Source organism: Clupea harengus, chromosome 12, assembly GCF_900700415.2.
Source record: "Clupea harengus chromosome 12, Ch_v2.0.2, whole genome shotgun sequence".
Classification (NCBI taxonomy): Eukaryota; Metazoa; Chordata; class Actinopteri; order Clupeiformes; family Clupeidae; genus Clupea; species Clupea harengus.
The window spans coordinates 27619511-27672010 of record NC_045163.1 but is presented as its reverse complement, the minus strand read 5'-3'; the positions used below and the strand labels follow the sequence as shown (position 1 = coordinate 27672010).

Below are 52500 nucleotides of genomic sequence, written 5' to 3'. Positions count from 1 at the left end.
TAACTCTGTGGGATGCCTGGCAGCAGACTTTGGTTGAGCTTCATACACACACACACATACACATACACACACACACTAGTGTTTATCACATATAACGATTATGTAGACATATATCACTTATGTAGACATAAGACACACATTTTATTAAAGATTAATCAAGATTAAGATTGATAAACACTGGATATTCTCCTTCTGACACACACACACACACATGTGTGTGTGAGTGTATGTGTGCGTGTGTGTGTGTGTGTGTGTGTGAGTGTATGTGTGTGTGTAAGTGTGTATATGTGTGAGTGTATGTGTGTGTGTGTGTGTGTGTGTGTGTGTGTGTGTGTGTCCCTCTTGCAAGAAAGTCTCAAGATGTTGAGGAAGTGGTCTCATGAAATAATAATGTTCTTTCTCATTTAAAGATTAAGTCACCTTAATTATTTATTCTCTATAAAATAAATATTAACATGCACTTGAAGCCACCCTCTTTTTGCCCGAAGTCAGTCAGTCAGCACTGTTTATTTGAACTCCTAAGGTTTGGTGCGATTGCTATGAGAATACTGTTTACTTGAACTCCTAAGGTTTGGGGTGATTTTTATGAGAATACTGTTTACTTGAACTCCTAAGGTTTGGGGTGATTGTTGTGAGAATACTGTTTACATGAACTCCTAAGGTTTGGGGTGATTGTTACGCATAAGCTACTTACTAGCTGCTAAAACCGTCCTGAGCTTGCGGCTCACACTGGACTGGGTTCAGCTGACCCCGGACTGGGTCCGGCCGTGATCAGAACACATCGGCAGCAGCTCCAGTCCTGAGCTGGCCCATAATCAGCTGCTGAATGGATACATGAAAACGATTTACAAGTGGGCATTACATTGCTTGTAAAATGTGCGTCAGATGTCCACAAAATTGTTCTGGAAGAAAACTTGCTTCCTTTTGCTCTGACAATGTTCCCCAACTCGGAGGAGTGTTTTTTTCCAGCAGGACAATGCTCCATGCCACACAGCCACACACACACACACACACACACTCTCTCACTCACACAAGCAGGACAATGCTCCATGCCACACAGCCAGGTCAGTGAAGGTGTGGATGAAGGACCACCAGATCAGGGCCCTGTCATGGCCAGCCCAATCTACAGACCTGAATCCCATTAAAAACCTCTGGAATGTGATCAAGAGGAAGTTGGATGGTCACAAGCCATCAAACAAAGCCGAGCTGCTTGAATGTTTGCGCCAGGAGTGGCATAAAGTCACCCAACGGCAATGTGAAAGACTGGTGGAGAGCATGGCAAAACACATGAAAGCTGTGATTGTAAATCAAGGTTATTCCACCAAATATTGATTTCTCAACTCTTCCTAAGTTAAAACATTAGTATTGTGTTGTTTAAAAATGAATATGAACTTGTTTTCTTTGCATTATTCGAGATCTGAAAACACTGCATCTTTTTTGTTATTTTGATCAGTTGTCATTATTCTGCAAACAAATACTCTAAATGACAATATTTTTATTTGAAATTTGGTACAAATGTTGTCAGTAGTTTATAGAATAAAACAAAAAGGTTCATTTTACTCAAACACATACCAATAAATAGTAAAACCAGAGAAACTGATCATTTTGAAGTGGTCTCTTAATTTTTTCCAGAGCTGTATACATATATATGTGTGTGTGTGTGTGTGTGTGTGTGTGTGTGTGTGTGTATACTGTATATATATACTGTATATAATTATACTTTATTAAGTATTAATGCAGAAGAGAAGAGATTTAAGATGCACTGAAGCTCTGAAAATGTGCTATCAGTTACGAGATACTCTGCAGACAGCTACCTCTAGCAGCTAAACTGACATCTTTATAAGTTTGGTTCAATAGTTACAACTGCTCATTTAGTATATTGAAATATGCACAGACAGAATACAAATCTTTTCATCATTTTGGCTCATAATTGAATTCACTGCAGACAGTTAAACTCCTCTTCACAGCTAAGGCAAGAACTGGCCCGTAACACCTTTTGCACACAAACAACCTGTGCTGTACAACTGGAAGCATGACGCATTCAAAATGCATATCAATGAATTGCCAACAGGCAGTATAAAAATGCGTACTTGAATTAAATGAGCATATTAGCTAATAAACAGACATGAGAAAGCATTTGGTTTTAATACCCTCATGTAATGGATCTTTATTCCTCAGGAGCCCTAGTTTTGGGGAAGAGTGTCTGCAAGAGCATGCTGTGCCAATCGCATTTTTCCCCCCCCATTTCAAGCCCTCTTGTGGCCCGACTGTGTATTGCAACATGCTATTTATAGTCACTGTGATTCTTTATCTTCCATGTGCCTAGAGCTGCCCACCCATGGTTGCATATTTATTTTAGCAAGATTTTACTTTTTTCTGGTGGATCTTTGTTGAAGAAATATAAACACACAAACAAATAAATTCCATAGCCTTCTCTGACTCTTAAATCCAGGGAGTTGAAATAGGCACATTGATCTCTCTGACTTCTGACTTGAATCAAAGATTCATAGCAACGCCTACATTACACATCAGAACATCAGATCAGGCCAGTCCTTCAACCTACACATTTTTTTTGTCAGTTACCAGATACTCTGCAGACAGCCACCTCTAGCAGATAAACTGACATGTTTATAAGTTTGGTTCCATGGTTACAACTGCTCATTTAGTATATTGAAATATGCACAGACAGAATACAAATCTTTTCATCATTTTGACATTCAACCTTCATCATTCATCAACCTTCATCATCCATTTCACCATTCAGTCCTTCAACCTACACACCAGAAATGAGCTGTGTTGTAAACTCTGACTGACAGGGCGGTGCCTACATCATTTCTGATGGGGCGCACAGTCTCTAAAACTTTCATGTCTCTGTGCTCACGCGATGAAGGCACTCACGGAACCAGAACAACGGAACCAGACAAGGGTGTAATTAAAAGCTGGGATAACTCAAGAGATTGCAACTCTTCAGCACTGCAATCATTATTGCCATCGTTGATAGGCCTACCATTGGCGCACACAGGCGAGAGCTAAAAATAGACAAAATAGGCACCCATTACCCTATGGGACCCAATTCTAGCATGGGTCGGGCCTTGTCCTGGTACGAATACGGTCCACATCCGGCCCAGATTAGGTCCAGAAATGGATGCCATCTAGAGATGTTTTATCAGCTAATCACGGCATGCCTTACCACCCAGGACTATGAATAGAGTGAATTATATTGCCACTCAGTAGAGCGCACACCTCCGCCAAGAGCAGATGTATCGTATGGGACCGTATCTCGCCACGTTAACGAAAGCAAAGCTAAATTGAAACATGCAGGTCTAGTGACGCATTCTGTGGTAGAAACTAGACCAACTCTGCATGATCACAACGTAGCCTGCTTTTGGTACCAACAGTGCATGTGTTTACATCAGTCAAATAACACAATGGAAATGTGCACTGTTGATTGACACACAATGTTGACTGACACAATTCCACTGATTGTTTTGATATTAAGTGCTTTTATTTGTCTCAATTGTTTCAACATAAGTCAGACGTGATGAAGTGACACACAGACAAACGCATCTGACGTGAATAGGCTACTGATACTGGATCACAGATAGATGAGAGAAGGGCAGAGGTGTCCACAAGTGGCTCGGCTTAGCCGGGGGGCCAGCCCATCTGGCGGCCGCCCATGACGTGAATGTGGATGTGGTAGACGGATTGGCCGCCGTCCGGCCCCTCGTTCAGTACCAGACGGTATCCTTTGGACAGCCCCAACTGGTCGGCACACTTCTTGGCCACGATCATCATGTGACCCAGTAGCTGAAATGATCACAAATAGGATTAATGAAAGTAGACACACACACACAGAAGAAAAACATATAGACATACAGCCTGCATTATAAGCCTATTTCATATTTCTGATGTTCTCAAGACAAGTGACGGATCCTGAGTAAAATACCTTCTTTTTGAAACACCTTGGTGTACTATAAGCACATGCTACTATGTCATGTGGATCGTTTTGAACCATCTGTATAGGATACATCAGTACACCTGCTCTGCCTATGACTGAAAAAGGTGCAACAGCACCATATGTTGTATGGTGCCGCTTTTCTCGGCGCTAACTGGGTGTTTTGGACCCGTTATAAAAACGTCTTATTTCCAGAGACGTTATTTTGTTAACGTCGCCCCCCCCTCCAAATAAGACTATCAGACTTCACCGGCAGCAAAGTTAGATTAGTTGTGATGTTGTCGCGATTCATATCTTCATAACACTGAGGCGGTTTTACAGATCTCTTTTAATATGAATGAACACATAAACACACTTGTTCTTCGTCACAGTGCCACTTACTGCAGCATCAGCCTCCTCCGCTTTAGAGATTTGGGTTATGGGCTTCCTCGGGACCACCAGAAAGTGAGTGGGTGCCTGAGCAGCAACGTCGTGGAAGGCTATGCACTGAAATGAGGAGAGAAAAAATCCATGGCTATGTAGCTCTGTATAGAAATGAAGTGCAATGTCTAGGACGTAGCCGCAGTCTTCAACAATTTGACAACGGGCACAAGCTATGGTCCGACGAGCTTAACACTATCGTTCAGCCACATCACAAATGCACAACTGTAACGTATATACAAGGAATCATTTAATCACATTTCTATGCAGATACTTAACATCGCGATTTGGTGTTATACAGCTGGTGCAGGCTGGAGAAAAGCTACTTGAAATGGCATGGCCATATTAGCAAGCTAATTTGGTAGCTATAGAAAGCACGCCAATTGTAACAGCATTGCAGCATTAGCAAGGCAAGAGGCAGCTAGCTAACCACTGTAGCAAAACCTTAAAGCAAGCAATACAACAACAGATGAGGAATGCACACCTGGTCATCTTCAAAAAATATATTGGCAGGAATCTCTTTACGAATTATTTTTCCAAAAATAGTGTCGCCTCCTGGCTTTGCGCCCTGAGCCTTTTCTATTTCATCAGCCATTGCGCCAGACTTTCCTTTCCAAAACCGGCGCTAACTAACTGTACGCATGCAACTGTATTTATACTCCCCCAAAACAAATTCTATTGGCTAAAGAAAGGAAAGTCTCAATAGCAATTTGCTTGCCACAGTGTCAATCATATTTCTCGAAACATTTATTTTGCGCATTGTCGGGCCATATAAACCAAAGAGTTTGGTAGTAAATATAAATACATATTTAAAATAAACGCTTCAATGAAAAGTAAAGAATATTCTCTATGCTTATTTGAAATATTTAAACTTTAGGGGGAGGGTCTTATGGCTAAAGGTCTTTTCCTCTTTGACGTAGCGGAAATACGTCAGTAAGTCAAAATGGAGTCACGTATGAAGGTTAGTTGCGAACTTTTAAATGTTGTGCCCTTTTTGTCTTTTGCACTTTACACATATCCATGACCAGCTGTTTGGTTGGTACATCTAGTGCTTTGTCATTTATGAATGGAGTCCATCGTTTAGAGCAGGTAACCCCTCAGAGACCAGCAGGTATGTTCAAGCTGATGTTAGCTGTAGTCTACCAGAGCTAATCATAACACTTAGTCATGATCTGTGGACTGCAGTGATTTTTGTGCCAGAAAGCACATGAACAGATCGATAACGGTACCGTCTCTTTCTGTGTGTCGTTTGATTTAGGTGCTCCGAGTTTTTAAAGCTCTCCACAAAACAAGAATGATAGTTTTCCAAGAAGATCATAAGGCATTGACAGGTGAGGGCAATTACTGAAAGATACTCAAAACCCTTAAGGGTATGCTAGTTAGCCTGTGCTGGATGTGTTAAAGTCACAAGACTATAGTGTAATATGTGATTTCTCCCTGTGGTGGTTTGATTATTGTGTAATTATATACAATGTTTTTGTCTCATGAAAGCTGCAAAACTGAAGATAAATGAGGAGTTTAGGAAGAATATGCATGAAACATCTGAAGAGAATATTCAAAAGGTATGATTTAAGTATTTAAGTACATTTAACCACCAGATATCCAATGTTGAGAATGCCTAACATATGGGTGGGTTTAACAGAGGAATATATGTTAATTTAGCCTACTCTTGATTGTGACACATTTTAAACAGCTACATAAATACAGTAGGCCTATGTAGAGAGAGCGCATGTAGAGTTGTGATCTTTTCAGCAAACCCTTCTGTTGCTTTCCCAAGATGATTAAAACTGCTTCAAATGTTGACGTGGTACTTCGCAGTGGTGTTGTACAAATGGAGCACGTTGGAGAAAAGTTGTGTAAGTCAAAATGTTTCTTTGTTTTTACAATGGCGCTATATATCCCAGTATTATCCCAGCTCATAGTTGATAAATACAGGCTACCTTTCACAGTAAAATGTACATTTCATGTTTTCTTCCACAGTACTACGACCGAGAGAGGACCTGCTTCTAGAAAATGTACCTTACTGCGATACACCAAGGAAGAAGTCATGATCTAATTTGGGATTTTGTTGTAATTTTTCACTGCTGTTTCACCATGTGCCATTTATTTAATTCCCACATCTCATCAACAAGCAGCTCTGCCATGAAGGTGAAGAAACACAACAATTAGTGCCGATGGCAAAGTTCTAAGGGGGAATGATTTGCTTTGGTTATTGAAGGTTTTCAATATGTATACAGTTAATCACCCCAATCCAGCTGAATCCTAAGCTTATGAATGCAACACAAAGGTCAGATTCTACTCATTAAGCTTCATGGGACCCTTGTTGTAAATATTTTTGTGTTTGTTGTTACGCTAAATAAATGTAAGAATATGAAATTCGTTTTTTTTTTTTTGCTTTCTTCCCCAAACATGGCGGGTGCATTACATTAATCTATGTTAGATTGGCACTGACATCCTCATTTATGTCCTCAAGACATGTAGCCAGCATAGAGGTCTATATCACCTCTGCCAGTTGTTCTCTACACTTGCAAATTAATAGGCAGGATGGGATTCCTATGTCCTTTTTAAAAAAAAGATTTCTGGTTTGTTAAAGGTGTGATGTGTAAGTGGTTTGTGAAATATAAAATAAATGAATTCTGAAAAGATGATATTCCACAGTTCTGCTACGACTATTTTTACACAGCCCAGTAATTCTTTGTTTCAGTGGGGTAAGTACATGTTTGTAAAAAAAAAAAGAAAGAAAGTTTATTCCTACCAAGCTAGCCTGCCACTATTCCTGGTTGTAGTTGGACCGACCGAAATAGTGTGCAATAAAAGAAGTGCCACGTGGTGGCAGTATTGTGTAAACATAACATGCATTGGATGTACTTCAACTTTTCACGCTGCTTTCATTGTGGGCCACGTGAATTGCAACTGATGGATGTTCCGTATACCCATACACCGGGTGACTTAACAAGAACACTGGCATAGCGTAATCACAACCTGTTCTCTTCAGAACTCATCGCACGCCGTCCCTGATAGTTGATGAAACAATTGGCCTATCGGCCATAGCAGATAGTTAGGGGACCTGTCTTGTGTATGATGCTCGGTGTGGAGCACGGAAGTGGTGTTCTGAGATAAGATCAGCAGAGAAATTGGTCTCCCAAACATATTATGCTGGACCAGCGATGAAGGCAGTTTGGTTATATAGGCCTATAGGCCAGACAAGTGGCAAACTATGTCAAGGAAGAAAGTGATTTGCAGTTGCAAAAAAAAAAACCGGACGTAGCCAAACTGTCTTGATTTTTGTATGTCTACACTTGATTTTGGGTTATTGTTTTAATTTCTAACATGTTGCTGGAATGCAGTGCAGGGTCGTGACAATACATTTAAAGAAGACAGCTATGTATGATGGCCTGCATGATCAGACATGTAGCCTACACAACATTTACAACCTATATCAGACGCGGATCATGCAGGCTATGCAGGACCATTGTTCACAGATGAACGTGGCATCTGCCGTTAGGTGGCGCTGTTGCCTAAGAGTCCTCCCAAAGAAATGCTCTGTCTTAGTCTTAGTGGGAGTGTTCTCTAGGTCCACTGTCTGATAGCAGCTGACTTCATTTATTGAAAAGCCTGCTACAGCACTGGAACGGCTTCTTCGATTCCTTAAAAGGGGTCTGCGGATCACTTACATTGTCTTTCCCCTCAGTCGGCAGTTTACACGGTTGGTATTATAACTAACATTCAGGGAGAAAAATCACTGCACGGTCTTGGAGAAGCCGCCCAGTAGCACAGGTGAAAAGACCATTTTCCGCATTTGGCGGAGGGACTGACTGCATCGGGATATCAGCGACAGGACGCGTCGTCTAAATCGGTAAGGCTGTGTTTGAAACCCTGTGGAGAATTAACAGTACAGCGTTAATGGCAAAACGAATCTGTTAAAGCTGTATGATTTGTTGGATTGATTGGGTACCAGTGGGGGTGAAGCTTTTTACGATCCATTGTTGCTCAGTTAATGTCATTTCATTTCATTGGTGGCTCAATTCCCCATTATATACCCGACACTTTCAGGGACTCCCAGTTGTGTAGCCTGATCGATTTTCAGAATCTGTTGCCAAGTAAAACGGGTTATCTGCATAGTGCATTCATAATGCACTCTTAGTTGCCGTGATGTTGGTCTTCTCTACCAGTTAAACGTCAAGTGACTAGTGCTCAATTGTTTTGGTAGCGTGCCTGCTAATACTTGTGTCGACAATTCTATAGCGTCTGATAATTGACTTTTTGAGAGGGTAGAATGAAAAACATCTCTGGTTGGTACAGAGGTTGTACGATGCCTTACGATTATTATGGTTCGAGTGTAACGTTCATACAGAAAAAAAAGCGTATGCTTTTGCAGGGTTGGGCTACAGACGCGAGGGGTAAACTGTTAACCCTGTTGCTTGACCAATGCTGAAGTCTCGTGCCGGCCTATAGCCTACCCCACCCAACCTTTGGGTCCTGTGTCTGAATTTAGCCTAGAGAGCAACATCAAAAGGATGCAAGTCAACCTGTGCCAATGACATCAGGATTAATGTCACATGAGAAATGCTGCATTAGGAAATTCTTCCTTAGAGTTCATGTCAGAAACATTTGGCTGTTGTGGTATTGCACTGTACGGTATTTCAACCTGCTGGCAGATTATATGATGGTAGGCAGAAAAACAAGAAATCATCCGTACTTATTACATAATAAAAGCCAGCCTCAGTTGTTTCTTGTCTTTGCTGGGCTCATCTTGTTCCTCCTCTGTGCCTGCTTCTGTTTTTCCGTCCACCCTCTACTGCTGATGTGGTGCTCGGCACGTGGCCTCCCGTATCAAATTCTGCACCATCGACGAAGACTGTAAGATAGCGCTCAGCAGTGGCTCATAGCGTGATGTCTTACACCTTTCAGGACTCTTTTAGTCAGCAAATGGGGATTTATCCGTCCTGGTGATTTATCCGTCCTGGTGATGCTTGGGTTAGGGTAAGGGTCTTGGTGATGCTTGAAGCTTGACACCGCTAAGGGTGGCTCAAGGAAGTCTGTGTGTGTACTGATTTATTGAGTGGCAGCAGACGTGGTCGGTCCCTAGAGCTCATAGGGGTGGCAGGGCAGCGCTGTCACACATGCCCACACACACACACACACACACACATGCCCACACACACACATGCCCACACACACACACACACATGCCCACACACACATGCCCACACACACACACACACACACACATGCCCCCCCCCACACACACACACACACACATGCCCTTGCACCTGGCACAGTCCTTTCCCCCCTTAATAGCTCATTATCTGGCCTTGCAGGTGCACCCAAAGAGCAGCGCTTTCAGTGATGCGTGACAACGTGTGACAACGTGTGACACTTTTTGACCTGTTTTGTACTGTTCTACTTCAGGCAATGTTGGTTTGTTTTTCTTGTTTTAGTTTTCTTATTTTCTTCTCTTCTCTTGCATTTTATCATTTTTACTCCACTATTGTCTCATCCAGGCCACACACAACTTTGGTGCAACTGTGGTATATTCTGTAACCAAACAAATAAATAATACACACACACACACATATATATATGCATACATACATACATACATACATACATACACGTCCGTATATTGTTATTTCTTCATTCTAATTCGTAGGCCCAATTCTTTCACTCTGTGACACACCTGCTCTTGGCTGTGGCAGATCCTGGCCCTTTAAAGATGAGCTGTGCACATTCAACTCGAGGCTGTTTGATGACTAACCAGTTCAGCCGCATGGGCCATTACCTCGGAGTACACTCAGGGCCTATGGGTCAGTGTGCTTCAGGAATGATCTCTCCCTCCCAGCAAGCGAGCCTGTATTGTTTTGTCAAGGAAAAATCATAATAATAATAATGATGTTTGATAAATCACACCTCTGTTGAGTGCATCTCCTTGGAGGGCTGAACTGATTTGAAGAGGCTTCATCTTTTTGGCTCCATAGACGTCCACCCCACTCCCTTGGATGAGGATATAGGTGAAATAGGAACATGATGATGGGATGATCTTCCGGCTCCCTTTTCACTAGTTGGAATATCACAAGGAAGGAAGGCAGGGAGGTGCCTCTCTGGGATCCTGATATGAATGAATGACTGGCTGGGGATGGGCAGAGCTGGGCAGCACAAACTGGGGCAGTATAGCACTGTTTCGTTCCACGCGTCTGCTGCGCAGTGCCACAGGGGGCAGTATTCTCAATGGGGCTGCTGTGCTCCTGTTCTACGAGCAAGCTATATTTAACATATAGGAAGTCGAGCTCCTTCCTGTCCTGAAGAGGCCCATATGTTGTCCCTTTGAAGAGGAAGACGAGGAAGAGGGAGAGGAAGAGGGGTGGGGGGAACGTATACCCATCTACAGTGCTGCCTTTATGACTGGCTGCCTGCTGATGAGGGCTCATCTCGACTGAGCGATTTACAGCTTGTTACAACAACACAACACAAGGCCCAACCCAATGCACTGAGGGGTTTGGATGTGCACTTAATATCAATAAAACAAACAGTCAGCCAGTGATCTCTTTAGATGGGCTCTCGCGAGGCGGGAAAATAGCCTTACAGGCAGCTTGCTGATGTAATCATATCACAGTGAATAGCCTTTAATTGAGTAAAGTTCTTTGTAGATAGGACCCAGTGCCCAGCGTCGTACTGCCGACGGGCACAGCGTGACAATGGAGATGTGTGGAGGGCTAGCTGCCATTGCAGCAGTAACGTCATTATGTCATTTCAGTGAGTGATATAACCTCTTTGTTGACAAGGTAGCTGTGTTGGCTATTGAATGCATGCTGTATTACAAGTACTGAAAAGGACATTACTCTTTAACTACAGGTTAACACTGTATGGTATGCTACACCCTGAATTGCCTGGGTCCATCATTTGGTCTGTTCATTTAAGCATGGCTCGCTCGATCCCATATCTTCAATTATTGATGCTTGGGGTTTGTGAAGAGGGTTCATGTACACGATCACATGCGAGGAGCTACACATCCTTTGAAGGGCCTAGCCCAAACATCTTGAATTTGTTATTAGTCACGCCCTGGATAACTTTAGAATGAACTCTAGAAAGTACTGTTACACAAGGGTCTCCATGCCCTGGTTGAGTCATGATGGCTAGCAAGAGGGTGGCTTTCAAGCTTTTCTGAATCCCAGATAAATCAGTCAATAAATAAATGAGTTGTCGTAATGAGAGATTCTATAAGACCCGTGTCTGCTCTGGAGAAGATTGCACCTAGAGCCCTTTTAAAGAGAAGCATAGTTTTCTCTTCAATCATACCCATAAATATTGTGACCTAGACCTTTCTCTCATCTCATCTCATCTGGTTTAAATCTTCTCACTTTTGTAGAAGTCTGTCGGCCGCGAGATTCCGCTGTTGGTTCTGTGCTGACACAAGGCTTAGTGTTGTGTTTTCTTCGGTGATCGATGGATGTGGTACCCTTTACTTGACATGCAGCATCTCACTTGAACTTTTTCCCTGGCAACTAGAAAGCCTTGGCTCACTGCAACCAGTTTCTCAGACCAGCATGAAAACATAATAACAGACCATGTCTGGGCTCGACCCCCTAAAAACAGGCCTGTCCAGTTTGTGTTGGCTAATTGGATTGCTGGTCTAAAATCTGTGAAGTTTTGACCCCTTAGTGAAGAGACTGCCAGAGGAAGGCTTGCTGTTGCCATCCTGGTTAGTAGTGGATTCCCTCTGGTTCTTGTCTGGTAGTGAAGTGGCTGACATGAGTGAAGCTGCATGATGCATGCACTGGTTGCAAAGTGAAATACTAACACCTAAAATGCTAAAGTGTTCTGTACGGAGTGTCTTCATTCTTTCAGTGGAGTCGAGGTATCTGATGTCTGAGTGCCACATGTGTACACAGCACAGCACAGCACAGCACAGCACAGCACAGCACAGCACAGCACATTTATTTTTGTCCATTTCACCACTAGGAAATGTTTTCCAAAAAGTACTTCAAACTCAGCCATGCCATTTTATCACTGACCACTTTATAACTCCTTTATAACTTCGCTTATTGCCTCTCAACATGTGTCTAAATGCACACAACCCTGGAATTCAAGGCAAGATGATTGCTTCTCTCCGTCTCAAGTCTCTGTGTCTCTGTCTGTCTCTCTCTCTCACTCTCAAACTTCCTGGAGATTCGTTCACCAAGAATTCCTCCAGCATTCCTAGTTTCCCTGGTGACATTCCTCCCCCTGGAGAGAAGCGGGAGGGAGATGAATTGTGTCCGTGGTGAGATAATGCCGCCAGCCTCCCGTCCACCGTGTGCTCCTGCTGGCCTGTTGGCTGTGTGCGGTAAAGCAGTGTGTTTGGTGGAGACGGCCCAGGGTGCTCGGTAACCACCTAATCTAATCTGGTACCCATATGTTTCTCTTTAGCAGACCCTCCCTGGTCTTAGCCCCTGACCGAAGACAAGACACATGCTCTAACGGTCAGGGATTCCTCTCATAATTCCATCTTGGCGTTCGTCAAGGGAGGCTGTTTTTTTTTTTTTTTTTTTTTTTGTAAATTGCGTCTCTAATTGGATTCGCGCTGCTCACGTGCTGCAGACGCTTGCATAGGCACACCTTTATTCATATCCAGCGGCTTCGGCTCAAGAGGAAACTCGGTGGTCACAAAAGCCGGCAAGAGAGAAAAGAATAATTTCAGCTGAAAACTGGCGAGTTCTCCTTCCATTATTTCACATGACAAAGTAGGGAGGGAGAGCAGAGATTCATCACGTGCACTCGACTCGCTTTGAACTTAAACTCTTGCTCTCTGAGTGCGCCAGAGGCCAGGCCAAAAGAGAGAGATTTTGTATTTTGTATTTTGTTATGTTTTGCATGGATAATCCATTCGGACGGGAGTCAATTTCGTTAGCCGATCATATTTCCCCATCTCGCGTTGCGTGCATCAAGCGCCGTGAGCCGGGCCACGGAGGGGAATGTGAGGAAATGGTCCAGAACTGGACAGAACTCCGCAGCTGGTGTACCACACTCCTCATCATCGGCGCCGCCAAACACACCGAGCGTTACGTATTCATGCCCTGTCAATCAAACGCTCTTAAGCCCAGACCCTACACAAAGAACTTTCCATGCCACTTCAATGCGTTGTAATTAGATTCATGCAGGACTCTTCAGTTATAGGTTTATGACTAGTTAAACTGAATTATTTCTGTAGTCATAATGAAGTTGCCTGGATAGCTTGGGCAGAATTGGAGCGAAAAAAAGAAGACCCTTGCGTCACCGCCTAATTATGGGGGCAGGAAGGGGCATGAGCAAACACCATAAAGCCATCAGTGTGTTGGGGAAGTACTCCCTAAAGACCTTTGCATTTATAATATTTCCTGTGCAAGATCCTGTCTTCTCTCTCTCTCTCCCTTTCCAACTTTTTCTCTCACTCTCCCACTTTTTCTCGCTCTCTCTTTCTTTCTTTCTTTCTTTCTCTCTCTCTCTCCTGATTTTTCTCTCTCTCATTTTCATTCTCTCCCTGCTTTTCTGCAACTAATGCCTGTGTACTAATGACTGCACACACACACACACACACACACACACACACACACACACACACACACACACACACACACCAAAGCAGGAGACCTTACGTGGCTCTCCGGGTCGTCTAAGTAGGTATTCATCAGAGTAGCGCCATTTACTTGTTTGTTGTTTATTTATCTTGTTTGTGTGTACAGTCATTAGGTAGAAGCACACTTTGGGAAAGTTCTTCCTCATTTCTGGCTGTTTTTTTTATTCATCAGAAATGAAACGGCATGACTTCTAAAACAGGCTCTTATGAAAACATATTTCATACATACATATTTCTCCGTATTTGGTGAGGTTTTCTAGAGGTTCATGACATGATAACGCAGTGGAGTGTTTGTGTGTGTGTGTGTGTGTGTGTGTGTGTGTGTGTGTGTGTGTGTGTGTGTGTGTGTGTGTGTGTGCCTCCATAAAATGCAGTTTCCCTCGTGCTTGCACACTTCTTGTGAACAGCACAATGGTAAAGGACTTGTGAACAGCACAATGGTAAAGGACTTGTGAGGCCAGGGAAATGGAATCTCTCACCTCATTGATCCTGCGCCAGGGCACATTAACACACACACACACACACACACACACACAGGGCACATTAAACTCTTTGCGGCGTGTCCTCATTACGAATGGGCAGGCCGGGGTATGAATCTGCTCGTTCGTGACCCCAGCCTCTTCTTCCGGTCCCCCCACCCCCCCCCCCCCCCCCCCCCCCCCCCCCCCACGCCCTGGCCCGACAGCAAGTGGCACACCAATTACCCTCGCTGTTGTGGGTTGCCAAGGCAACGCATTCTTCACGTAATGAAGGTATCAGCTAGGAAGACAGATGGGCTGAGTCTGCAGAAGGCTGGAATGGCCGCTTTTAATGAAAAGGCCAAGAAGAGTAGTTCAGGGAGGTCCACCTCTGGCAGCTTGTTTTCACAATTCTCAAAGTCCCCAACCTCCTTAACCCGTGATGCCTCCGTGGCCTCTAGCTGGGTGTTGCTCCATGGACACACACACGCACACACACCTCCTCCTCCCACTGAGGTGTGAACCCAGTGACTGGTCTTGAGATGCCATGCATGCAGTCATAGCCTGGCGTGGAGACAAGATGGAGTTTGAGCCATCAAAGGAGAGCCATCATAGGGGAAGCTGTCAGTGCATCTACCCAGTAAGGAGACAGAGAGAGAAGACAAAACTCGGTCATGAATTAAGAAAATTGGTGACGTGTAATAGGTCAATGCAGTAAGAACTAAGAAGCTTTCTTTTTTTGCGTCTTGCAGTAGAAGACTCTCAACCTTTTTAAAAGAGCCCCAATCTCTATTCTACTATTTGCAGTTAGATCTGGGAACTATAACATAAAGCAAAATGATGCCTTTCTTTTATTTGGTGACTTGTTATCAAGAACATAGGAGGTCACTTTGATAAGTGAACTGGATGGAATGTTTGACAGACTTTGTTGTTCTTGTTTGATCAACACACACAGCCTTCATATGTGTTCAAACACACTTGACCTTGTGTGTGTGTGTGTGTGTGTGTGTACCGTTTTTAGGCAGGCACACACACACACACACACACACACAGAAACCATGGGATGCGCTGCCTAGGTGCTACATTATGAAACATTGAAAGGGTTGTTTGTCTGTTGACTGCACCGGAGCTGCACCGGAGCCCCTGCGCCCTGCTGCTGCAGCGGAACAAAGCGTTCCTTCAGTGGCAGGCAGTCCGGGAAATCATCAGATAAGACGCTCAAAACACTTTGGCACATCAGATTTTCTTATGAATTTATTTGGTTTCTTATATTCAGTCTTTGTCACTCGTAGTTATAGTAAATAGAAGCAATAATTAAACTGCGTGTGTGTGTGTGTGTGTGTGTTGCTCCAGCCCAGCTGATGCTGCTCCCTTGGCTGAGGTCAGTGAGTGCTGACCTGGGCATTCCTGCCATTCCCCCCCCGTGACACAGACCCTCATGTCACGCCAGGAGAGACCAGCATGGTACGGTGACACTGCAGATGGGCGTCAAAACCTGTGTGTGTGTGTGTGTGTGTGTGTGTTTGAGAATGTCGTACTATTATTAGCTGGCTGTGTGGGCTATACCCATAGGTTTCAGAGCTCATCCTGTACACAACACACACAGTGCCCCTCGATATCAGAGAAGGACGTGGAAGATCCTCCGATTAACACATAGGTTGCGTTCGCTCAGTTCCATTTGGGATCATCTCAGGCAGCTCCTTGTCTCAGGACATGTTTGTCATGAAGACACCAATGTGGATGAGCTGAGACATAAAGTCATGAGGTGTGTGTGTGTGTGTGTGTGTGTGTGTGTGTGTCTATATAGTCGTGAGTCGTGAGTCGTGTGTGTGTGTGTGTATAGATAGTGTGTGTGTATAGATAGTCATGAGTCGTGTGTGTGTGTGTGTGTGTATATAGTCATGAGTCATGTCTTGACCACCAAAAATGTGTACAATTGTAACAAAGAAATTCCTGCTATGCATTGGAACATTCTCCAACATCCCTGAGGGTTTCAGTGAAAGTATGGTGATGTTATTTCCTCATGCTTTTCTCTACATGCTGATTGTCAAGGTGAAATCATCATCATCATCATCCATCATCATCATCGTCATCATGCATTGTGGGTCAAGCAGCCAAAACAAGTTTGCTGCTAACTTTTTTTTTTTTTTTCTTCAGTGATGGTTTTTTGTCATTAATAGTTGTGGTAGCTCACCAGCGAGATATAGATATATATATATATATATATATATATCTGTGTGTGTGTGTGTGTGTGTGTGTATATATATATATATATATATATACACACACACACACACACACACACACACACACACACACATCCGTATCAGAAAGCCTTGGAGACTCCAGAGACTATGAGCTCTGAAAATAAGATTGAATGAAACCACACAATAAAAGGGGACCCCCCTCCCCCCCCTAAACATTCCCTGTTGTTAGTCATCATCACACGAAACCCTTTCTAACGCAATAAAGGACCGTTGTTGGTCTGAATGATCTGCAGGGCCATTGTTGAAGTTCCTTGACGCCGCCCAACACTGGAAGTGATGAGGAAATGATCTCACACAAATACATGGTTAGGTTCTATTGGGAATCTATGACTTGCACGTCTGAAATTGCACACGACAGACTTTCAGGAAGGAGGAAGAAGTCTTCACGGTAAGGGATGAAGTTAGTGTTGCTGAGTGTCCCCTGCACAGCTCCTCGTCATGGCGACTGAAGAGCAGCAACGGTGCCTTGTTGCTGACCGGGATTGGAATATGCCCTCAGTTTGGTTTGAAGATGAATGCTGAGTTTTGGAGTGTGTTTTATATGAGACTCTGTCTGCTGGGTTCTAGGGTCCGTTTGGGCCCTTCTGCTGTGGGTCTGGACACAATGGGGAGGTCGGGGGCGAGGGAGCAGGAGCAGGAGCAGGAGCAGGAGAGGGAGCAGGAGAGGGAGCAGGAGAGGGAGGAGGAGAGAGAGGAAGGTTGAGGGAGAGGGAGGTCGAGAGAGAGGGAGCAGGAGAGGGAGGGCACAGATACAGCCGTGGCTGTTTGGAGCTGGCTGTGTTGCGCTGGGCGACTGCATCATTCATCTTGTGATTCTGCTCACATAAAAGACAGGCTTGTTTTCAGGGGTGGCCATCAAAAAAAGCGTGATGTCACTCCCTGTCACACCCTGAGCGCTGTGCGAGAGGGAAAGGAATTTTGGGAAATGTGTCAGTGGTGTTCTCAATAGTCTCCTGCGCACAGGATATGAGGCGGCGTCTTAAAACTTGGGCAATTGGATCAGAAAGCTTCCAGAGAGATCAGTTCGATCCACGCACAGACCAAGTATGTCATTGTCTGTTCTGTATTTCTGTTGTTCATGTTATCAGAAGTTATTGTATGATTCCAACAGACCTCAGAACAAGCAACATCTTGGTTTATGTGTGTTCTGCCCTAGATGAGAAATAGATTAGTTCACTTGCACTTTATGATACTGTGAGTCAAACATGAAATGAAGTAGTGTGAACCTGTCCTAGTTTGAATCTTTTTGTGTAGTTAAGGCTCAGCACACACACACACACACCAGATCCCCCAGGTCATACCAGCCTGGCTTGGCTTTGTGGCGCTGCTGTGTTGTGACTCACTGGCAGCCATCTTAAATCACATTACAGGTTTTGTTCAGGGGGTTTTAGGGCAATCATATAAAAACATGTCCTGTCTCACCGGCCTTCACGGAAGTGTTGATGTCTCCATGACATGCCAAGAGGCAGTCATTTCTTTGACAGGCCCTCGTGCTTTTGGGGGGGGGACAAACTGATGGCTGTGGCTGTGTATATATCCCCTTATGTGAGACCGATTATTTCCCCTGAAATCCCCCTCTGTCCCTGTGAGTCAGTCATTCACATCCATGGCAGCCCCATCAGAGGTAATTTGTTATGGTGACTTCTGGCTCCATGTATAGAGTGAGGGTAGAGTGTGTGTGTGTGTGTGTGTGTGTGTGTGTGTGTGTGTGTGTGTGTGTGTGTGTGTGTGTGTGTGTTATGGTGACTGCTGGCTCCATGTATAGAGTGAGGGTAGAGTGTGTGTGTGTGTGTGTGTGTGTGTGTGTGTGTGTGTGTGTGTGTGTGTGTGTGTGTGTGTGTGTGTGTGTGTGTGTGTGTGTGTGTGTGTGTGTGTGTGTGTGTGTGTGTGTGTGTGTGTGTGTGTGTGTGTGTGTGTGTGTGTGTGTGTGTGTGTGTGTGTGTGTGTTATGGTGACTGCTGGCTCCATGTATAGAGTGAGGGTAGAGTGTGTTTGTGTGTGTTATGGTGACTGCTGGCTCCATGTATAGATAATCACATTTGTTTGTCAGAGGGCTTGGGATTTGCATGTGTGTTGTTGTGTGCCGTAAATGACGATGGTGACGCAATGGTTTAAAGAGGTACGCACGCGCACGCGCACGCGCACACACACACACGCGCACACACGCATGCTTACACACAACACACACACACACACACACACACACACACACACACACATATGGTGTGCAGCACAGGGAGGAGTGTGTTCCACTGCACATGGCGAGAGAACAAAGGCAAAGTTGTCGGTTGTTTGCGGGCAGATGTGCATCAGTCTGTTTGGATGTTGTTTGGAGGAAACCTGATACATATTTCCCTCTGGTAATCTGCAGGAGCTTACCCGAAATCCAGCCCCTCTCAAATTCTCACCGGGGGGTTGAATGCTATGCGGCAACAGCTTTTCTGTGTGTTTTTTTTCCCCCCCCCCCCCCCCCATTATGAATGCAATTAAATCTGCAACTGTTAAATCTGTTTGCGTTTTGATGGCCGCACACAGCGTGCCTCGGCTCCCCTTGTAAGTGATCAGTGGATTAGCAGACGGAGAGAAGGGGATTGATCCGCTGGTCAAGCAGAACAAAGAGGCATTACTGACCGGCTACCCAAGGGGAACCACAAACACCACAAAGTGAAGACTGGTGGATTAAGGGAGCGGGAGCGAGAGGGGAAAGACTCCATGGATCGTGGCAGACTCGGAGAGAAGGAGAAAGGAAGGGGGATGTGTGTGTGTGTGTGTGTGTGTGTGTGTGTGTGTGTGTGTGTGTGTGTGTGTGTGTGTGTGTGTGTGTGTGTGTGTGTGTGTGTGTGTGGAGAGAGGATGGACGGGGGGGTATGTTGGTCTTGGCAAGGCCCAGGCAAAGGGAAGTGCAAAGTGGGCCATTCAGGCCATGTGCAGATGGCCAGGCAAGCACTAGCAGGGGTCAGGGATGGAGGGAGCTGTGTGTGTGTGTGTATAATCAGTACTGTATCGCCCCATGGCTCGCCTCCCCGCAGCAGGGGCTGATTGTGTGCGGACGAGCGAGAGCGAGAGCTTCTGGCCTTGCCACAGATGCAGCAGGCCATCAATGGGGGCAAAAGAATGAATGGATTATGGAAACAAGGCCGTTCTAAAGCAGTCCTTTATATTAATGTGGAGTTGGGAGGCAGTTCTGCTCTTCCAGTCTTGGTTGTATGAAGCTGTTGTGAAACGAGGAAACTTGATGCTATTGGTGGATGCTATGTTACTTTAACATACAATACTTTTACTTGTACTTGTCTCCGCTTTAGCAAAGGCAGGATTTTTGTTTCCTCCAAGAAATCTTGTGTGTTTTTCCCAGACTTTTTGATTAAAGGTGCAGTGTGTTGGATTTAGTGGCATCTATCAGTGAGGTGGGAGATGGCAACCAGCTGAATAACCCCCACCCTTGTCTTTCCAAGTGTGTAGGAGACTACTGAGCGTGTAGGGAGCGTGAAGGGAGCGTGTAGGGAGCGTGTAGGGAGCGTGTAGGGAGCGTGTAGGAGACTGTAGGGAGCGTGTAGGGAGCGTGTAGGAGCGTGTAGGGAGCGTGTAGGAGCGTGTAGGGAGCGTGTAGGGAGCGTGTAGGAGACTGTAGGGAGCGTGTAGGGAGCGTGTAGGGAGCGTGTAGGGAGCGTGTAGGAGCGTGTAGGAGACTAAAGGGAGCGTGTAGGGAGCGTGTAGGGAGCATGTAGGGAGCGTGTAGGAGCGTGTAGGGAGCGTGTAGGGGACTGAAGGGAGCGTGTAGGGAGCGTGTAGGAGTGTGTAGGGAGCGTGTAGGGAGCGTGTAGGAGGCTGTAGGGAGCGTGTAGGGAGCGTGTAGGGAGCGTGTAGGGGACTAAAGGGAGCGTGTAGGGAGCGTGTAGGGAGCGTGTAGGAGACTGTAGGGAGCGTGTAGGAGACTGTAGGGAGCGTGTAGGGAGCGTGTAGGGAGCGTGTAGGAGCGTGTAGGGAGCGTGTAGGGAGCGTGTAGGAGACTGTAGGGAGCGTGTAGGAGCGTGTAGGGAGCGTGTAGGGAGCGTGTAGGAGACTGTAGGGAGCGTGTAGGGAGCGTGTAGGGAGCGTGTAGGGAGCGTGTAGGAGCGTGTAGGAGCGTGTAGGGAGCGTGTAGGGAGCGTGTAGGAGACTGAAGGGAGCGTGTAGGGAGCGTGTAGGGAGCGTGTAGGGAGCGTGTAGGAGCGTGTAGGGAGCGTGTAGGAGACTGTAGGGAGCGTGTAGGGAGCGTGTAGGAGCGTGTAGGGAGCGTGTAGGGAGTGTGTAGGGAGCGTGTAGGAGACTGTAGGGAGCGTGTAGGGAGCGTGTAGGGAGCGTGTAGGAGACTGTAGGGAGCGTGTAGGGAGCGTGTCGGGAGCGTGTAGGGAGCGTGTAGGAGACTGAAGGGAGCGTGTAGGGAGCGTGTAGGGAGCGTGTAGGAGACTGTAGGGAGCGTGTAGGGAGCGTGTAGGAGCGTGTAGGAGACTGTAGGGAGCGTGTAGGGAGCGTGTAGGGAGCGTGTAGGAGACTGAAGGGAGCGTGTAGGGAGCGTGTAGGGAGCGTGTAGGAGCGTGTACGAGACTGTAGGGAGCGTGTAGGGAGCGTGTAGGAGACTGAAGGGAGCCTGTAGGGAGCGTGTAGGGAGCGTGTAGGGAGCGTGTAGGGAGCGTGTAGGAGCGTGTAGGGAGCGTGTAGGAGCGTGTAGGGAGCGTGTAGGAGCGTGTAGGGAGCGTGTAGGGAGCGTGTAGGAGACTAAAGGGAGCGTGTAGGGAGCGTGTAGGAGACTGTAGGGAGCGTGTAGGGAGCGTGTAGGGAGCGTGAAGGGAGCGTGTAGGGAGCGTGTAGGAGCGTGTAGGAGCGTGTAGGGAGCGTGTGGGAGCGTGTAGGGAGCGTGTAGGGAGCGTGTAGGAGACTGAAGGGAGCGTGTAGGGAGTGTGTAGGGAGCGTGTAGGGAGCGTGTAGGGAGCGTGTAGGAGACTGTAGTGAGCGTGTAGGAGACTGTAGGGAGCGTGTAGGGAGTGTGTAGGGAGCGTGTAGGGAGCGTGTAGGGAGTGTGTAGGGAGCGTGTAGTGAGCGTGTAGTGAGCGTGTAGGGAGCGTGTAGGGAGCGTGTAGGAGACTGAAGGGAGTGTGTAGGGAGCGTGTAGGAGACTTAAGGGAGCGTGTAGGGAGCGTGTAGGGAGCGTGTAGTGAGCGTGTAGTGAGCGTGTAGGAGACTGAAGGGAGCGTGTAGTGAGCGTGTAGGGAGCGTGTAGGGAGCGTGTAGGAGACTTAAGGGAGCGTGTAGGGAGCGTGTAGGAGACTGAAGGGAGCGTGTAGTGAGCGTGTAGGGAGCGTGTAGTGAGCGTGTAGTGAGCGTGTAGTGAGCGTGTAGTGAGCGTGTAGGGAGCGTGTAGGAGCGTGTAGGGAGCGTGTAGGAGACTACGGAGCGCGTAGGAGATGTACGGAGTCCATTGTGTGCCAGTAGCCCCCTCCAAAATGATGTCATCGTCCACGATCGCATCAAGTAGCCATAATATGTCAAGTGATGAGGTTGCTTTAGGATTATTTATTTTTTTTAGTCTGTAAAACTATAGGGCACAGCTTCCATGGACTGTAAAGTGTGAAGTTTGTCTCTGACATGAGCTCCAAAGCTTTTTTGTTTAACTTTACAATTTTGTTCATTTTGCAATCCTTTTCAGCAGCTGTGGGCTGATCTCGGCAACATCACTGGGTCTTTTGGTCCCAATAACAAATATAGATTCTATTTTTGGCACAAAACTAAATAATAAGTATGGTCCTCCATTGGTCATCATTTGGGTTCTAAATCTTCTCACGACACAACATGGTCAGCCAGCACCAGCATCCACTGATTCCTCTTCCTCCTTCTTCTTCTTCTTCTTCTTCTTCCAACCGGCGCCACCAAATTCAAGCCGCCACTTCAATGTAAAAACACCAGTGTTGTACTAGAAACATGGTGGTTCACTGTGGCGGCCTCCAGGGAAAATGACCCACCCCCTCTGTAGATATGAAAGGCGATATTCAATTTCTGATTATAGATCCCCCTAAATCCTACAGACTGCACCTTTTTAAAGTAATGGACATGATGGTTTTAATTCCAAACTGTTACTCGTCCTAATGCATCCAAGGCCAGAATCAGCTTGACAGCTTCGGTAGTTATGTAAGAGACACTTACGGTTCCTTTTTTGCCATCTTGTGAAAGATTACTGAAGATTAAGAGCACCATATGGCTCATGTAAGCTCTGAACAGCAAATTTGTTCATCTGACCTGCAAAAAGTGCTGCATGTGCAACTCTGATCTCGCAGAACACAAAGAGAACCTTTGTGGAAGCATCTATTGTGACGACGTGGTTTTCAATGCATTTGTTTATGCAAATATCCTGCATGAATGGTTTTTAAAATGAATCGGTCTTTGGACTCTATAATAGTTTGTCGGTCTCCTGTCCTGGGAGAGAACAGTGTGTGTGTCCAAGCTGAATGCGTTGTATTGTTTAAGGTGATGTATTCTCTGTGGAGGTTTGTAAAGAGTAACACATTGTTTTGCCATATTCAAGCACAAGGTGTTGGGTCAGTGTCCTCAGCTGAAGCATTCCCACTCGCCGGAGACTCGACATTCCAGAAGCGCAAATGTTGTTTACCGACCAGGCGCAAGCAGCGCTGCACGAGACCCTTTAGGAATTGAAAAATCCCATTTTCATAACAACAGTCGCTTCATCAAAATTGAGTTTACTGTAGGAATGTTGTTGTTCCACCAAGTCAAGTCACATTTTAAGAGCAATGACACATCAGGGCAGTTACTGGACTTGGCCTGAGACCACACCAAGGGACACAATATCAGCGAGGCTTTCGAATGTTTTCTTGTTGTTAAGTGTTACGTGTTACCTGTCAAGTTAGCATGCTTATGTTCAGCCTTATCTTCGCACACACTCTCCCATATAGTATTCTAATCCTGTTCTGAATCCCTTCTGGAGTTCACCTCGCAAATGTTTGCCAAAACATCTATTTCCTGGCCCATTAGCTCAGAATGAACTAAACATCCAGCATTAGATGAAGAGATTACGCTGTAAGCATGATGTGTTTAGGATTTATTTATGGCTTGTCAAGAGTTTCTTTTAGCTTTATCAAAGTCGGCCCACAAACGGTCCACTTCTGTGTGTCAGGTCACATTCCTGGTTGCCGTGTGGCGTGGATCGTTAGCGGCTGCTTAATGTGGTGCGCGGCTCGTTTAGCTCCTAGTGATTTGGTCTCTCCAGACACCGCAGAGCCATGCTGGCTGCATGGTTGGGGCTGCATGGTTGGGGCTGCATGGTTGGGGCTGCACGGTTGTGGCTGCACGGTTGTGGCTGCACGGTTGGGGCTGCACGGTTGGGGCTGCATGGTTGGGGCTGTGGGTTTCCCTGAGTTTGCAAGAGCTCCCCTTGTGGCTGGGTTCGCTCACATCTGCTACACTGCGGTTGGCTACCATTGGTATGGTAATAATGTCTTAAGCAAAATCTCACTGTGTGTGTGTGTGTGTGTGAGTGTGTGTCAGGGGGCGGGGGCTCCGAGGAGTAGTTGCATTGTGGGATGATTTATCCCAGAAACTCTGTGTCCTTTGTACCTGATTGGCTGGGCTGTGGCTGCCGTGGTAACAGAGCTTTGGGTGGAGGAATTGAAGACCCGTGTCCCAACAAGTGGAGTTGTGGCCCACTGAAGCACTTTAATATATAATATAATAAATCGTTTTGGCAAAGTAACTCTTTTTTTCCGTGGAACAAATGATTTGTCCTTTCTGTTCTGCAGTAAAGCTCTTTTGCTGAAATTGCGTTTTAGCGTTTCAAGTTGTAATCTGCTTTGTGAAGAGTTTGGTAAGGTACTTCTCCGACATCCCACTTCAGTAGTGGTGCATTAAAGTGCAAGGCATATTAGGAGAGGATTTAATCTGAGTAGTTTGGACCGAGAGACCATAATATCAAAGTTTAATGCTCTTAAGTGATCCAAAGGATTTGAGTTTGTTTTGATTTTATTTCGTTTTATTTTCTGAGGGGTGGGGGATGTTTCCTCAGAATCGAGAGAATTTCAAAAGTTCCTCTCCACTTTGAAAACTTACGCAAGACTCACTCAGCTTTGAGTGCTTTGCTTACGTAAAGCCTCCATGTGACCTCACTAAAGTCTCGGGGAGGAGGGGGAGGTGTGTGCTGAGTGTGTGTGTGAGTGTGTGTGCTGTGGGGAAGGAGTAGGGGGAGGGTAGGGGGGCATTGGAGAGTGGGCAGGCGGATGGGCGGGCTGACGGGCACCTTGGGATCCTGCACAAGCTCGGTGACAGGGGGAGTGACGGAGTGAAATACCGTTTGCCCGCTGATCCGTGACTGAGTGGGGGACAAAGGCCTCCTGGAGCAAGGAGTGCACACACACACACACACACACACACACACACACACACACACACACGCACGCACACGGTCCCTTAGCTCCTCGGACCCTTTACCCCTGGAACTTTACCTTCCATCACCACCCTCTGCTACCAGACCAGCCAAGATGTGTGTCTCCTTGGCGGTAATGATTGGCTTTTTTCTTCTTCTTTTCTTCTTTTCTTCTCTGAGAGTATGAGTGGTTTGTGTTTGTGTAAGTGCTGGTGTTTTTGTACGTGTGCATTTGGTTTTAGGGTCTTAATTCAAACTTGACGTCAAAGCAAACTCAAGTGATGGCTAGCTACGCCTGCTTGGTCTATCTCACGTGGATGAGTACTGGGTGACTCATCTCTGAGGCCGGTACACGATGTTGTCTTAAGGCTTGTGAAAGGCACAGATCCAGTGCTGGGAGCGTTACCCACGTATGATGCTCTCTCCCTAGACTCTCCTCCCTTCTCTTCCCCGAAGGCTAGCACTACAATGTGCGCTAGCCTTAAGAGGCACGGCGCTTTGTGCGCGTCCGCCGCTGGTCTCTCTCTCTCTCTCTCTCTCTCTCTCTCTGTGAGGCGGCACTCATTTCAGACTCTCTGGTCTGGAAAATCTCCCTTTTCACCAGCCTGCTATGCTTTACGGTTCACCACTAATGCGTGTCCCCCCCTGTGGGAGGACCCGGTGCATCCGTGCTTGCGTGCCACTGTGGGGAATGGACTGCTCCCCTGGTCTCCATAGAGAGAAAGATTGAATTGAAATGCAGCCATGGTAATGGAGTAATGGTCAGCCATGGTAATGGAGTAATGGTCAGCCATTCAAGACGGAGGGATGGACTGTCTTTGGGTGCCTTTGGTCCCTAAGGGGTAATGAATGCATTCTTGTGGCTCTTTTGTGTTCCGATGAACTAAAAGATCAGTGCGCCTCGGAGATGAATGCTAAAAGTAACGGGCTTTCTCCATACATTCTCTCTGCAACGGTTCGGACATCTCTTGTGTCTTGGAGTTATCTTCGGTCAGGAAGAATATGAAAGCTCAGTGGCGTATTCCCCCCTCACACACAAAAAGGGAATAAGGCATAGTGTCGGGTCTAATGGTGTCACCCACCGGCTTTGCTGAGGCTGTGTGCTGTTTTTGGTTGGCGCTTGCTTTTAGCACACCAACTGTTGCTGGAGATGAGCTGGGGTCTCGTCCAGTAACCGATCCAGAAACCGCTGTTAAGACCCGTCCAACGTGGCCAACTTTCAAACTAAGGCACTCTTGTGCTGAGCAGCCCCTGAAAATAGATGAAACGAAGTGGCACAGAGAGACTGCACAGAACACCACGGATGGAGAAATCAAAAGAGGAGGCCGGAAATCCACCCTGTGCTCTCCACTCTAATTTTAGCAGTAGGAGCGCGGAGCGTGGAGCACAGGGAGCGTCTCTGTTCGAACGCAAACCCTCATCTCTCCATCCATGTTTGGGGCCATGTGTCTCAAACTGGCCGTCGGCTCCCCGTCGGCTCCCCCGCTCCTCCCCGTTCCCAGCCAAGATTCCTCCGTGGAGAGCGGGCGGGCGGCCTGCCTCCATTGTCCTCCTGGGTCCGCCCGCTTCTGGTACCCCACGGAGAGGACTGAATGAGTTGTGTAGATGGTCCACTAATGAGTCCCTCCATTCACTGGCCTCTTAATGTTTAATGCTTTATTTGGCAGGATCTAGGCAGAAGATATGGGTCAGATTGCTGCTGTTTTGATAGTTGAGGGTTTGGCAGTTCATTTAAATCATACAAAATGTGTGGTTTTTTTTTATCTGCTTATTGGTCAATGTGCGTCTGTTCATTTCACATTCTCTCCTGTTGCAATGTTTTGCTTCATGATTAAATCAGGCTGAACCCGTTGATGCTGAACAGACTCCTGTTGGCTTTACACATGTACAACATCTCTGCGTCCTCACATGATCCGTGATGGAAGATTACTCATGTCTTGTCTCTACAGTTCACATAAAGGCCACCATACCGTGTCCACACCAGCATTACGCAGCTTCTCCCACACTCTCCCACACACTCTCCCACACACTCCCACAACTCTGTACTCTAACCATTAAAACAGCAGCTGGATACGGCAGCCATTGCACCTGCACCTCTTTCCACCTGCCCCCTCTTAAAATATGCTCTCGAGGAGATCTTGGGATTTATGAATGGACGCCTATTAGGGAAAACACGGTTCACTCCCAGCGCTGGCGTGAAGTGGAGAGGCCTCGCCAGAAGTGGCTTGCTGTGGCAGAAAAGTGCTTTTCAGAGCTTTAACAGCCCTTGGCCCAGACTCGCTCGCTGCGCTAATGGTTCCCACACATTTCCCCCCCGCTTCCTGAGGGGTTCGGGCTGTCTTGGACTGAGCCGGAGACGGCTCCTTCTGTCCCCAGGTGTGTGTGTGTGTGTGTGTGTGTGTGTGTGTGTGTGTGTGTGTGTGTGTGTCTCTGTGTCTCTGTGTGTGTCTGTGTGTGTGTGTGTGTGTGTGTGTGTGTGTGTGTGAAGGGGTCAGCTTGGAGGGGTCAGTGTTGTCTCCTCTTTAGTGCCAGCATTCATTTTTAGCGGGTCGTAAAGAAACGCTATACGTCTGATCGAATTACTTGCTCTCTCGCTCTGTGTTTCTTTTTATGGGATGTGAAAGCACTGACTAAGAACAAAGATGAGAACAGACTATTGTGTGCTAACGCTAGGTACGACTAGCACACTTGAGGTGGTTTTCAGTTAAGGTTTTTGGATGAAACACCCAATTGTTCTGGTTTCTGGTTTTGTAGAAGCATCCTTTTATTATTGTTATCCTAAGCCAAAGCTACAGTTCACAGAGGCCAACGCTACAGTTCCAAAAGCAGTGATCCTAAGCCAAAGCTACAGTTCACAGAGGCCAACGCAGGACATGTTTTGTTGATTGACTAGTAGAAGACCAGAATAGATGAGTCAGTGTGGGCCATATTTACTGATATTCAGAGGCGAGATCACATTTCTGCTGCTTCATGCCACATGCAATAGTGACGTGCTTTATCCGGGCCCTGGTAAGGGCCAACTTCCACCAGTCGAGCTACAGAAACAAATCCTTCCTCTTGTCTTGTGGCTAAGTCAGTAGTGTTTAACTCCAATGCAAAAGTAGATGCTAAGGGCTATTTTACAGGCCAATATCAAGTCATTTGTTAAATATCAGGACCCCTGTCCTGACTCACACTTGTCTCACATGGAGGTAATGCGTCTTATTCTGGAGATCTGCAGCTATTACTTGGATACTGTGTTACAAAATAGTAATATAAAAGACAATAAAATGGGTTCTTGGTTGAATCCAGGTTGGCCTCCACGGAGGGGAGCTGTGAATGAGCTTTAATCACAGAGGGTGAAAAGACTTCACCGTCTGCCTAATTAATGGCCCTTTCCAATGGGAGTTTTATAACCTCCCCCTCCCTAATGAGCACCAGTTGTGTTGAATGCCGGTACACAGTCACACACACACACACACACACACACACACACACAGTCATCGCCCGCAGGAGTGGAGGACTCCCAGAGTGCACTCCTTTCAGTGACCTCACCACTCCTTTATCTCCCTTTACTTTCCATAAGTGTTTGTGTCGTGAGTGACATGGCAATCAAGGTGCATTAAGGGATTCTCTGTAGAGTTCACACATGAGGAGAATTATGAGCAAGGATGTTGTCTGTGGAACAGAGGTGCAGCACCGTGTGTGTGTGTGTGGTGTGTGTGTGTGTGTGCAAGAGCGGTGCATCACCAGGTGTGTGTGTGTGTGTGTGTAGGCTATACTGGAATGTTGTTGGCAACACCGTAGCACTTGAAGTGGGTTTTCTATTAAAACACGTGGGTAATGACTAGTGGAAGTGTGGGTTTTATATTAAAACACATGGGTAATGACTAGTGGAAGTGTGTGTGTGTGTGTGTGTGTGTGTGTGTGTGTGTGTGTGTGTGTGTGTGTGTGTGTGTGTGTGATGAATAATGCTCTGGCCTGAGTCATCAGGGTTTTTGTTGAGGTATGCACATTTACAAGAAGAGCCCTTTAAGCCTGCCCGTCGTGTGTGTGTGTGTGTGTGTGTGTGTGTGTGTGTGTGTGTGTGTGTGTGTGTGCGCGTGCGCCTTAAGAGCAAAACCTGTATGACCTCACACTTCTCCCCTCCATTCCATTCCAGGTTTGATTGACAGCCCTCTGGACGAGACGGCGGCGCAGTCCCTTGGAACCCTGCCCTCGGCCCGTCCCCTCCGCTCCCCCCCCCCCAACCCCACCCACCCCCCCCTTTGTCCGGGAGAACCGTCCAGCACATCACCAGTTCCAGCAGCGGCCGCGCCAGACCCCCCGTGCCTGGCTGGACCCACGGAAGGGGCCTTCCCACGGGGACGCAGAGAGCCCGGTGCCGCCACGCAGTTCTTCGACCCCCCGGGGGACAGTGACAGTGTGCACAGGAACACTTTAAGGACTGTTAGTCATGAGTGAATTCTGGTTGTGCTTCAACTGCTGTATCGCAGAGCAGCCCCAGCCGGTAAGCAAGCAGTGTTGTCAGTGTTCTTAGTGTGTTCTTAGTGTTGTCAGTGTTCTCTCAGTGTGTTCTCAGAGTGTTCTCTCAGTGTTCTCTCAGTGTGTTCTCAGTGTGTTCTCAGTGTGTTCTCAGTGTGTTCTCAGTGTGTTCTCAGTGTTCTCTCACTACCCTGTTCTCTCACTGCTCATTTACATTTACATTTACATTTAGTCATTTAGCAGACGCTTTTGTCCAAAGCGACGTACAAGGGAGAGAATATTCAAGCTACGAGCAATAGAACCTGGTGTAACAATAAATAAATACTACTTTACATTAGAAATATAACAAAATGAAATAAAAAGAAAGAAAGAGTGCAGAAGTGTAACTGCTGTAATTGCAAGTTACGCACTAGTCGAAGTGCCAGTTAGGACGGGAAGTGCTCTCTGAAGAGTTGGGTCTTCAAAAGCTTCTTAAAGGTAGAGAGGGACGCCCCTGCTCTGGTAGTGCTGGGCAGCTCATTCCACCAACGTGGAACTACAAATGAGAATAGTCTGGACTGCCGTGCTTGCACAGACGGCAGTGCCAAACGACGCTCACTAGAAGAGCGCAGCATCCTGGGTGTAACATTTGCCCTTACAAGAGCATTTAGGTAGATAGGAGCAGAACCATCAAGCACTCTGTAGGCAAGCATAAGTGACTTGAACTTAATGCGAGCAGCTACAGGCAGCCAGTGGAGGTCAATGAGTAGCGGGGTGACGTGTGCCCTCTTCGGTTGGTTGAACACCAGACGCGCCGCCGCGTTCTGGATCATTTGTAGTGGTTTCACCACGCAAGCCGGCAGGCCCGTTAGGAGGGCGTTGCAGTAATCAAGGCGTGAATTCACCAAGGTTTGCACCAGCAGCTGGGTGGCATACTGGGTTAGGTACGGCCTGATTTTGCGGATGTTGAATAGCGCAAAGCGGCAGGACCTAGAGACAGAGGCAATGTGGTCCGTGAAAGTCAGTTGGTCATCAATAATGACCCCGAGGTTTCTTGCTGTTTTGGATGGAACAAGAGACAAGGAGTCAATATTGATGCTGATGTTGTGGTGGATGGCCTGTTTGGCTGGAAAGACCATCAGTTCCGTTTTGGCCAGGTTCAGCTGAAGGTGGTGGTTTTTCATCCATGTGGATATATCAGCAAGACAGTCCGAGATCCGCGCCGAGACAGTGGTGTCCTCAGGAGGGAAAGACAGAAACAGTTGAGTATCATCGGCATAGCAATGATAGGAAAAACCATGCGAGCGGATGATAGGGCCCAGCGAAGTGGTGTAAATGGCAAAGAGAAGTGGTCCCATCACCGAGCCTTGGGGCACCCCTGTGGTAAGGTGGTGAGGTACAGACAGCTGACCTTGCCATGACACATTGAACGAGCGCCCAGTGAGGTACGATTCAAACCAGGAGTGAGCCTTGCCAGAAATGCCCATACTTGACAGTATGGACAGAAGGATGCGGTGGTTGACTGTATCAAACGCAGCTGATAAATCAAGCAGGACGAGAGCTGAGGATTGAGCTGCTGCTCTAGCTGTTTTCAAGGCCTCTGTCACAGACAACAGGGCTGTTTCGGTGGAGTGACCACTTTTGAATCATTTTGCTCATGTGAGTTTCACTCAACATGCTGTTCCGATTTACCATGAAACGTCGGGGCTGTTGGACATGTTCAGGCAGAAAGGCTGTGCTCATTGGGTTTGCAACCTAAACTCTTGTGTTAATGTCTCTGTGGGTCTGGGGTCAAAGGTTGAATGGCTAGTTAAAGAGCTGGTATGCAACAATTTGTGCACTTATTGAAACATGTTTTAATAGGCAACTGGTACCAGATTTCCATGGTATATGGTCATGTGAAGGACAGATAAACACACCTATTGTTCCAGCTAGCCGCCAAGGCTATGTGCTGTGCAGTTCTGTGGTCTGGGTCCAGCTAGCCGCCTAGGCTATCTGCTATGCAAAAAAAGCTTTCATAACAAGGCATCGCCTACTAAAGACATGTGATCGCATGCTACGCATGTGAATACCATGCTGTTGTTTGTGTTTTGGAAGGTTTTTGCATGCCTTTTCAGTAGTTGGATTGCTAGTTTTTAACCACAACTGCTTTAATGTAGAATAATGTTACATGTCTTTTCTGCACAGAGAACTGCTGGTGGTGAACAGGCTTCTGTGTGTCCATAAGGGTTCTGTGTGTCTAAAGGGTTCTCTACAGCAGAAAACCTTCGCGAGGATGTTGAATCCCAGTGGATATGGAGTTGATTCTTCCATGAAAATCACTGAGGAACCGTCTTCTAGATCGTCTTCTAGACTGCAGTCGCCTGTCCTTAGAAGACCCGATGGTTTAGCCCACAGACGCCTTCCTCCATCGGCCACACACTCTCCCTAGATTAGACCAGGGGCCACACACTCTCTCCCTAGATTAGACCAGGGGCCACACACTCTCTCCCTAGATTAGACCAGGGGCCACACACTCTCCCCCAAGATTAGACCAGGGGCCACACACTCTCCCTAGATTAGACCAGGGGCCACACACTCCCCCAAGATTAGACCAGGGGCCACACACTCTCCCCCAAGATTAGACCAGGGGCCACACACTCTCCCCCAAGATTAGACAGGGGCCACACACTCTCTCCCTAGATTAGACCAGGGGCCACACACTCTCCCCCAAGATTAGACCAGGGGCCACACACTCCCCCTAGATTAGACCAGGGGCCACACAAAGCCCATGTTTTATTAGGAACTGGGCTGTTTTAATCAGGGTTCTTTGCTGAGGCGGCCTCTGTCTCTGTCTACGCACGGGGCAGTTTTTGTGTATTATCTCTGCGTGTGTATTTGTGGCCGAGCGCTTGTAGCGTTTTTGTTATTCCTGGCGCCCCGTTCGGCTCGGAACAGCTCGACTGCTCCCCTCTGGCATGGGCTTTTGGAATCATGGAGAGAGAACGCTTCCAGGAGACAGCGGCTGTCACGGCGCATTGGACCCCAATTTGTCTCCGCCGGTCTCTGTCGCCTCCACACAGATAACACTCGTACAGGGCTCTACGCCACGTCTGCGGACAAGCCTCATCTGAAAATAGCTCCACATGGGTCCACTGATTAAATCCCATCTGAGAGAAAGATGGCTGCAGGATATTTTGTCTGTAGGAGGTCAGAGGTGATCTCCCGAACCCAGACAATCAGATGGCGGTGATCTGTCAGGGAGTCCCCCGCGGCCGTGCTCTCCGCCTGTGATGGGCCCGTTCTGAGGTGGGCTTCGCCTCACGCTGCCTTATATGGCTGAAGCATGTGAGGAATCTGGAGTGTTTGTCAGCTCCCGTCATGGTGAACCCTGGTTGTCTGGACGACCCAAAGCCCCTCGAGCAAACGAGTCGGTATTGATTGGCTCACCTCGTGTTCCCATCATCATTTGATTGGACGAAGCGTTGTTGAATATAGACGGCTTGTGACGTACATGGCAGGTCATGTCTTGAAGCCCGTTCACACATACGGTGCTGCATCGATTGAGAATCACCAATTTAGCCAATTATGCATTGTAGTATGTGTACTTTAAGGATAAACCAGTTAATAATTCCAAAACGCAATGTATACTTTAAGGATAAAACGGTCAATAATTCCAAAACTCAGTGTATACTTTAAGATAATAAAAAAGGACATTTGAAATGTTGATGAAAATCAGTGTATTTGCACTATGGATGCATATTCCCTTTGCTGGGAAGTGTGTCATTTAAGAAGATATGCGGCCATGAAATTAGGTCAGAGATTCCCCTTAGGGAGAAAACGTGACGGCAACAGCGTCCCAGTTTAGACCAAATTGGCTGTCACCACACTTTGATTGGTGACGACTGAAACGCTTACGTGAAGTACCATTGTGAGGCGTTCAAGAACCCTACTGGAGACGGTGTCACGTGACTGACTGTCTCTCTCTCACACTCACTCACTCACTCACTCACTCACTCACTCACTCACTCACTCTTTCACTCTTTCACTCTCTCACTTACTCACTCACTCACTCACTCTTTCACTCTTTCACTCTTTCACTCTCTCACTCTCCCTATCCTTTTTCATTGTTCTCACGGCTTTGCCATTCAGATGCAAGTCCGTGCAAGTAAGGTTCCTCTCATTGTCAGGTAACTGACTCATTATATGACAAATGTCTGATAAAAGTTGAGATGAAAACATGAAAAATGTATCACTGGTGGTTTTGATGGTGTTTCTACCCTCAAAGGGGTTTCTGGAAGTCTGGCATGACAAATGAATAAGCCTTTTAAAATGGAGGAGCTTGAATGAACTCCACTTCAAATATTTGCCCGAGCTTGTTCTAAAATACTTACTCGTTTGTGAGACTGACTGACGGCGAAGTAGGGCAGAGAAAGACTCTGTGCTTTCTGAGAAAAGCAGACAGATGCTGCTGCTGACATAATTCAGAGAGATGGCCTCTTATTTAAGCTAATTCTGACCTGAGGGCCTCTCTCTCTCTCAGTGCCCCATTTCCAACATGGAGGAAGGCTAAGAGAACTTACTGCAGTCGAGAAAGACTCTGAGAACTTACCGCAGTCCCCATTGCAAGTCATGTTTAAAATGTATGTGCTTATGTGCTGAGGTGTTTTTTTTTTATGCTCCCACACTGTACTCCTCTAGGAGCATTGGGGGTTGTCTTTTTTTCTCTCCTCTCTCCCCTCATGTTATGCTGTAATCTTTCATCCTCTCTTTGCATTTCGTTGCCTCTGTACCTGTACTCTGTGCAATGACAATAAATTCATCCATCCATCCATCCAGTCGAGAAAGACTCAGAGAACTTACCGCAGTCGGCCCAAGACCAAACTAGTGTTGAACAGGCTACTAGTCTAGTCAGAGAGGTTGTTCCTTGACTGAGTATATTGTGTCTCAAACACAGGAATGCGTCTGGATATTATTTGGAGTGTTATGTCTACTTTGTTCTGTTTGTTTCCGCAACAATGCCAAGACACAGAGGCTCATGGGGCTGGGACTGGACAGGGGTGTGTTTCTCCAGGGTTTTGCTCTTGGGAATCAAACTCTCGAAGGTCAAAAGGTCACGTTCACCGTAAGTGAGGCCTGTGACGAGAAGAGAGAGAGAGACAGAGAGGTGACGAGAAGAGAGGGAGAGAGACACAGAGAGGTGAAGAGAAGAGAGGGAGAGAGAGGCCTGTGAAGGACAGTGAGGAAACCATCTTGCTGATGTTGCAAGTGATGTCATTCTTCTCCCTGCTGGAGAGGTTTGTTACTCTGTCGTGCACAAGTAATGAATCAGGTGTCTAGACCCTGCATGCTGGGAACGCAGCATTCTCAGAACACACTCTGGTGCCATATTGGTGCTGCACCCCCCATTCACTGGGCCAGATTGTATGTATAAATGTGTCCTTGTAAATCAGGAATGGTGCTCCCTTAATAGGGAAGTCCGGAAATTGTTTCAGGAAAAGATTCGCACCCTCTGGTCCGAGAGAATCCCCTTTTTGAATCTCTCTATTTCACTGCACAGTTCGGAGCCAAATGCCCTGAATGTAACGTTAGACTTTTGTCAGCATGTCCTCTGTGCGATGGAGAGGAAAAGAAAGTGAGTGCAGAGGGAGAGAGAGAGAGGGGGAGAGAGAGAGAGAGAGAGTGTGTGTGTGTGTGTGTGTGTGCAGCTCTCTCGCCATCCACCAACAGGGCTTCAGTGAGCCAGAATGTAACAGCCTCCCACTGTCTGTGCAGAGCTGTCGTGTGTGTGTGTGTGTGTGTGTGTGTGTGTGTGTGTGTGTGTGTGTGTGTGTGTGTGTGTGTGTTCGCAGGCCCGTTTAAAAGCACGGGGAGAGCCAGCACAAACGAGAGGAGCGCACGGGGAGCGCTGTTAAATGAAATTGCAATAATGAGCCACCGGAGTCTCGTTACGCTGATGACGTCTGACAGATCAGGGAAGCCACATAGCGATACGCTACGCTAAAACCTTAGCCACACGCAGGGCGCAGGCTCCACGCCGGGGTGTGCAGCCGAGTGTGTCTCCTCTGCCCGAGGGCCACTGCAGACGACGGGACATCCCACCAGACCACAGCCACCCCAACTTGCTTATCGGGCAGTTATTCTGAGGGAATATTCTTATGGGGCAGTTATTCTGTGGGAGCATTCTTTGAAATGTGGCTGAGCCAGTGGGGTTGTTATTCGCCTAAACCCTGCTGTAAGGCTGTGTGTGTGTGTGTGTGTGTGTGTGTGTGTGTGTGTGTGTGTGTGTGTGTGTGTGTGTGTGTGTGTGTGTGTGTGTGTGTGTGTGTATACCCTGCTGTAAGGCTCTGTTTAGCACAACGCTTGGACTGAGGAAAAGCACCCTTGGGCCAGTCACTTACTGCAATCTATTAAGCAGACATTGGAACGCTCCAAGCAGACTTGGCCCTCCGCAAAAGCTATCGACAGACGTGATTGTTATACACATACTAGACTACTGCCATTTTTTATTTATGATGAAAAGAGTGTTGTATATTCATGGAGTACGTAGTGGAACTATAGTCGAGTATTTGGGCATATTCTGTCAGTGCAGCTGACCTTCTGGGCCTGCTGACCTTCGACCTGACCTCTCGACACCACCTGCTATAGAATCATTACAGCGGTCCGTGTCAGTCAGTCCCGGCTGTGTGTATGTGTGTGTGTGTGGGTCCGTGTGTGTGTGTGTGTGTGTGTGGGTCCGTGTGGGTCCGTGTGTGTGTGTGTGTGTGGTGTGTGTGTGTGTGGTGTGTGTGTGTGTGTGTGTGTGTGAGTAGGTCCGTGTCAGTCAGTCGCGGCGGTGAAAACACAGTCCCAGGGGAGTTGTGGGTGAATTGGTTTCTCTTGAGGACAGTTGGCAATCTCAGGCTATTTCACCTCAGAGTTAACACCCACAGCCCTTGTCTGTGTGTGTGTCTGTGTGTGTGTGTGTGTCTGTGTGTGTGATGACTCCTGCAGATCAACTAGGATGCCTAGGCACTTGGAACACCAAGGTCATTGTTTCAATCCCCCATAAAGCACAACTGCTTAAATCTAAACATTCATTTCAATGTGTTTGCACAGATGTCCGTCAGCTGCAGGGCTTAATACGGGTTAAATCTAAATGCATGGTAGCTGTGTGTGTGTTGTGTGTGTGTGTGTGTGTGTGTGTGTGTGTGTGTGTGTGTGTGTGGTGTGTGTGTGTGTGTGTGTGTGTGTGTGTGTTGTGTGTGTGTGTGTGTGTGTGTGTGTGTGTGTGTAGGGTTAAATGTAAATGGTATTAAATGGAAAAGTGGTCTTTGTATGTTTCAGCCCATCTTCTTGTACGAGGGTAACCACTTGCACAGGGCGCTTTGGAGAGCACAGCCACACAGTTTGAACTGATTTGTCAAAGGACCCTGCAAATGTCAAATCGCTTATTAAATAATTCATTTCAAAGTCTGTCTACCCGACGCAAAAGGTTAATGGGCTATATTTGACATCAGTCCCACAACATGGATTTGTGCTGTGCATTGGGGGACTGTGGAGGGCGGGGCACACTGTAACGCACTGTTGTTTTCTCTAGTTTTAGATTTCAAGTTTGAAATACGGTGATCTGAAAAGACACATAAAGCGCTTGTTGTCATACCACGCTTGTGTATGTGTGTTCCTCAGTGAAGTCTGTTAGTGAGCTATTTATGTCAGAAGTCTCCCTGAGTCTGCTCACATTTAGACTGATTTACTGCTCTCATTTAGACTGATTTACTGCTCACATTTAGACTGATTTACTGTGGGAAGAGCTGCTTCATGTTAGTTAGAAGAACCTTCACTGTAGGAACTTCCATCATTGTTCCATGCAGCTTGGCACAATGAGTTTTATCATAATGTAAAACACGAGTACCTTAGGAAAGGGAAGCCATTTCTGATCCGTATTTAAATGTCTCCCCTTTAAACATGGAAGTGTGTGTGTGTGTGTGTGTGTGTGTGTGTGTGTGGAAGTGTTCCTTCTTGTCTGTGTGCACATGTGTGTGTGTGTGTGTGTGTGTCTATGCTGTGTGTGTGTGTGTGTGGAAGTGTTCCTTCTTGTCTGTGTGCACATGTGTGTGTGTGTGTGTGTGTGTGTGTTGTGTGTGTGTCTATGCTGTGTGTGTGTGTGTGTGTGTGTCTGTGTGTATCTGTGTGCACGTGTGTATGTGTGTGTGTGTGTGTGTGTGTGTGTGTGTGTGTGCACGTGTGTGTGTGTGTGTGTGTGTGTGTGTGTGCACGTGTGTGTGTGTGTGTGCACGTGTGTGTGTGTGTGTGTGTGTGTGTGTGTGGTGTGTGTGTGTGGGCCATGTCCTCATTTGAATGATTTAAGATCAGCAGGAAAAAAGTTTTTTTTTTTTTTTTTTCTCTTTCTTTCTTTCTCTCTCTCTCTCTCTCTCCCTCCCTCTCTCTCTCTCTTTCTTCTCTCTCTCTCTTCTCTCTCTCTCTCTCTCTCTCTCTCTCTCTCTCTCTCTCTCTCTTTCTCTCTCACACACACCCACACACCAGAAACAGTACAACCACACTACACTGAAATGCTCATCCCTCAGATACCTTTGGCGCCCCACTAATATTCATGAGGCTGCTTTGGTTGGCAGGACACCCAGTCTTCCGTGCTCCTACCCAAACCGCTGCGTGTACGGCAACAGTTTCCGTCCCTTGTTACACACACACACACACACACACACACACACACACACACACACACACACACACGTAGTAGTGCTGGAGACTGCAGGACCCCACACTTGCAGTGTAACCTGGGGGCTCAGTTCTTTCACACACACACACACACACACACACACACTGGTGGGCTGGTCCAGAGTAGTAGTACTGTAGACTACATGACCCCACCGATGCAGTGTAACCAGGGGGCACAGCAGGCGTCCGGTACATGACGTCCTCACGTCCCTGACTAAAACAGGGATTTGGCAGTCTTTTGGAAATCCTCTTTTATGGGGGAGAGAGGGCAGGGGGCGGGGGTGGCATTGTGGTCTGTGAGAATGTCTGTCTGTCTGTCTGTCTGTCTGTCTGTCTGTCTGTGTCTCTTTCTTTCTTTCTTTCTTTTTTTCCTCCTCGCAGGGGGATTTGGAATAGTCATTGTGTGAATTAAAAGGGGCCACTACTGTGTCTCAATGGGATGCAGAGAGAATTTTTCTCTTTTGGGAACTCCCTGTTTTTTTTTTTCCATACATTGGAGAGCCTGGAATCTGGTTCTTGTCCAAGAACTTTCTTTTTCCAGTGTTACCAACGTGTTGCATGCTGAAGCGCCTCTTATCTCATCACAGTTGTCATAGCAACAGGCTGTATGGGCTCTGACAGGCTTGTGGCGAATTACGTCAACTCATGCAGAAATCCCCTGAAGACATTCTTAGTCGGCACTGCAACCCTTGACCAGCTCTGGGCTAAATAATAATACATTTGAATCTTTTCTTCTTCGTGTGTGTGTGTGTGTGTGCGTGTGTGTGTGTGTGTTGTGTGTGGTGTGTGTGTGTGTGTGTGTGTGTGTGTGTGTGTGTGTGTGTGTGTAAACACAGCGTCACATGGCTAACTCCGATGACTCCTTTTGCACTCCTTCAGTGTCATGCTCATGCTCCTTAAACCCCTCACAGCTCACCTGTCCCACCGCTGAAGTCAAGTTTATCTATTTTTTGCCAGCGATTGGAAAGGATTTGCGTGCATGAACCGGAGCCAGCTGGGGGGCTTATTGTTGAGTGCGCACACACACACACATACACACACATACACACACACACACACACTCGTAATGGGGGCAGGAGTTTGAACCAGTCTCAGTACATTCCAGCCCCCAAAACACAACAATGCACTGGTGTGTACTGCTGGTGTGTACTGCTGGTGTGTACTGCTGGTGTGTACTGCTGTTGTGTGCCCTGTGTGTGTACACTGTTGTGTACTGCTGTTGTGTGCCCTGTGTGTGTACACTGTTGTGTACTGCTGTTGTGTTCCCTGTGTATGTACACTGTTGTGTACTGCTGTTGTGTACTGCTGTTGTGTACTGCTGTTGTGTATGTTAGCTATTTGGTGCTTACTTGTTTCTGTTGTCACTGCAATGAGTATGCATCAATCAGTAATGCCTTAGGTGACCCTTACATCCTTCTATATTCTCCTAGTGGGCTATATAAAGCTTCTATATTCTCAATGGGCTATATAAAGCTTCTATATTCTCCCCTATATAAAGCTTCTATATTCTCAGTGGGCTATATAAAGCTTCTGATTAGCCTGTTCCCTTTTACTTTGTAAATATACTTTATGTTTTACTTGCGTGTTTAAAGGTACACATCATAAAGCTTTTACACGTGAGGCCTTCATAAAGAGGTGGAGGCACGGTCTAAGCAGCATGGCATGTTGAATCACAACATTGAATATTTATTGGCCAAACCTCTCAAGGCATGGCTTCACGCGCCGCTAGCATTAGTGGTGCTTTCAGGACTTTGAAACGACCTTTGCCCTCTGAGCTAAGCTTCCCTTCTGCCGCTCTGTGTCTGTGCAGAAACGACGGAGGCGTATCGACCGGAGTATGATCGGGGAGCCCACCAACTTCGTCCACACGGCCCACGTGGGGTCGGGAGACCTCTTCAGTGGCATGAACTCGGTGAGGCCAAGAATCGGGTGTGTGTGTGTGTGTGTGTGTGTGTGTGTGTGTGTGTGTGTGTGTCAGAGTCGTACAGGTCCTATTGAGGCCAAGAGCTAGTGTTGTCAGAACCTGTGTGTGTGTGTGTGTGTGTGTGTGTGTGTGTGTGGTGTGTGTGTGTGTGTGTGTGTGTCAGAGGAGTACAGGTCCTATTGAGGCCAAGAGCTAGTGCTGTCAGAACCAGTCTGTCTGTCTTTGGTGACCTGTGTGTGTGTGTGTGTGTGTGTGTGGGTGGGTGGGTGGGTGTGTGTGTGTGTGTGTGTGTGTGTGACAGAGGAGTACAGGTCCTATTGAGGCCAAGAGCTAGTGTTGTCAGAACCAGTCTGTCTGTCTTTGGTGACCTGTGTGTGTGTGTGTGTGTGTGTGTGTGTGTGTGTGTGTGTGTGTGTGTGTGTGTGTCAGAGGAGTACAGGTCCTATTGAGGCCAAGAGCTAGTGCTGTCAGAACCAGTCTGTCTGTCTTTGGTGACCTGTGTGTGTGTGTGTGTGTGTGTGTGTGTGTGTGTGTGTGTGTGTGTGTGTGTGTGTGTGTGTGTGTGTGTGTGTGTGTGTCAGAGGGGTACAGGTCGTATAAAGTGCTTTTGCTGCCCTGTGTGATTAGAATGATGAGTCTCTAGTGTTTGTGTTGGGTTTGTGTGTGTGTGTGTGTGTGTTGTGTCATCATGAGTCTGTCATGGTTTCACTGTAAATCTTCAGGATTTCATTAATGAGGGACTCTCAGCAGGCACAAATAGCCCTACATCTCTGTACTAACAACTTTAGTGTGTGTGTGTGTGTGTGTGTGTGTGTGTAAGCAGTACTTTTACACTCCAGCTAGCTATAATTCCATTCCGTGTAATTCGATTCCTGCTAACCATCCTTACAGTTGCTCTAAGATGAATGCATGTTTTTGTTTTTTTTATTGAAGCATTAATGGATGAGTGGTGTTGATCATTTGTTCTGTTCTCCATCAGGTGAACTCAATTCAGACCCAAATGCAGTCGAAGGGCGGCTACGAGGGAGAGGCCATGCCAGTCAACGTGCAGCTGCAGATGGTCGACACTAAAGCAGGATAGCATGCTGGCTCTGAGGTAAGAGCGAGGGCCCCCATTACCAGCAAAGATAGCTTTTTAACGAGACCTTGTTCCATAATGACTCGTATCTCTGTAGTATATGACAGGAGAATGTGCCAGAAAGGTCGTTAAAGGGGCGCTGTTGAATCGATGAGGAACGTGAGACATGGGCATCATGGCTGAGGCCTTATCAGTCAAAGTCAAAGTCAAAGTAGCTTTATTGTCAATTACTTTGCATGTTAAGACGTACAAAGGAATCGAAAAAAACGTTTCCCACTCTCCCACGGTGAAACATATAAAGTGCACACGCACAACAACAGATAAGACAAGACATATAGATATACATATAGTTATAAACATACAGATACATGTACAGCAGCATAAGTTTACTTTAAAGTGAGGTTATGGTAGTGCAAAATGGGCCTAACTGATGTATTAGAGATGCTCAATGGCTATCAGTCATGTAAAGTGTACATTTGAAAATGTGTTTAGAGCCTGCCTATGCTGCAACTGATTGAGCTGTTCTAGTCTAACAGAGACATCTGACACGGAGCATAGAAGGTTCTCCTCTCCGACTCGTAACTCTTGAATATATATATCACACACAACTGTGTGCTCGTGAGTGCTCACCTTCTGACTGACGTTTTTATTTTTATTTTTACTCCTGAGGCTGAATGTTGGGTTTTAAGAGCAATATTCACCAATCAGAATGCTCCATATAACACGCAGAAGTAGCAGTGAAATCCTGTCTGAGTGTAACACAAGTACACCTTTTAAAACCAACCATAAATGTGATGTTTTCTCTTCTCCAGGTTCAGTCGGTGTTTCCTCATCCTGGAGCCTTGCCTTGGCTTGCCCTGCTCTCCCTCCTCTTCCTCCTCCTCCTCTTCCTCCTCCTCCTCCTCCTCCTCCTCCTGTTCATGCCCTCAGTGACTGCTTCCACCTACCCCACTCACGCAGCAGACACCCTGGACAGTGGCGCAGTAAAGCACTTACCGAATGAATGAATGAGGCCGCCGAGTGTGGGTGATGCTTCTCTTCACCAGAGGGGCCTTTCTGGCGTACAGGAATCAACACGAGCGGCATTCCCTCGCTTTCTCTCTCTCTCTCTCTCTCTCTCTCTCTCTCTCTCTCGCTCGCTCGCTCGCTCGCTCGCTCGCTCGCTCTCTCTTTCGGTGTGTGTCTCCTGTGGATGCTCGCATGTCATCTTGTCCCTGCCAGTGCTAAACTGTGTTAATGCTTATTCTCTCTGTCTGTGATGTTGCCGTGAGCGGTTGTTATTCTCTCGACATGTAATGTTTCGGAGTTCTGAAACCGACCAGTGCAAATGTTTAATTTGTTGTATGTTTTTTGTTTTTTTTTGGTTGCTTTATATATTTTTGCCATGAACAGAATATTTCTTTTTGTATTTTGAGGTAGGCCACCAGTATCACACTGAGTTTGTGGGGGAAAAATGAAAATGGCTTGCTGCGGTTTTACGGTGCCAAAATGGCTGTTGCTTTTGTAAAAAAAAAAAAAAAAAATATCATAAATACAGAACATAAAATCGACTATAATAACTTCCTTTTCGGACAAGAAGTACATTGTGACTCCAGCAAAAGTGAATGCTGTTCATAGGAAATGTGATTGTTTCGTTTCTGTTTACATTTGATTTACTGTTTTAATCCTTTTTTTTTTCTTTTTTTTCTCCTAGTGATCATAAATGATTGGAATAAGTGTTGAATGTTGAAGTGCCTAGCTGGCACTTAACTCCAACTCTCTGCTGTAAACATCGTTTTCTGTAAACTTGACTCCAAGACTCCAGAGCTCTAGTGTATACGCTGTACATTGACATGTAAAAAAAAAAAAAAAATGATATTTAAGTATTAGTCCTCGGTACCAGTGCGGTTGTCATACCTACATGGCAAATGGCTTAACTGGCCATCAGGCCCTAGGGGAAATGTAAACATACCTCTAGCCTGTTCGATTGCCAAAATCAGTCACTGGTGTTCTCGAAACTTGTAACACGTTTTATAAGGAACCAGAAGCCAACCTCATATAGCAAATGTCTTCCGTGGTCTTATAACAGAGACCATTGGGTAAAGCCTTGGCAAAATTCACATTATTATTTCAAAGCATAGGCTGAGGTGCTTGCCACAAGTCAACAGGGTGAATTTCTTACCAACTAGAATAGGTGACATTTTGCTCAGGTTCAACGCTGTGTTCTTCATTTTTTGAACAGAGAACTCAATTATTTCATATTGCACTGTTTTGTAAGCATTAAAGTCAAGTAAAAACATATCGAAAACACAGAGTACTATAGTAGATATACATCAACAAAACAGTTGATCTTGAACATTGTAAGTGGAATATTTTTAAGAGACCTTTTAACAAGATGTAAAGAAGTTGTACAATTTTGCTCTTCATGGTACTCTAAAGGTGACATTTCTAATTAAAGACAAATTTTAAAAAATGTATTTAAAGTAATCAGTATATGTAACCGAATAGCAGTATCTGGTAACCTAATGGAAACCTGAGTGATTAGGCTTCTGTAATTCACCTGGGGTCAAAGGTCACTCATGTTTGAGGATTGGGAGATGACAACTAAAACTCAGCAGTCGTGTCAGTGATGTTCGCCCCTGATGTTGCCCCTGATGTCCGCCCCTGATGTTCGCCCTGCTAATATTGTCTTTTTGTAAGTGCTTTATGTTTGTTTGTTTATTTGTCTTTTTGTAAGTGCTTTATGTTTGTAAATACTGTGTGTCTCGTGTGCCACACCCTGAGGTATTGTAATTTATTTGTCCCTTTGTTGTTATTGTTTCTTTTTTTTTGTACGGTTGTTTATTTCGCATTGATTTGGATTTTTTGTTTTGTTGGAGTGACAATTTTTGGGCAATATTTATTTACTGATGCTAAATACTTACTGGGCTAAAACGAAGCTTTCAGTGGATGGTTAAAATGGTGTCCACCGATGTTTGTTTGTACAAGGAGGAGACCGAAAAGCACAATCGGAAAGAAATGTGGTCAGAACTGGTTTAATAAGTGGCAATATGAAACTGGCCAAAGTTTAAAGCAAACCAACAATAAGAATGCTATCCATCAATGTTCAATCACTGCACGTCATGAATGAATTTCAACTTCAGGGAATTCACTCAGCTCAGAAAAGCTGTTTATCTTTAGATTTCCATCTCTTTTTGTTCACATCCATCCCTTGTTAATGTGCACCCTGTGTCCGCTTATAGATCACAGAATGTCCTCTGTTGAAATAAATATTTTTTTCCATGTTTAACCTGGTCCGTGTCAAATGTCTCCGAGAGCCGTCGCCTTGGCCGTTTTTTAAAGATATGCACATGTGTGGTACTGCAAAGCCCTCTGTCACTGCGGATGAAAGTATAATCATGAAGTCCACCAGCTATTTCCTGTATATAAGAATCGGCAAACATTTGAAAATGACAAGACCCCAAAAGTGCCTAGCGTGTAGTATATGCATGACAAAAAAAAAAAAAACCCTCTTTGACTCCTCTCCATCATATCCCTACTGTTGCCCCTACGGTGAGAAGCCCAGCAAAAGCAATGACGACTAAATGTAGTCTCCTTTCAAGCAGGGGTTGTTTATTTATACACGTTTAATGCAGCCGGTGGCGAGAGCATGAAGGAAGGGGCCTGTCACTGACGGCCACCGTGAGTGAAAACAGCAGTGTTTGTCAAGGGTTGTGCCACAGCATTGAAACAGTCCTGTGCCGCGCTCTCTTAAACCCGGAGGACCTTGTGGATCTGTCCACCTTGTTTCTTTTCCTTCCTCTATCTTTTTTTACGGTTGTTTTGTTTGTCTGTTTCTTTCTCTCGTTCTCTCTCTTGAGCATGTGGTCTGAAGATGAGCGGTCCACACACACACACACACACACACACACACACACACACACATAATCCCCCAGTGTCCACCGCTGTGAGCAGCTTATGGGCTGAGGTTAGACAATATACATGACACACTGACCGAGCGGTAGTCGCTCGCCGCCTGCCTATACACACACACACACACACACACACACACACTCCCCCATAAATGCCACGGCACGCCGCGCCACACCCAGGCTAACAGCATTACTCAGGAGGGGAGCCGGTCGGCAGCAAGGTCAGTTGTCGCAGTGTGGGAAATAAATCTCTGCCAGCACCAACCGCAAGCAAAGCTCCCATAGCTGAGATTTGACTGACTTCTGCTGAGATTTTAATTCAATACAATGCCTGGGTGAGTCATCTTAGTCCCTATGGGAGAAGGGGCTGCCATACGGCACACACACACACACACACACACACACACACAGAGACACACACACACACAGAGACACACACACACACAGACACAGACAGCCTCTTCTCCTCCATAATGCACGGACATAACCGTGACGAGAGAGCCATGCCTTATGTTAAGGTTCGCCGAAGTAACATTGTGTTAATTGTAGTGGACATGTCCACTACATCACTGACATCAGGGAAATTAAATTACGTGTATGTTTTGATCATGTTAAATGCAAGGCGATGAGACATGCTTACATGTCTTTTTTTGATCATGTTAAACGATCCAAGACCTCTGCACTGACACACAGTTTAATAGTTACTATGGATAAATTGTCAGCTTTGGCCATTACTAACATAAGGTTAAATGCTGCAGTTAATGTTTTTTACGATGCTAAATACTGCATTTAATTGTATGCATGTTAAGAAACGTTCCTGTTAAGTGTTACTCATCAATCATTTACATCCCTGAAATGAGCAAATCCGTTACAATTGCTTGTTTTTCAGTCGATCTTAAATGGCAGTGGTCTTCTGGTGGGCCATATCATTTACATTCTATGCACTATCCTACACAGTTTCCTGCTGTTGCTTGGCAACCCCATGGCCTATGATGCAGGTGTTGCCGCCAGTGACGGTTTCCAGGAGAGACGGATGAGCGCCTCCCATCTATTCTCCCCTTTGAGCAGAGAGCATCTTATGTAATCCCATCCATAAATACATCCCGTCCATGAGGCTCTTGGAAACCTTATGGAGCATTGAAACCTAAAATGTATTGTTAAACAAAACGCCACAGAGAAAGAGAGAGAGAGAGAGAGAGAGAGAAAGGGAGAGAAAGGAAGGAGAGAGAGAGAGAGAGAGAGAGAGAGAGAGAGAGAGAGAGAGAGAGAGAAGAGGATAAGGAACAAGAAAAAAAGAGTGGGAAGCCAGCAAGATAAACAGAAACACCAGGATTTGTGCAGTAAAACTGACTTTGTGTGTGATGTGTGAGTGTGTGTGTGTTTGTGTGTGTGTGTGTGTGTGTGTGTGTGAGTGTGTGTGTGTGTGTGTGTGTGTGTGTGTGTGTGTGTGAGTGTCTTTATTCTTGAGTGTCTCTGACAGGAGGCAGCTGCGTGGTACAGTAGAAGTCTGATCCACTGACAGAGAGCGAGGCCTTCCAGGGAGACATGCCTTACTGTACTGGGGCCTGAGTCAGGAAGCCTCACTCATGCCTGTCAAAGAAGCTGGCCTCGCACATGGAAACGTGTCATCCACACCGTGTCAGCAGTGCAGGCCTCTGGTATCCAGCAGTTACGTAAAACGCACTGGAAACTCAGTCACTTTCTGGCTTCCTCTTTGCATTACATCGCATTTTGATTTTGAACCGCTTCCATCGCCAGCTTGATCCGCCTGCGTGATCACACTGGATGTGGTTTGTGTAGATTGGTGGATAAAAAGGCCACCACATTCATTTTACTGAAACTGTTTCTTACAACCACACATGGAAACAAACATCGCTTCTCAATTAAGGTGAAGTGTGAAACCTCAGTCTCCATCTGACTGATGCAGAAATCCAGGGGCCCTTTTAAGGGGATTGTTGACTTTGGCAGATGTGATTACACATGATTATTCATGACATGTCTGGACATGGGCGTGCAGCTCGCAAGACTTTCTCTGAGCTGCCTGGAGAGAGACGGGGAAAAGTTGCACACACACACACACACCGAGACCATGAAGCTGACGAGTAGCCTATGTTGTGTTTCAGTTTCACACACACACACACACACACACACACACACTGAGTGCAGGCTATCACTGCTGGAGGCTTCAGAGAGGGCCCACCGTACGCACACACACACACACACACACACACACACACACGCTGAGTACATCCTATCCCTGCAGGAGGCTTCAGAGAGGGCCCACCGTACGCAAAACCTTGGTTTCGGCTCATGCAAAACGAATGACTTGACCCTTGAATGGTCTAGGTACAAAGTCTTGCTGTAGTCTTGGATTATGGAGCAGGCTTTGCATGTATGTAAATGGGTTAAACTACTGCCTTTAACCCAGTAGCACTCAGTACCCAGTTCATAAAATAAGAATTAAACTTCATCATTGCAAATCGGGCTTTTTCAGTACTTTTATTATTTTTTTTTTCATATTTGTTCTTCAATCATGTAGACTTCTGCTGTAAGCTTTTATTATGCTGGCCGCAATACTATAAACAGATTCATTCGCGAGCTTCGCTGAAGTCAGAGAAGTGAAATCCTGGTAGCTGCTTGCCCAGAGCATGTGGAGTCAGAGAAGTGAGATCCAGAGCATGTAGAGTCAGAGAAGTGAGATCCAGCGCATGTAGAGTCAGAGAAGTGAGATCCAGCGCATGTAGAGTCAGAGAAGTGAGATCCAGAGCATGTAGAGTCGCCTCCCTTCCTCTCACACATGGAGGGGCTGATCAAGGCATTAGGCACTCTGTTCCCTGAGCACATGCACGTGCTTCACATTAGGGCGCCGGGACACTGGGATCACATGGGCACACAGGGAAGGACACTGGGATCACATGGGCACACAGGGAAGGGCACTGGGATCACATGGGCACACAGGGCGCCGGGACACTGGGATCACATGGGCACACAGGGCGCCGGGACACTGGGAGCAGCCACTCAGCCACCGCCTCTCTCTACTCTCTGCCTCTGTAATGTTAATAACACCGCCTCTCTCTACTCTCTGCCTCTGTAATGTTAATAACACCGCCTCTCTCTACTCTCTGCCTCTGTAATGTTAATACACTGCCTCTCTCTACTGTGTGCCTCTACTGTAATGTTAATAACACCGCCTCTCTCTACTCTCTGCCTCTGTGAATGTTAATAACACCGCCTCTCTCTACAGTAATGTTAATAACACCGCCTCTCTGCCTCTGTAATGTTAATAACACCGCCTCTCTCTACTCTCTGCCTCTGTGAATGTTAATAACACCGCCTCTCTACTGTGTGCCTCTCTCTACTATAATGTTAATAACACCGCCTCTCTCTACTGTGCCTCTGTAATGTTAATAACACCGCCTCTCTCTACTGTGTGCCTCTGTGAATGTTAATAACACCGCCTCTCTCTACTGTGTGCCTCTCTCTACTATAATGTTAATAACACCGCCTCTCTCTACTCTCTGCCTCTGTGAATGTTAATAACACCGCCTCTCTCTACTGTGTGCCTCTCTCTACTATAATGTTAATAACACCGCCTCTCTCTACTGTGTGCCTCTGTAATGTTAATAACACCGCCTCTCTCTACTGTGTGCCTCTGTAATGTTAATAACACCGCCTCTCTCTACTCTCTGCCTCTACCGTAATGTCAATAACACCGCCTCTCTCTACTGTGTGCCTCTGTAATGTTAATAACACCGCCTCTCTCTACTGTGTGCCTCTCTCTACTATAATGTTAATAACACCGCCTCTCTCTACTCTCTGCCTCTGTAATGTTAATAACACCACCTCTCTCTACTGTGTGCCTCTACTGTAATGTTAATAACACCGCCTCTCTCTACTCTCTGCCTCTGTGAATGTTAATAACACCGCCCTCTCTCTCTGTAATGTTAATAACACCGCCTCTCTCTACTCTCTGCCTCTGTGAATGTTAATAACACCGCCTCTCTCTACTCTCTGCCTCTGTGAATGTTAATAACACCGCCTCTCTCTCCTGTAATGTTAATAACACCGCCTCTCTCTACTCTCTGCCTCTGTGAATGTTAATAACCCGCCTCTCTCTACTCTCTGCCTCTGTGAATGTTAATAACACCGCCTCTCTCTCCTGTAATGTTTATAACACCGCCTCTCTCTATCTCTCTACTATAATGTTAATAACACCCCTCTCTCCACTGTCTGCCTCTGTAATGTTAATAACACCGCCTCTCTCTCCTGTAATGTTAATAACACCGCCTCTCTCTACTCTCTTCCACTGTAATGTTAATAACACCGCCTCTCTCTCCTGTAATGTTAATAACACCGCCTCTCTCTACTCTCTCTCTACTATAATGTTAATAACACCGCCTCTCTCTACTGTCTGCCTCTGTAATGTTAATAACACCCCCTCTCTCCACTCTGCCTCTATAATGTTAATAACCCCCTCTCTCCACTGTCTGCCTCTATGTAATGTTTAGAAACAAGCAAAGCCTTCTACTCTCCATCTCTCCCTCTCTGTGGCTTTTTTTCTATGCCTTTGAATTGCATGTCATCTCATTCATCAAAATATGAGACCAGCTAATCTGCTAAATAATGTGCCTGCCGTTTGCCCATTTGTAGTGAACAGAGGAAGAGGAAGAGGAAGAGCTGCATTCCTGGTTGAATCTGCATCTTTGGTGTCCTTGACGTGAAACTAAACGCTTGTACACAAATGTCAGGGCATGGTCAGGAGACCCGAAGACAATGTGCAGCTTGGGTTACCCTTTTCAAAATACAGCTTAGTGTCTGAAGGAAGTCAGCTGTGCGATAGAGAATCATTGAGCGCCCCCTAGTGGAGGATATGTGGAAGTACGTGGTCACCATTTGCCTCTAATCTAATTTTTCCCAATTAATCAATGAAGGAAATTTCAAAGGAATTCCCAGGTCCTTAGTGTTGTTTCACATGTGCATGCACAAGTTTTGAAAAATCTAGTGGTCCAGTTGAAAGAAGGAAAAATTAAACTACCCAAAAACAAATCTGTATGAGTATGTCTCTCTCAGTATAATTATCTGTATCACCTTTTATGGTAAGCAAATTGTGGGGAGAAACTAAACATTGCCTCTCCAGTAGGCACAGCCACTGTGACTGTGATATGCTACAGAGAAGAATCAGCTACATTTTCATTGCCACTTCAAAATCTCTCATGTCAAAATGTGTTAGTATCCTCCATTTCAAACCAAATGTATGGACTGCTTGTTCGATCATTCTGCAAGGCCTTGACTGAGGCAAACTCCTTCAAATCATTTGCATTTATCCCCCATACCATTAAAATGCTAAAGAGGAGGGGATGGTTAATGGTTATCTTGGTTTACTTTTATTTGCAATGCAAAATCTTTGGTATGGTGGTTTTCCTTTAAATGTATAAATGAATAGGCTATTGATTCAGGTTTGCCAAATGATAAAGAAGGCCGCCCACATCCCACGACATTTTGATGCAAACTCAAATCTGTTTCAGTTGAATATTTTGACACATGAAAAACAATAGTTGATGGAAAAGTCAACTTTAAGCCAGGGTAGGCTATGGTTGACCTGAACACATCTCTAGGGTGTCAGTGATGGGAGGGATAACACTTTACTTGGCAAAACGAGAATTCATTTCGTTAATTAATTTGCTTGCCTGACTTCACACTTACTGTAGTAGCCTCAATGAACAGCTTTTCAATCAAGCGTTAGTTACTATTCAAAGTTTCTAGAGCCTTGATATAGGACGGTGATTAAACTTTTATCTGATTACTTCATAGGTGTTCCGTTCATACACCTGGGGAAATGTATCTGTGGTCCCGTTACAAAAAAAAAGAAATATCGGGACACCTGCTAGCCAATCAGAAAGGAGTATTTCTCGTCTCCGGGTTCAGCTTTTACCAGTTGAGGGCGCGCGCTCCTCTCTAGAAATCTGATGACGTTTTGTGCAGATCACGTGATTCAGGAAACGAAAATGGCGTCCGGGCAACAGTGGGTACTAGTGGAGATGGTACAAGCTTTCTACGAGGTAAGTAGAGTTAAATAAGCCGACAGCGTTCATAAGTAGAGCCATGTTTTTGACTCATGGCTACATTGAAACCATAGATTCGTCTGACGATAATCATAAATGTCGAAATTAATGAATAGGCTTTCAAATATGCTGTTCGGAACTTGTGACATAATCCAGGAAGTGTAGCCAGCAGGCTAGCTAGAACAGCTAGTTGTCATCATAGGTTGTAATTGACTGGGCAGGGTGGGAAACAAAACCAGTGGACAGGGTGGTGAAATGTCGTTATTTAGGCCAGTCTCTATGAAGAGATTTCGTTATCGGAGTGATTGTGTAGTTTGTATATTCAGATTGAATCTGAAGTAATCTTTTTGTAAAAGGTTGTGGTTGAAGTTTATTAGAATGACATGTAAGATGTTTCAAGATCAGCAATTGAAGTGTAATTATGAGAGAAGTATGAAGAGAGAGAACCGTCAGTGCTCTCTGTATATATTCAGGTCCGTAAATGTAAACAAACACACACATTTATGTCCGAAATACATACATACAAATACATTTAATCGCCTAAAACAACAAAATGAAGGGTGCACAGAGTATTGATCAACCTGACTGTTAGACTTTAATACCATCAGAATAATCACATCATTGTGGACCTAGAAGCTATCTGAAAACTGAAATTGCACCTGATATGTTCCGTTGGTCATTGTCCTACCTGTTGATGGCTTATTCTTAGTCCAGATCTTTTGGTTTCAGCAAGATCCCTTGAAACAGTCAATCAATCGAATTGTTTCTAGTTGAACCACCAGGTTTTGAAAGTTGTCATTGTGTTGTCAGTTAGCTTGTTAACTTCTTTCTGTGTGAGGCTCTATGAAATGTTGATTCAGTTTTTCAAACCAAATATGTCAGTTAAAAGGTATATTGTACTCAGGGAGGGGCCCCTACAATGGCACCGACCATAGTCCACTCTCCTCATCTACATATTTATTCAACATCGAATGTAGGTGAAGGGTGGCAATAAGCCATAGAATATCTGCACTACTACAGTTGCAAGTGCACAGTAGAGTTTGTTACTCATTCTAAAATGAGACTATTTCACCGTATTGATCTGCAAAATATAGATTTAGTGATGTTTACTTCAATTGATCTCTCTCTCCCTCTCTGTCTCCCTCCCTCTCTGTCTCTCCCTCTCTGTCTCTCCCTCTCTCTCTCTCTCTCTCTCTCTCTCTCTCCTTCCCCCCTCTCTCTCCCTCTCTGTCTCTCTCCTCTCTCTCTCTCTCTCTCCCTCCTCTCTCTCTCTCTTCTCTCTCTCTCTCTCTTCTTCCTCTCCTCTCTCT

At 46.1% G+C, this 52500-nt stretch overlaps 3 protein-coding genes across 3 annotated transcripts; 2 read left to right on the top strand and 1 right to left on the bottom strand.

The window, feature by feature from the left end:
• Positions 1-3486: 3486 nt before the first annotated feature.
• On the bottom strand, positions 3487-5025 carry hint1 (histidine triad nucleotide binding protein 1). The gene is made up of 3 exons (XM_012836940.3): positions 4860-5025; positions 4337-4441; positions 3487-3807 (listed from the first exon to the last, which is right to left on the bottom strand). The coding sequence occupies exons 1-3, from the start codon at positions 4968-4970 to the stop codon at positions 3643-3645; spliced, it is 381 nt and encodes a 126-aa protein (XP_012692394.1). The 5' UTR covers positions 4971-5025; the 3' UTR covers positions 3487-3642.
• A 249-nt stretch (positions 5026-5274) lies between these two features.
• On the top strand, positions 5275-7023 carry lyrm7 (LYR motif containing 7). The gene is made up of 5 exons (XM_012836952.3): positions 5275-5336; positions 5634-5706; positions 5867-5937; positions 6153-6231; positions 6356-7023. Exons 1-5 carry the CDS (start codon positions 5319-5321, stop codon positions 6424-6426), a joined length of 312 nt encoding a protein of 103 aa, XP_012692406.2. The 5' UTR covers positions 5275-5318; the 3' UTR covers positions 6427-7023.
• A 913-nt stretch (positions 7024-7936) lies between these two features.
• cdc42se2 (CDC42 small effector 2) lies at positions 7937-43484 on the top strand. The gene is made up of 5 exons (XM_012836972.3): positions 7937-8231; positions 29238-29585; positions 40047-40148; positions 41140-41256; positions 42051-43484. The coding sequence occupies exons 2-4, from the start codon at positions 29532-29534 to the stop codon at positions 41239-41241; spliced, it is 258 nt and encodes an 85-aa protein (XP_012692426.1). The 5' UTR covers positions 7937-8231; positions 29238-29531; the 3' UTR covers positions 41242-41256; positions 42051-43484.
• Positions 43485-52500: the final 9016 nt, after the last annotated feature.

Bases quoted from the DNA above. Each gene is read 5' to 3' on its own strand.
- hint1 (XM_012836940.3), bottom strand. From the start codon at position 4,970: ATGGCTGATGAAATAGAAAAGGCTCAGGGCGCAAAGCCAGGAGGCGAC. The intron at 4,442-4,859 runs GTGTGCATTCCT...TCCTCATTTCAG, and splicing joins TATTTTTTGAAGATGACCAG to TGCATAGCCTTCCACGACGT. The intron at 3,808-4,336 runs GTAAGTGGCACT...TGATCATTTCAG, and splicing joins CGGAGGAGGCTGATGCTGCA to CTACTGGGTCACATGATGAT.
- cdc42se2 (XM_012836972.3), top strand. From the start codon at position 29,532: ATGAGTGAATTCTGGTTGTGCTTCAACTGCTGTATCGCAGAGCAGCCC. The intron at 29,586-40,046 runs GTAAGCAAGCAG...GTGTCTGTGCAG, and splicing joins TCGCAGAGCAGCCCCAGCCG to AAACGACGGAGGCGTATCGA. The intron at 40,149-41,139 runs GTGAGGCCAAGA...GTTCTCCATCAG, and splicing joins TCTTCAGTGGCATGAACTCG to GTGAACTCAATTCAGACCCA.
- lyrm7 (XM_012836952.3), top strand. The intron at 5,707-5,866 runs GTGAGGGCAATT...GTCTCATGAAAG, and splicing joins AGATCATAAGGCATTGACAG to CTGCAAAACTGAAGATAAAT. The intron at 6,232-6,355 runs GTAAGTCAAAAT...TTTCTTCCACAG, and splicing joins GCACGTTGGAGAAAAGTTGT to TACTACGACCGAGAGAGGAC.